Raw genomic sequence first — 72,089 nt, 5'->3', positions numbered from 1 at the left:
CTTTGTAGAATCTACCCCACAGTGTGGCCTGTCCTCCAGATCAATGTTGAAACAACAGCAGATGAGTCCAAAAATGGGAAGCACTCCCAGACTTTCATTTTCTCCTGTCTGCACTGTTTGCCCTTTGTTTGCTTGTTTTCTTTGAAGCTCTATGCCTGGTTAAAACGGGGCCAGTGGCTGTCCATGTGCTGTCCAGGTACATCCTGCTAGCTTGGTCACAGGAAAGCCACTGTGGTGAGCATGCACTAGCCGTTTATCAGTCCATCTCTCTTCTTTTGGACAGAAATCTTTCTATCTGTGGTACACTATATGGATAAAAGTATTGGGACACACCTCTCAATCACTGAATTCAGGTTTTTCATTCAGACCTATTGCCACAAGTGTATAAAATCAAGTACCAAGCCATGCAGTCAGGTTTACAAACATTTGTTAAAGAAATTAATTCTGAAGAACTAAGTGAATTCAAGCATGGTACTGTCATTAGTACCTTTTAATCTTTTCCCTGCTAGATATTCCATGGTCAATTGTAAGTGGAATTATTGTGAAGTGGAAGCATTTAAGAACAACAGAAACTCAGCCAAGAAGTGGTAGAACACATAAAGTAACAGAATGGGGTTGCTGAGTGCTGAGGCACATAGTTTTGCCAATGCTCTGTTGACTCAATAACTGCAGAGTTCCAAACTTCCTCTGGCCTTAACCCCAGCATAAAAACTGTGTTCCGGGAGCTTCATGGAATGGACTTCTACAGCTGAACAGCTGTATGCAAGCCTCACACCATCAAGGGTAATGCCAAGCGTCAGATGGAGTAGTAAAGCACACTGCCACTGAACTCTGGAATGGAAACATGTTCTATGGAGTGATAAGTCATGATTCTCTGTCTGGTAGACTGATTCATGAATCTGGTTTTGGGAGATACTTGGATAACACTGGGTGAGTTTGATGTCAAAGAACAGAACTTGACTAGCCTACACTGAGCCCTGACCTCAATCCATCTAACACCTTCGGGATGAACTATAATGGAAATTGTGAGCCAGGCCTTCAAATCCAACATCAGTGCCTGATCTCATAAATGTTCTTCTGGATGAAACAAATTCCAGCAGACACACTCCATAAACTTGTGGAAAACCTTTCCAGGAGAGCGGAAGCTGTTATAGCTGCAATGGGGGGGACCAAATCCATATTGATGCCTGTGAATTTAGAATAGGATGTCATAAAAGTTCCTGCAGCTAAAATGGCCAGGTGTCCCAATACCTTTGTTCATATAGTGTACTTTGGAAGGTCATGGAGCAACGTTGTAAACCCATCCACATAGCCTTCTCTAATAACTTCATGGCCTTGTTTTCAGATGTTACATGGTTATTTATTTTCTAGGGACAAGCCCTGAAAATTAGCTCTTAAAAAGTGATTATTGCAGTGATTCATGACTCATTTTCTTTCTTCTCTTTATTTTTTGAGTTGGTCGCGAAAGTTACTTTGATGTTAAACACAAACAGTGATTGGCTCTGAAGTGGAAAATGAGAATCTTCTGGAGATGGTTGTGAAAGAGCATGAGGAATGAAGATGCCCCAGGAAGCCTGCAGGCTACTAAAATAGACCTTCCACATGAGGGATGCTTGTGAAACTTTTGACAATGCAGTTTACTGCTGCCTTGACTGTTATCTACCTGTATATTTAGTGGCATTTCTTTACATAATTTGGCAGGAATGCCAGTGTTTTCACCTAGAGTGGATGCACCTGTGGTGCCTTCGGGAGCCTGGAAGGAAATGCTTTGCGTAGCCGGCAGCAATGAGCAATCTACTCCATACAGCTGTTGTCCCTATTTGTCTGGTGCAGCATCTACCAGAAGGCTGTAGAAATAGGCTGGACTCATCAAAGGTGCTAACTAAGGGAGGGTTGAGGTGTGAACTTCACCCCTGCCTTCCCAGTGATGATGTGTTGAGGAAGTTGCCTGCAGAGCATGTGTCTGGAAAGCACTGGGATTTAGCTTCTGTTTTTGTTTCATGTGCTGGGTGACATTTATTAAAGACAGATATTTATCAGTGCTGGCATCCTGTGTAGGGTGTTCTGCTGCTGCCAACATGCTGCCTGGGATGGCCTCCAGGCCCCCCATGACATTATGTTGGATAAGTGCTTGGATGTTGGACGGATGCTCATCAATGTGGCTTGTCTCTGACAAAATGCCAATTTTATAGGTATTTATCATGTTCTTATGCCAAATGCCCTGGTTTTTCAGACAGTGTTCTGCTGCTCGTTACCATGGAGCTAATCGGAGATCAATGGTGTTAGGTCCTTTATAGTGCAAGGCAAATGGGCCTTTAACCTCATTAAGGCAAGCAGACAGATTTATTGTCTTGTTTCAGGAAGTCTCCATGTGTTTTCCTGGGTTTTGTTTGGGACTGTTCACTTTGCCAGACAGTGGCACTGGCTATTCCTTCTCTGTGAAAGTGCAAGTGGGGGCTGCTTTTTACTGTTTTCTGGCTTATGATCATATATCAGCATATGTCCCTTCTGTGGAAACATATTCATCCACAGGTTAGTTGCAGTTCCTGCAGCCATCACTGTGTGGCGCATAGTCTTTAAGTGACCCTTGTGGTGGCTCTGGTCTTCTGCTGGTGTGAGGCGGTGGTCTGTTTCTCTGTGAGAGCTTCTTGCCTTGGTAAATGCCTCTCTCTCTCTCTCTTTTTTTTTTCTTCTTCCAGCTACTCCTTATCCTTCCTGCCCCTCAAGGTCCTCCAGGACGCTGTGCTGAGCCTCTGCCTGCCCCTCCCTCCTGTGGAATGGGAGGAATGGCCACTCAGCCAAGACGCCCTTTAAGTTGAAGATGACAGCTGCCCTTTGAACCATGGCTGTCTTTCCTTTGTTTTCTATATTTTCCTTTCTCCCATATTTAACACCTCACCCTTTTCTGCATGTTTTATCTGCTCTGATCTGTTTCCCTAACCTTTCATAAATGCCTATTAGCTTGCACCTCTAGTGAGACTAAATACCCAAGATATGAATTTTCATATCAAAGTTTTTGTGTCAAACACAGGTGAAGGACTGAAAATAATTCACTCAAGATAAGATGAACTGGTGATAATATATACTATGTACTAGGGATGTAACGAAAAACGTAACTGTCGAACTGTTACGATATCAATCGCCATATCACGTGGTTATTTCCCTCGTATAAGCTCCGTCTCAGAAAATACATATTACATTAATGAATGCTTTGTGTTGTATTGGCCTTCTGTAACCCACATGACAATAGGTCATTAAATCAATTACTATTACAACAATAATTTATAAATTGGCCAAACAGAAACAAAACACATTTACAGTATATTAACAAAAAGATAATTTATCGCTTTAAGAAAAAAGACAATTGTATGCAGATTGTGAGGTGATATCACGACGTAACGTGGAGAGTGTGGTTTTTTTTTTTCAGAAGCGGTTGAGGCTGGCTGTAGCGAGTGTTAACAGCAGGGTGCCATAGGATTTAGAATATGGTAAAAAAAGAAAACTTGATTTTACAGCTTAATTGGTGTAAGAAGATTTTTTACATTAACTAAAGGAAAAGGAAGATGGAAGAAATGTTTTAAACCACAATAAATAGTTTTTTTCTGCACTACAGAAGATTTGGAAGAGATATTCCTGCATGTGCTTTGTCGAACAGGGACCCACTGAACGGAGTTCATATCAGGATGGTGAGCTAGACCCATGGAGCAACGGTGAAGGATGAGTAGAGGGAACTTTGAATTTCTTACAACGTGTGCAGTTAGGATATGATGGACTGAACTGAACTGTATATTAAACTTTGGGCACTGTTATGCCTGAATTGAACGGTATATCAACGCTTGGATAGTGTTATGCCTGAATGGTATACAATGTGATTTTGTTTTTTCTTTTTATACGTGTTGAATTTTGAGTTTCATATGTGGGGGGGGAGGTTACTGATTTAAAGGAAAGATAAATAGGTGCTAAAGATACTGGATAGATTATTTAAATATGGACGTATTAAAATAATTATTTTATATGATCTGTGCGTAGTCAAAAATGAGCAAAACTGAACTAGGATATGACTAGATTTAGACTTAGGATTAACTATGAATAACTGATTTAACCACTGGACTCAGAACCCAAAACAAACAATATCTGAATCCATACCTTATAAAGAGGTAGATTTACTTTTTTCCACTTAAATGGAAATGTATATAAATGTATTCATGATTCTTTATGTTATACAATTAATGTTTACTAAAGGTAAAGGTGTCCTAAATTTTGAGGTGTCATTATCTTTTCCCGCACCACTCCTATCAAACCTAGAACTGGCCAGTAGAACTACTAAGTGGACCCAAAATAGGGTCATAAGTGTCACACATGCACCATTTTCACGCATTATTTAGCATGTTAGTATGTATGGGCGTGGCCTATATTTCACGTGGTGAAAACAGACCCAGCTGAAAAATAGCAGAAAACACTACTTCGGAATGGATTATATTAAACTACATGCGTATTACGTCACGATTTGTGCGTAGCAGCCATTTTACCAGGGAATGTCGGAGATGTGCGTCACACAGTTACATAAAGTTCTGTATTTCTTTTCATCCATCCATCCATCAATCCATTATCTTCCGCTGGATCTGAGGTCGGGTCACGGGGGCAGCAGTCTCAGCAGGGAACCCAGACTTCCCTCTCCCCGGCCATTTCATCCAGCTCCTCCGGGGGAATCCCTAGGCGCTCCCAGGTCAGCTGAGAGACATCACCAGGGAGGCGTTCAGGAGGCATCCTAAGCAGATGCCCGAGCCACCTCATCTGGCTCCTCTCAATGCGGATATTTCTTTTCAATGTTAAAGAAAGTTTCATATAAACTGAATGTATAGCGAGTGCTCAGGACTATGAAAAGCTGTATTTTGTTCAGGCAAATGGGACTGAGGCATTTCTTCGTATCATTTGAAGGAAGTAATTTACCACACAATTAACCATAAAGTGTAAATGCAGGCGCAATGAGGCGCAGTAACACTTTCTTAAATTATCATAATGCGTGAATTCCCAGCTTTGTCTTTCAGTAGGGTGTCGAACATAAACTCAAAGAAACTGTTATTTAGATATACACTCAAAAAATACAAACAGGACCAGCGACTGCGACGCAGATGATATGCAACGTTAAGTTCACCAGTCGGTTCTCCATTTTACACAAGCTCAGTGGCTATAAAACTCCCACGTTTAGATGATAGAAATTAACTTTGTCCTTAGGAACAAAACTAGCTAGCCTGATTTATCGCTAATGAAGGTTTCCATATATGACAAACCACAAGATGCCACTGCCTCAGCATGTCTGTTGAAATTAACTTAATTTAGAATGCCACTAGCCTTAGGAGGCTAGCGAGTTCATTTACAAGTTCTAGAGTACAGTACTGCTGTTTGCTAATCGTCTTATACTGACATTCTGTCAGCAATATATGCCTATTTTACTGCATATACTAATAGGTAATTTGAGCCGATCACCAAAGCAGCTTCTTTCCTTGGAATAATGCGAAGGATGGCGATAGGCTGTATTTAAAAGTCTATAAGCCTAGTGATGAAAGTTCTTAAAATGGCATTTTATTAAGTACTATAAATACACAGAATACAATCTCTCAATCTATTTTGTTACAAATTAGCCTACATCTGATTTTTTCCATCCAGCAAAATACAAATTAAAAAATTTGCAAAAGGAAATGAATACACATTTTTAATGAATTTAACTGAAATACTGTCCATTCTCAGAACACAGAACATGCCACTTTTTGACAGTATCGTCATTAAAGTTCTTTTGATCGATGGATCTTGGCCAAGTATTCTGTAGCCTTTCCGGCAGCTCTTCTGTCTCTTTGCCTTGATTTGTACGATCCGAAGGTATACAGAAGAAACTTAGATGTCACTCGCACCCCGGTAAAATGGCCACCGCCTCGTTTTCATTTATGTGTACCTTGGACAATGACGTCAACTTAATACGACCCATTACAGATTGTGTTTTGATTAAAAGATCCAGCTGCTGCAATAATAATTAATATACTGTAGGAACTACTGACTGCTTGTTTTTGCTGCATTGTTCAGTCATTCATTGCAAAGGACAATTACTGCTACGTTCTGGGAAATGGTTAAGGTCATAGCTGAGTATTTCACTAATGAAGAAAAGCAGAAGCACTTTATGTTAAAAGGAATAACTAATTTGATATAAATAAATATGTTGATCATTAATTATCATGATAATTATCATATCGTGAACCTTTTATCATTATATTATCATACCATGAGTTTTTGGTATTGTTACATCCCTACTGTCACGTTCGCTGGGGAGGCGATCCGGGAAGCAGGGAAACGGAACAGGCAACAGGTGAGAACAATCAGGGATGAACACGAGGTAACGAGGTGGGCGTGGCACACATTAGGATCGGACGGAGCAGGGCGTGACACCTACTATGTACTATTATTATTTCCACTGTCCATTTGTTAGTTTTGCTTAGACAACAAAAGAAAATCGGTGGGTCAGCAGGTAGGACTGTTGCTTCACACTTCTGGGGTTATATCGAAAACAGATCATAAAGCAAGTTTACCTTAGTGGCCTTGGGTATGATGAGGGCAACAGGTTCAGGTTCATGTTACTTTATTTGTACCCATAGGTAGATTTGGGGCGCAGTCATGAGTCATACATCCTACATACACACTTCAACATTGGAACAACTGACAACAAAACAGATTAAAAAACGTTATGAGTTATGGCTGCTGGAACAAAGCTGTCTTTAAATCTTTTTTAAACCTTCGTCCAGAGGGAAGAAACTGAAACTCACTGTGCAGAGGCTCCTACAGGCTCCTCCGAGCTGCTGCCACTGGCCACTGGACTTTTTTGCATCTCGCTGTCAGATTGCCTGTGTTTTTATTGCCAACATACTGTAGCAGCACAGGCTTTCTTTAGTCATTCTCAAGTGAAACCTTGTCATTCTCTGTTTGCTGCTTGCTGCGTACAGCTGCTTTTCCATCCTGATTGTAGGCATTTTATACCATCTGACTTTCTGCTCATGCTGGTGTGAGAAATGGACAAAGTGTATGAGGCTGAGAATGTTGTTGCACGAGCACCATTTCAGGGGTCAGGGTTCACTGGCAGGCTCTGTGATATCTGGCTGCACGCCCACAGACAGGCAGGAAACTGAATTCTATAACATCCCACCTTTTCCCACATCCCTGGATGAGCTGTTTCAGCTCAAAAGAGAACAATGGCAGGAAACAGGGAAAGATGAAACTGCGTTCCTAGAAGTGGGCTCTCTGAGGCATTTGGGGGAAGGTTCCTCCAGGGGGCAGGCTCCTTGCTGCCCCGTCACTGCTGCTTATTGGGCCTTCAATGGTAGGAAGCTGCTTCTATCCATTTGACCCCTGGCTTGAGTGCTTCAGTCCTCTGGATCTGAAAGAAGAAAGTTTTAGTGCCAGAAGTTTCAGCCACTTTATTATTGAAACGTATTCTAGTAGTTAATGTAAGAGAAAGACAAATGGAAGATGATAAAAAATGATGTGAGCTGCTGTCACGTTATACAGTAAAACCAGTTTTAGCTGACTGTAGTATAGTGAAATGCTGGACATACTGTCACTGCCAGGTCCCTGACCAAGCTCCATTTCCAGCCTGAAGTGTAATACTTCCTGGTTAAACTGAAAAGACAGCTGATTCTTTCTTTATATAGCTGGTATCCAAAGTGAAGCTGACAGCTTGGATATTTTCTCATGTGGTTTATTAGTTGTGGTTTACGTAGGCTTGCTATTCATACACAACCATTTGGACACAATGCCTCTGCCCTTGGCCATGAGGGGAGTCACCATCTCATCTTCTTTCTTCCCATGGAGCTGTTGAAATGGAGTTAGCTTTGGTTAATTTAGTTTTATTTGCCCGCAGCTGAGAAACCTTCTTCGTGACGAGACTGCCAAAACCCTAATGATGACATCACTTGCTGGAACAGAGAGAGCTTGTGGATTTATGGGTCTGAAAAGCCATGTGGTCCGATAAACCAGATACGCCACGCTTCCTGTGGCCCCGCCCTTCGCAGGTCGCCCAAGCTGGTTGGGCCACAGTACAGCTTTGCCCATAACTCATCCACAGCCCTTCCTGAAGCCAAGAAGTCAGGCTTTGTCCTCCTGAGGCAGCAGACCCTGTGCTCCTACAGGCTCCTCCAAGCTGCTGCCGCTGGCCACTGGACTTTTTTGCATCTTGCTGTCAGATTTGCTGTGGTTTTATTGCCAATTCTAAACAAAGGGGGTGACTGGCTGCAAGGCGTCATACCCTAGTCTGTCCTGTCAGAGCAGCGATAGGAAGTTGTGTGGAGGTGCCACGGCTCCGGCCACACACAGTCCATCACACCTGTGCTTACCTAGGAATTCTTAGCTGCTTTCCTTGGTGTTTGCCCACTACCGCTGCTACTGCCGCATGTGCCTTTGCTTGTTTGAGCAGACAGCATGTTCCTTTATCAGTGCCTGCGATTCAACCCACTTGTTGTATGCTGCAGTGATTATGGCAGCAGTGGTCTGTCTGTATGTCTGTGTCAGTGATCATGTATATATTACATTGTGGGTACCAGATTTCCCTATAATGTGATTTTTTCAATCCCCACAAAGATAAGCTCGGTTTTATAGAAATCTTTGAATGAAATTAAAAAACTAAAAATGCTGAAAGTCTTGTATTTTGTTTGTTGATTTATGGTTAAGGTTAGGGCTGAGCAGCGGTCAAGGTTGTCAATTATGGGATTAGTGTTATGCCCATAGAAATGAATGGAGAGTCCCTATTAAGAAATGAGTACACTGTGTGCAGAATTATTAGGCAAGTACTATTCCTGGAGATCATTTTATGGAAAACCAATTAATTGGTTCCCGGCCCCCCAAAAATACACCTAAATATGTTTTTTTTTTTGTTTGTTGAAACAAAAAAATGAACAGGATAAAACAAGAAGAGCATTTTTTTCTTAATGGCTTCCAAAACGATAAAGATATTATCCCAACATTACCCCTGTCATGCCCCGATCGTCCGCTCCTTCCGTGTGCCATGCCCCCTTGTTATCCTCGTGTGGGATCCCCATGTGATCAGCTGTTTTTGGTTGTTGTCATTATTAAAATGGGAAAGAGCTGTCCTGCAATTGATTGCCAAAAACTAAATAAGTAAGTATAGGATGTGGATTGGTCATGCATGGCCGATACCCGATCCGTTAAATAGGTCTGGATCGGCGCCGATACCGATCCGAATATTGGTATCGGTGCATCTCTAGTTATCTTCTCTCTACAAGCCTCTTCAGTCCTCTTTGGCTGTGGGCAACAAAAAGCTTTCTTGTACAATGATCACATTTCAAAAGTCTGACAGTTTCAATTGTTTTGCATCCCTCTGGTATTTTATTTTTTTTTTTCCTGCTCTATGTAAGGTCCTCTTTGGCCCATTTTAATAGTAATAATAATTCGCTTAATAATTCTGCACAGGAAAGTGTTTATGTTTTCCTGTTTTTATCCGAAACACATGCTGCAAAAAAACACGTAAAATGGGAAAGAGCAAATTCACAGGAAAACAATCGAAACTGCCAGTCCAAATACTGAACATTTTACTGTTTTTAAACAGTTAATTCTGAATTAGAGATTCATCTGGACTCAAAGTATTGGTCGTTTGAGAAGATACAAGTGAAATACACACTTGCCTAATAATTCTGCACACAGTGAATGTGGACTGTGTGTGTGGACTGTGCGCATTTTTCACTCTTAGTCTTAACTTATAAGTGAAAATCACTAAAACAGGGAAAAAACAATATATGAATACAAATGAGGAATGTCGTTTTGTCTTTTTTTTTTTATAGATTATTATTTTTTCCGAATCCATTTCCTGCATTCTCTTAGTCCTCTATCCTTAAGTAATTACTAGTAAAGTAAATATAATCCAAGCCGGTGATTTTTTCACAATCACAGGAAGGCTGTCCAGGACTTATGCCCTTTTTCCTTGACAGTGACTTGGACAGAAATTTCCTCCTTTGAAACACATTTCTCCGCTAATCGGTGCTGTGGGTTTCATCAGTTTTGTCAAGGTTTTCTTAGTGGAATGTTCAAGCCACCCTGTGAATCTGCTCAGGAAGGCACTTGAGTTGATAGTGGCAGGTGTGGAGGCTTGTACACTGGTCTGGACCACTCATTTCACAGACAGGCACACACACATTCTCATGCTGGTCTGTTTCACGCATTTGCAAGGTCACAGTTGGCTTTCTTTGAGATTCAGACTAATGTTGACTAATGGTTTGGAATCATAACACCAGACATGGAGAGGTCCTCCTTTATAGTTTTCGTTTAGGGAGGCTTTCTTAAATATTACATCAGTTATACAGTATCTCATGAAGCATATTGAATGTATTGGTTAAATGTGTGATTTATAATTGTTATCACTTATATGTTCTCACTCTTCCCACATCGCTTGAGTGCCCATGTATAGAAGTGTCCTGTTCCTGTCTCCATGGTGACTACTGTAACTCAGGGTGGGGTTCAGCCTTGGCCCCATTCCTGTGCTGCTCTCATCCATTGTTGCGTTCCATGATCCTGCCAAAAAGACAAGACACTGTAGGTTCAGCCCCTGTCTGCATCACAATACAGTGACCCTAGACTATGTGTGTGAGCCTAATGATGTGTGTGAAGAAAGTCTCCCATCACTGTGAACTGTGGAAGGAGAGACACTCACTGTTAGAGATCGAAATGTTGTGTAAAATTTCTACGTCTATCAGCACATGCAGAACCTTTAATCCATATGACTCCATGTACAGTTAAAGGTTTGTTGTGCAGTAGAAGCAGACCTTTATGATGACCTGTGCTTTGTAGTGCAGAAGACTATCTAATGCTTAAGATCATTTTGATGATATGTTGCTTTTGGCGACACCTCTGTTTTGTAGCAAAAATTTGTTCTTATTGCAAGCTACAGTAGCAATGGTCAAGACCCGGAGCTAGCTAACAAAGTACAAGTAATGTTAGCCTTGGAGATGCGCAACATATCGGTATCAACCAAAATTCTTTAAAAATCAAGACACCAACCTTCTTTGTATTCCAGTAATAGTTTCTAATGAATGATAATATTTGTAAAATTTAAGTTAAATTAAGTTTGTATTTAGGTAATCCAAAATTGATCAATCAAATTGTGATATAATTGAAAGACTTCCAATGCATCAAATTGTTCCCTCAATAATCGTAATTGAATCGACTTGACTGCTCCTGTTGGATATGGAAACCAAGGCAGTTACATTGGCTTTACAGCTGAAGTATGAGCAAGGTCTTAATGATTGTAATAGGCAGAGACCCTCCCTGTTTGCCATTTCCTCTCCTGTCGTAGACATGGGCGAGCAGAAAGGACATATTGGCGCCATCCCATCCTGTGTTACACATACAGTGCATTAAAGGATACAGTCTCAATCATCGCCCACCCACCATTTCTTCCAGTTCTAGCTCAAACCAGATGGCTTTTAACTGTGCACTTCATAACAGTGATGCTTTAGAAATAGTTAGGTGATTTTCTTTTTCTTCAGCTTTCAGCATGCAATTTCCCTGGAAACTCATGTGCTTGAATTTTTTTTTTTAGTTTTACCACTTTAATATAATGTTGGTCCTGGACCTAGAAGAAGGCACCAGTACCTGCTTTGCTCTCTTGCTGTATGGCCTTAAGCATAAAAATAGAATAACTTTTTCTGAATGTTTTGAACCAAATATATACAATAATTCTTTTATGCCTTGGATGGCTCCTGGGATGTTTGCGAATCTGGGCATCCAGAATCAGAATCAGTGCGAGGAGAGCTTGGGCATTGAAGAGATTGAGTCTCTATCATAGGTCTTTCAAGGTACTCTTACATGAGAAGATCAGGAGCAGTGGCTGTGTGTTTCTACAGTGCAGCCTTCGAAGGTTGTTTCATGACTGGCTGCTTTGGGAGTGCCATCATGGAGAAAGGAGAGATTTTTTTAACCCAGATTTTCAGATTGTGCTGCAACTTTCCAAACTTTGTGCTGTGCTTTTCTTAAGCAAGCATGACTTTGATTAAGAAAGGGTGTGTTAATGGTAATTAATTTGGAAGCAATTATTTTAGTGTGAGGAGTAACAAAGACTGAGAAGTCGATGTTCCTGCAGTCTGCATTTCAGTGAGCAGAGCAGATCGTAAGGCTAAGTGCTGCTGACAGCATCCTGTGGTTCCTCTGTGACCATCATGGATAATTACTATGCCCCTCCTGCAATCAGCTTGACAACAGCACTGGGCTGTACATCTCTAATTCCTGGGTCCATCACACACCTGCAATCTCTTCACCTTTTAGGAAAGGATTTAATTTTACCTGGTAATTTTCTCTCTTGACTTTAAAATATGCATGAAAGTGGAATTTTAGAATTAAAAAAATTCCAAGTTCTAAAAATTTGAATTTGGAAGTTGTCTTCCCTTCCCGTAGGAATTGCAGTTGCATCTTTCAACACTAAGAAAGGTATAGTGCATAACAGAATGGGTGGCTGACATGTATCTGACTCACCCCGTTGCTGCTTCAGGCAGAAATTGTAGGGTGAAATTATTCATTACAGTAAAATCCTGTTATAACGGACTTCAAGGGACCTGGCAAAACAGTCCATTATATCCAAAGTCCGTTATATCCAGAGTTGCTGTATCCCCAGAACACAACTACAGGACACCATTTACTCATGCCACACCCCAGCAGACACACTTGTGGTATAGATTATTATATTGTACATGTAGTGATCCAACTTTTCCTGACCAGATGCGTGACTATTAATAATCTCAACAACGTATCTGCACTGGATATCACCGGCATGCCACACGCCTTGTAGGTGGAGTCTGTATGTCCGTTATAGCCGAACAAAACTGTAGCTAAAAGTGGCCCTGGGGACCAAGTTGTTTTTCCGTTATAAGCGAAATTCTGTTATATGCGAGTCCGCTATATCCGATGCTTTTTCTGCATGTTTTTAAAGGCGCACGGCTGGGACCAGCGGACCTCATCCGTTATAGATGATATTCCATTATAAGCGAGTCCACTATAATGGGATTTTACTGTATTAAAATTAAAGCTGAATCAAGCTGTTCCCAGTAATGATAATGGTGGCGCCCTGAGCCACCCTTGAAGGATGAAATTGACTCCTCCAATGCATAATGTGCTGCAGACATTTGGAAATGCAGACAGCTTCCATATGTGCTGTACATACTTGTCCTTGTGGGATTTTCAAAAGCTCTGCTGGCTTCAGTCATCAAAAATCTGAAGTGGGACAGCCCTTCCATGAATTTGTGTTCATTTTGGTTTGCAGTTTGCAAGTTGTTGTCAGTGTGGTGTTTTCTTGCTATAGTCTCTCTCTGCATGTGTCAAAAAGCTAAAATCGTAAGCAAGAAAAAGTAATGTTATCTCATCCGTCATCTGTAAGAAAATGGTGCCGGTGCGGTGATTCACTGACTGCTTGGCCTTGTGTTTTTGTTTGAGTGGGGTGGAGTACCCTGGCGGGGCTTCTTCTGCTCTCTGTGCCCTTGACTGTTGTATATTTCTCACGCTGTGTCGCTGGAGGATTTAATGCCGCACACTTCAGATGTTTCCCAGATGCACAACTGCATCACAGAATGTTTGCTGAACAAAAAAACCATGTGTATGGTAGGCAAAGGAATAACACTCCCACCAAAGGCTTCTACTTCCAATTCCAGAACACTGCTCTTGTAGACTTCAGCATATTAAACATGAACTGCTGAAGTATGATTTTTGCTACATAAATTGTAGAATTATAAGTTTTGTATGATTGCTTACAAGCACTTAAACACTGTTGTAGTAATGTCTGCTTCTAATTGCTCAGCACCCGTAAGCTTAGAAGACAAGAATACAGACTTCATCAACTGAAAAGTATAATAATTGTAACAATTAGCATAAAAACCCAAGTAAGCTTGTTTCCCTAAAGCCAAAACAACATCCCAAGATGGTCTGGCATTTGGTTCTGCCTACCACACTGAAATTATTTGAATCTTGAGTGTTTTTAGTGTTGAGTCAAGATTCTCTTAGCTGGAGCTTCAATTAAGTGCATTTCATGTTGGCTTACAAGGTTAAAAAAAGATCGGCTTTCCACTATCTACCAGGACAAGGAAGTTCCTAACCATTCTCAGGAGAGACCAGAAAAATGTCTATTGTTTACTGATGGACTTACAGTCAAGGGTTTAATGGCTATCACAATACTTAGAAACAATACCCTTTTTCTTTCTCAAGCAGACATACTTGATTTAACAATGGTCAGTGCTAATGCTAATACTAGTGAAGCTATTGCAAACAAACTGCATCAGATTTAAAAATCATCTCTATTATTTCAGTAGTTGTGTCTTTAGCTATGATACTGCTAATTTTGAATGATGATAAAGTTCAAATATTAGCCAGCAATATTGGCCGAGGGTGACGCATCAGGCTTGTATTGATGTGCAAACATCCCACATCTCCCAGAAGCTTCGGGAGTGTCCTGAAAATTGATAGCAGCTCCCTGACACCCATGAGTGGCACGCAATGTCATGGAATTCTGTTGTTCTGCTATTCAGTGACAGTTAAATAAGCTTACAAGAGCTGTTACTGCCACCACCCCAGCCAGCACTAGGCTTGAGCACTAGCTAGTTTTTAATACTGTCATACCATCTAGACATTATACTGTGGTATTTTTAAAAACAGCGTTACGTCGGTATTTCCTGATAAATTTTGCCAAGTGGGGTGATTTTACAAAAAAATAATGCAGGTTTACACTGTTACAATAATACTGCCCAAGCCTAGCCAGTACACCTAATGGTTTTCCCTCCTTCGCCTCCCTGGAATCAATATGTTTCAGGTAGGGTGTCTGTAATATGTTAACTGATATATTGTGCATCTCTACATATTGTTCATAAAGACAATATGTAATGCAGAAGCAAAAATATGTAGAGAAATACATTGCTCAAGAATTGGTAAAGAAAATCAAGATCTTGATTCTGAGTGAAAAAAATTGGGATTCATATTTTACGCAGAATCGTCCAGCCATAATGGACACCTGTGGAAAACTATTACCCAGGCCCTTGAATATATTAATGTCAGTGGGAGTGTAGGATTTGGCTTCTCCTCTCTGACTCCATCCACAGAATAACACATCAATATGGAACTGAGGGAACTGAGTAAAGTCTTGTTTGATACATGAGGACTGAGGTCAATGACCTCCCAGAGGAAGAATTGCACAGTTGAAATGCCCTGTAACTTGATATGATTTCTTAAACAAAGAAAACCCATCTTGATTTGGCTGAGTTTATGCTGTAAGTTGATCATTATGTAGTCATCTTTGGGCAGGAGAAATTAAGGCAAGCAGCAGCTCCCATGTGGTCATCCAATTTTTTACTAAATAGAAAATTCAACAAAAAAATTTAATTAAAAATACTGCTTTTGGTGGTCTGTTTAACCATATGGTGTCAGTTTCTAAACCTGGAGCTAGGTCTAAAAAAATTACTTTCTCATCATGTAACATATTGACCATGGCATCAAGTCATGTGATCTGGCTATGAACTGCACTTTATTTTGTTCCTCCACAGTTTCTGGTTTGCCTAATCATGTTTAGATAGTAAAAAACATTGTATGAAAAGGGCAATCCTCTTATTATTATGCTGCATGTTCTATTGATTTGTTTAATAGCCAGTGAGACCTTGCCCATTAAGATGTTGTTCCACTACACTGAAATATATCAAATGGTACAGAATTGATTTCAAATTTAGCTGCAAAGTTCATGCAGCCAACTAATTTTGATAAAACCAGTGTATATGTAGTAACAGACATCAGTAATCAGACATTATAATTATGAATACAGTGGTACCTCTGTTCTTGAACTTAATCTGTTCCGGACTCCAGATCGAATCCTAAAAAGTTCGAGTTCTGATCGAATTTTTTCCATAAGAAATAATGGAAAAACAAATAATTGGTTCCCGCCCCCCCCCAAAAAATACACTGAAATATGTTTTTTTGTTTGTTTTTTAGCATTTAAACACAAAATGAACAGGATAAAACAAGAAGAGCATTTTTTTTCTTAATGGCTTCCAAAACGATAAAAATCTTATCCAAACATTACCCATGTCCTGGTTGTGTTCCAACTACAGGGGGATCACACTTCTCAGCCTTCCTGGGAAATTATATTCCGGGGTACTGGAGAGGAGGGTGAGATCGATAGTCAAATCTCGGATTCAGGAGGAACAATATGGTTTTCATCCTGGCCGTGGAACACTGGACCAGCTTTATACCCTTGCAAGGGTACTGGAGGGGGCCTGGGAGTTTGCCTATCTAGTCTACATGTGTTTCGTGGATTTGGAAAAGGCTTACGACCAGGTTCCCCGAGGTGCTTTGTGGGGGGTGCTTTGGGAGTATGGGGTCCGGGGTCCACTGCTGTGGGCAATTCGGTCCCTGTATGAATGGAGCAGAAGCTTGGTCCGCATTGCTGGTATTAAGTCGGACGTGTTCCCATTGCAGGTTGGGCTCTGCCAGGGCTGCCCTTTGTCATTGGTCCTGTTTATAATATTTATGGACAGGATTTCTAGGTGCAGCCAGGGTGTTGAGGGTGTTCAGTTTGGTGGCCTCAGGATTGCCTCGCTGCTTTTTGCGGATGATGTCGTCCTGTTGGCTTCATCTGCTGGGGATCTCCAGTGTGCTCTGGAGCGGTTCACAGCCGAGTGCGAAGCGGCGGGATGAGGATTAGCACCTTCAATTCCAAGACCATGGTTCTCAGCCGGAAACGGGTGGATTGCCCTCTTCAGGTCAGAGAAGAGGTACTGTCTCAAGTGGAGGAGTTCAAGTATCTCAGGGTCTTGTTCACGAGTGAGGGTAGGCGAGAGCTGGACAGACGAATCGGAGCGACGTCTACAGTTTTGCAGGCGTTTAACTGGTTTGTTGTTGCTAAGAAATAACTGAGAAAGCAAAGCAAAGCTCTCGATCTATTGGTCCATCTTCGTCCCTAACCTCACCTATGGTCATGAGCTATGGGTAATGACCGAAAGAATGAGATCACGGATACAGGTGAAATGAAGTTTCTCTGCAGGGTGTCTGGGCTCTCCCTTAGGGATAGGGTGAGAAGTTCGGATATCCGGGAGAGTCCACTGCTTCTCCACGTCAAAAGGAGCCAGTTGAGGTGGTTTGGATATCTGGTGTGGATGCCTCCTGGGCGGCTACCCAGAGAGGTTTTCGGTGCATATCCTACAGGGAGGAGGCCCCGGGGCAGACCCAGGACACACTGGAGGGATTATATCTCTCGGCTCGCCTGGGAACGCCTCGGCATCCTCCCCGAAGAGCTGGTAGAGTTAGCTGGGGAGAGGGAGGTCTGGGTATCTCTCCTGAAGCTGCTACCCCTGCGACCCGAACCCTGGATGGATGGATGTATTTAATGGATGGATGGATGGATGGCAAACCATGCTAAAAAGCTGCACATGCAAGCCTTAATTTGTTTATTTGAAGATTTCTTTTATTTACTTATTTTGATTTGGGATTTTTTTTAAAACTGTATTTTATTCAATTTCAGTTGCACTGTTAAGAAGAGGACACATTTTGCACAGTTTAGAAAGATAAATAAAGGAATATTTTTGAATGAATTTGTCTGCAGCTCATTCTGCTAAAAAATCGTGAGAAAATTGAATCATATTGAATTGTGAGTTGAGTGTATCCTTACATCCCTACAACTCATCCAAGAAAGTTTGGGTCTAGTAGATATCCAGAATGATATTTAAATTCAATTTAATTATACACTATTTAATTTTATTATACAATAGAGGAAATAATGCTATTGAATGTTTCCTTATCAGCTGGAAATAGTCCTTCATAAACTCAGCCCTGGCCTGTTATAACGTTATAACCATAGTACGTTGTAACCAAGTCCCTCAAAATGAATGATAGAACACAAAATGTATATAAAAAAACTTTTATAAAACACCCCTCAAGTTGACACTATGATATACAGCTTGTGTAGTTTGAAGAATATAGTTCCTATTCTGAATAGGAACTATATTCTTCAAACTAGGTTAATATCAGTTACTCATAGACAGCCGACATAACGCAAAATCCACTGCCGGCTTATCGTTCAAATCGCCTTACTGGAACCTAATGTCAAACCGAAATTATGCACCTGTATGATTCAATTGGCTGAAATAAATTTCGATACCATGACACCATGCAAAACCATGAAAAAACAGGGGCTGCATGCAAGGAGTCCAGCCGGCGTGGAATGCTTCGTGAGGATAGGTTCATACAGTTAGGCGTTGCTAAGCGATGTGGATGGCCGGCAACAGCCGATTCTGAATTGTGCGCGCGCTCGGAAGATGAGGCTGTACGTTCTAAGCGATACTGGCGAATGGAATAATGCATTACGCGAATTCGGGACATTGAAATTTGAACGTTTTATTGGTGTAAACGTTATAAACGGGGTACGTTGTACCGAGGTTCGACTGTACTTTGAAAACACCAAATGTCATGTTTATTGTTACAAGGTATCTTTTGCAGTTTGTTGTTCCTGAATAAATTCATTATAGTCGTTATGTTCTACACTGATTTATTCTATTAGCTCTGTATCCAAAGATGGCACATGCTATTGATTTTAGTATGACATTTGGCAATTCTCTGTTAGGGCTTGTATTCCCATTATAATGCACAGGATCTATTAATAATGCCTAGTCCAAAACAATGCAGACCTACTGTAGTATGATTGTGTGGCCACTTTTTATTTGTTTAGATGAGTAACACAAACTTCTTCCAAATGGCTCCTCATTCATTCTTGCAAAGTCTGCAGGACTAGTGTGACTGGATGGAGATCTGGAGCTGGTACAATCATCCAGCACGGGAAAATAGCTCCAAAATTTATATCCTTCCAGGAGTTCCAAGTCAGAATTTAATGATTACCTTAAAATTTTCTCTGATGTCTGAGGTAGCTGGCTATAAATTTAATTTCTGTATAGGTAACGGGAAGGTTGTACATAGCCACTACATTTATAACATCTCAGCCACAAGCCTGGTTATCAGGATAAAAAAGGAGAAATAGGTGAAATGTAAATAGAATGTTAACAGGATATGTATGTAGTGGGCTAGCTTTGAATGCCTGCCAACATGTCACCTCAATATAGTAGAATAAGGGTAAGTTTCTGTCTGCTGGCTGTATGTCTAATAAGCATGAACTTTAATTAACTGGGCTGTGCCACTCAGCTATTCAGGCAGAAACTCAAATGGAATGATAGCAAGTGCTGGAAATATGTGATCAAATGTGTTTGTTTTTTCTTAATGAATACAGATCAGACTTATCGTGTTTTCAGATAATGGTTTATAATTGTATAATAAAACAGAGATCATCATAGCAACATCAGCTAAGTTCAATGGAGAAAAAAAAACCTGTGTGTGTTTATCATTACATTTATACAGCAGAAAAGGACCAGCAGGGGGTCCAATTTAAAAGTGAAATACAGTACAATACTTATGATGCACATGCACAGTCCTCACCACACAGCCTCTGTCATCATGTGAAGAGTCACACTTCAGCGGGGGACAGACCGATAATCCCATGGTTACGATGTGCTGTGGAAGCTGTCACCGCATGCAGCAGTCCTTGGAATACTGATACTCTGCACATGCTGTAGTGGTGATTCTATGTCCAAGTGAACTGCATATGAGTGAGGATTACATGCAGAATATACATTTATGATTGTGTTATATTTTTTTGTCAGTCATGTTAACATGCCAGAAGGAAACTTCCCAAATGAAAGACCCCAACCAATTCCACATCTCCAATCGGCTGTGACCACAGTGGGTGATATGATTAACTGCTGTTGGCTTTTATGCGATTACACTCAAGTTCAAACTCAGTGGAGACCTGGAGCCAGAAGTCTGCACCATAATAGCTTTAAGACTCATTGTTCTTTAAAAAGAAAAAGTGCACTGGCGCCTGGTGTCACGTGTGATCAAAGATACACGCTGATGTGCACTCTGGTAGGTCTGTGTTTATCGGTACATACAATATGACATATTAGGTATAAATACATACATGTAATGCAAAAACACAAACAACCTTTGACCTTTACAACTATATTTACAACTTCTGAATGTGGCCAGGGTTCTTTCCAGCAATCTGACTTAAAAAAAAAATAAGTTAAAACAACTTGTTCGGTCTTTTATGTTCTGAAAACCACTAATGGAAAATTAATAATGGAAATAAATCCTGTATAGATGCCAGAAGCGTACAATGTTCCCTTAACACAGCTGGGCCACACAAGAAAGGCAATTGGCATAATGCATGGAGCTGGACTTCCTATGAATGGTTCTATGAGCAAAACCCAGTGTGGAAGCTAAAAGCCACAGTCAGCACCATACTGTGTATTACAGGGGTACTAGCATGGACCATTGTAGCAGGAGCATTGATATTCAATGATTTTCAAACTGTATTGTCCTTTCATGATAATGTGAAGGTATATGTTTTACCATACAGTCAATTAAATGTAACACAATAATTGCACAAAACATAATCAGTGTAATAATGGCACTTTCTAATAAGCGGCTATAAATGTGCAAGAATGAATAGCTTGACTGGCTAAAGCACTATAAAGCTTATCACCATAATCAGCCGATCGCTTGGTTAACTGAAGCTGATGCTTAAGGATCCTCCAATTTACATTCTGAGCAGTGAGCAGGTGTCCTGTACAGACAGCCATATGCCGTTAAACCCCTGTACCTTCGCATTATTAACTTTTTACTGAAGAAATATAATTCCGTATATAGCTGAATGAGCAGACTATGTAAAATATTAATTTATTAAGGAAATTTCACAAGTTTACTAACTTTAAAATTATATGATGAGGTCATATATTCAGGTACAGAGATGCAAATGTCCTTTGAGTACAATGTTATAAACACAAAAGTTTTTTCCAAAACTGATATAAACTGTGGTTCACCATAAGGGAACCATTGGACTATTAGTATTTAAACATCTTCATGTTTGAGACAGCATGAAATAAATCAAATCACAACGTAAAACTCAATCAAGTTAATCTTTCCAAATCTGTTCTGTTCCATTTGGGTTGCGTCAATGCAGAACCCATCCCAGATGTCAGGAGGGCTGCCAACACTCTGTCGCTCGCTGCCAGAAACCAAACCCACAAGGGTAGTTAAGAGCATAAGTCCTACACACGAGATGTAAAGATACGCAGCAGTAACTCTACCAACTCCTTACCACTGAAAAGTGACCTACTGACTTTATCATACAACACAGGACCATGTAGCTAAAATTAATGCTAATGATCTTATCCCCACTATCACGAAGAGGCTTCTTAGGAATTAATTTTTCTCTTATTTAAATGAATTGTAATCAAGGGTATGATTATCTGCATTTCCTGAGAATTTCTGAAGACTAACAAGTGAATTATATGCATGTTATCACTGGAAAATCAAATGTCATGAATGGGGTCAGCTCCTAGCTGTTGATGGTTAACACTCAGAATTTTTGCCTCCTTGGAACAATCTTCAACAACAAAAGACCCAGTAGTCAAGAGAGACATTGCAGGTAAAAAGGAAGAAAATGACCAGGTACAAGCTTGATGGACTCACTGCAACAGTGAACATGCCTCTTATGGAATGGCTGGGTCACCCAATCAGATTCTCCATCTAAAGACCACGACTGTGAAGAAAAGAGAGCTGTGGATGATGTGGTGAAGAGAAGGCATTGAGTTTGATGGCACGAGTACAGAAGACCAGGGGCAATTTGTCAAGGTGCATCAGCGTATATCCAAGTGCTTCCACTCTGTCCTCGACGCGCACACACACACTGACAGTTCATAGTGGCTACAAATAAGGTGCTGCCAGTCCTGAAAATTGTACTGATGTCTTTTTAAATACATATTTGGATAGGGATGAAGAAGGGTGCCAGGACACACATTCTATTTTGGGAAAAGCAGAGGAACAGATCCCAGTGTTTAGTAATTCATACTGATTGGCAAGCCCACTATTTTCATGTTAGTATCTTGTATGATGTACTTCATTTTTAGTATGAGGATAACAGCTCTCTAGTATTTGGTTTTCCACTGTATCTAGTCTTCAATAATGGCTGTGAGGTGATCCTTCAGGCAAAGGGGCTCTCTGGTTTGAATATGCTGGTCTCAGTGTCATGGCAGCCCTTGCCATTAAAGTGTTCCGTGAGGCTTTCGATGCTGTAGCAGCCGGGCACATCGGTGATGCTGGAGGCTGTGTAGGATGCTGAGCGCAGGGCATCTGGGTGAGCCAAGGGTGTACCGAACTGAATGCGATACTGGTTCCAGTGTCTTCTCAGAACCCCTTGCACCTGTAGACAATATTGCAGCTGCATCACCTCAATGGAAGAATACTTTCAATACCACCACCCATTTGCAGTGTTGTGCCAGTTCATTCATGACTTTTTAAATTCAGTCTAGTTCAAGCTGTATTGCACAACAGTAAAATCCAGTTATAACAGACTTCAAGGGACCTGGCAAAACAGTCGGTTATATCCAAAGTCTGTTATATCCAGAGTTGCTGTATGCCCAGAACACAAAACCATTTACTCATGCCACACCCCAGCAGACACACTTGTGGTATAGATTATTATATTGTACATGTAGTAATCCAACTTTACCTGACCAGATGCGTGACTATTAATAATCCCGACTACGTATCTGCACTGGATATCACCGGCACGCCACGCGCCTTGTAGGTGGAGCCTGCATGTACGTTATAGCTGAACAACACTACAGCTAAAAGCGGCCCTGGGGACCAAATTGTTTGTCCGTTATATGCAAGTCCGCTATATCCAATGCTTTTTCTGCATGTTTTTAAAGGTGCACGGCCGGGACCAGCGGACCTTGTCCGTTATAGACGATATTCCGTTATAAGTGAGTCCAATATAACATGACTTTACTGTACCTATATATTGTGACCCCAAAGCTTGTGCCATGTATAGTAGTTTGTATATTTGGGAGAAGAAAGTATCTTGAACCTTACCTCCCCATTAAAGAAACAGAATATGGTGGCCACCAGCAGCCCCTGAAAGTAAATAAAAGACCAAATGATAGAAGGAAGATAAACACTACATGTGGCTTAGTAAAGTGTTATGATGACCCTTCATTGAAATTGCATTCAACAACTGCAACATGAATACTGCCAGGAAGAAAAATAACTTGACCAGCATCAGTCTTTATCAATCAGTCAATACCCAGTACTGTGCAAAGGGTCCCATTTAATTACTTTGCAAAATGGGTGCCCATTTAAAAATATGTATATAAAATGTGATTGCTCTGACAGAAGGACAACTTAGAAATGATCTATAGAAAATCTGAAAGATGGTATGCATATTTAGACTTGGATTTCATTTGTAAAGGTCATGACTTACTGAAGGTGACCCCCACCTGGTAATGTATCAGGATGTGCATAATATAATCGTAGACTTCAGATGCCACATGACTATGGGGCTTGTATGGCCACAGCACAAACTGGATCCCCAGGAGCGGCACCAGAATCAGTGTGGCCCGTACAGCCTTCATGTATAGGCTAGTCTCCGTCTGATGGGTCACCTTGAGCTTGGTGATCAGAACACGGATGATGTTGAGCAAAAAGAAGAGGTTAACCTGTGGAGAGCAGGATCAAGATCATGGTAAGACACGGATCTGAGGGAACCCCAGAGTGATCCAATAATCAGAGGATCCACTCTAGCCTCTAACAATGTGTAAGTAATAGCCAATAGCAGTAATTAATGTAATGTAATTAATTGCAAGTTACAACCCACTTATGGCTGCTGAGTTCTAGTTAAAAGCTAATTAACTAATCTTACACCCCTAAAACATCAAAAACAAGGACATTTTCTCTAATGAAATATGTTGACGATATCCAAAATTCAGTAAAAAATATTGGCCCACCCACTATAGTCACACCAACTAACTTAATCCCTGAGAAAGAGAATAGAGAAATTGGTTAGTACATCCGATTTGAATAAAAGCAAAGATACAGATACAAGTGGAGTATTCCTACCAATAAAGCTGCCACAATAGGGCCATGGATGATGTACAGCAGTGATGTATTAGAGCTGATCCAACAACTGTGGGGTGGAGAACCAATATTAGCATTTGGAGTTTACATAGTTGATGTTTTGTTCCCTTTCTCTATTGAAATGTGCATGAATGCATGTATATAGCAGTGGCTTTGTAGCTTCATATGAAAGCCTTTGGTGCCCTCGGCATCTAACAGCAAATATCTATCTCCACAGGTCTGAATGCAGATCGCAGCTGCTGAACTTACATTCTATATAAAAGACACCCATAAACATTTATTTTGCAATACAAGGCATACTTTATTATCCAAGTATAAATTTGCTTATTCATGGGGTCTTTAAATTTAGCAGTAAAGTGACCACCCTTCCTAAGTGCCTGCTCTCCTTTAGGATGTTAGACAGTACATCAGTAACTAAACTTTCCCAAAGTGAACACTGTAAACTAACAAGCGGTAGTGTCCAAATAGGGCTGTTGTGATCACGTAACGATGTAATCGTGATCATATGGTGCATGCGTAATAGTCACCAGGGGCCGGTAGCACAAAACAACTTAAGTTTTCCCCTTAAGACACTTAAAGGTTTAATTTCTCCTTAGCTAAGGGATTTATTTAAGGGTGTTGCACAGAACCCCTTAAAAAGTTTCCTTAGTTAAGGAAAAACATTAAGGGATTTACAACATTGAAAGACGTTTTACAGCAGTAAAATTGTCCCGTTTCCATGGAGACAGTTCATCTGCTTGCACTCGCGCCTGCTTTTGATACCCGTTATCGCCTCACAAAGTTACTAAAAAAGTAAAAAAAAGTAAAAAAAAAAAAAAAAAAAAAATAGGAGAAAAGACAAGAAAGCCAAATTGGTCAGTGGAGGAAAAGATTATACTTTTGGAGGAATACAATAAAAGAAAGAACATATTAAAAAGTAAATTTGATCAGCAAATAACAGCAAACAGAAAACAACGAACGTGGGAGGAAACTGCAATGAAAATTAATTCAAGAAGTCTGCATTGTGCTACAATGTTAGTTATTTTATGTTCATGATTGCAAACTAACTGAACATTGATTTTTTTCTGTTAATAAATTGATCTTCATATTGTACTGGAGCTTGAATCCTGATGTGGGTCCCATCTATGATCTATCACCCTGCACACTCTTGGGAAGCCGGCTACATTAAAGAAGTGTGTTGCTATTTCATCCTCTCCTTGTTTAGAGGGGAATTTCAGCACGGTGTTCAACAGACGGGCAATGGCGTTTGAAATTCGGTGAATGACAGGGCACACCGTTGACTTGTGGACATGAAATACATCGCCTATTACAGCCTGGAACGAGCCCGTAGCATAAAGCCGCAGAGCAATCATTAATTGCAATGCAGCTGGGAGAGCACAGCTTCGGACTGTGCAGTGATCCAACTGAAGACGATTGGACAAATCATAAATTGACTGCCGGTCAAATTTATAAAGCAAAATCAAATTGTATCTAAGGGGTTATCCCGGTCGCGGAAAACTCTTTTTGGGATGCGTTCATTTTCGTTATTTATTATCATAAACTTGGCCATGTTGCAGTTAATGTACGGTTAGAGGTACCTTAATTTTTTTCTCTTAGTTTGGTTGCCAAGGTCTTATCGTTAAGGGATTCCTTAAGTATAAGACCAAGATTAGGAGAAAAACTTAAATACTTAAGAGAAAATTTTAAGGAGACTTAAGGGTGTTTTGTGCAACCAACTTTATTTTAAGGAGACCTTAACTCGGACTTTAAGGAAAGTCTTAAGGTGTTTTGTGCAACTGGCCCCAGGGCTTTAGATGACTAGTGAAACATTTGTCCGGACGCCGGCTTTTCAGTACTTTACAGACATTTACTTATGCCCACAATTTGGTAAGCAGATTACTAATGTGCCTAAGATATTAATGGGATGCATATTGTGACACCCAAAAGTCAGTAGTCTGTATAAATTCAGCGCATCCTTATGCTCATTAAATTCAGTTGCTGGAGCACACCATGCCATTGTTTTAGTAAATCTTGGAAGCAATAAACAATAAGTGCCACATGACATACACTCACCTAAAGGATTATTAGGAACACCATACTAACACGGTGTTTGACCCCCTTTCGCCTTCAGAACTGCCTTAATTCTACATGGCATTGATTCAACAAGGTGCTGAAAGCATTCTTTAGAAATATTGGCCCATATTGATAGGATAGCATCTTGCAGTTGATGGAGATTTGTGGGATGCACATCCAGGGCACGAAGCTCCCGTTCCACCACATCCCAAAGATGCTCTATTGGGTTGAGATCTGGTGACTGTGGGGGTCATTGTAGTACAGTGAACTCATTGTCATGTTCAAGAAACCAATTTGAAATGATTCGAGCTTTGTGACATGGTGCATTATCCTGCTGGAAGTAGCCATCAGAGGATGGGTACATGGTGGTCATAAAGGGATGGACATGGTCAGAAACAATGCTCAGGTAGGCCATGGCATTTAAACGATGCCCAATTGGCACTAAGGGGCCTAAAGTGTGCCAAGAAAACATCCCCCACACCATTACACCACCACCACCAGCCTGCACAGTGGTATCAAGGCATGATGGATCCATGTTCTCATTCTGTTTACGCCAAATTCTGACTCTACCATTTGAATGTCTCAACAGAAATCGAGACTCATCAGACCAGGCAACATTTTTCCAGTCTTCAACTGTCCAATTTTGGTGAGCTCGTGCAAATTGTAGCCTCTTTTTCCTATTTGTAGTGGAGATGAGTGGTACCCGGTGGGGTCTTCTGCTGTTGTAGCCCATCCGCCTCAAGGTTGTGCGTGTTTTGGCTTCACAAATGCTTTGCTGCATACCTCGGTTGTAACGAGTGGTTATTTCAGTCAAAGTTGCTCTTCTATCAGCTTGAATCAGTCGGCCCATTCTCCTCTGACCTCTAGCATCAACAAGGCATTTTCGCCCACAGTACTGCCGCATACTGGATGTTTTTCCCTTTGCACACCATTCTTTGTAAATCCTAGAAATGGTTGTGTGTGAAAATCCCAGTAACTGAGCAGATTGTGAAATACTCAGACCGGCCCATCTGGCACCAACAATCATGCCACGCTCAAAATTGCTTAAATCACCTTTCTTTCCCATTCTGACATTCAGTTTGGAGTTCAGGAGATTGTCTTGACCAGGACCACACCCCTAAATGCATTGAAGCAACTGCCATGTGATTGGTTGATTAGATAATTGCATTAATGAGAAATTGAACAGGTGTTCCTAATAATCCTTTAGGTGAGTTTATACATGAATGAATATACCCTATATCGTGGATATCCAAGATAAAAAGACAATGGTAGTGTGTTGGAACTTTTTGCAGTTTCAAGTCCGGCATGTTTATTAAACATAAGAATACACTGAATTTATGCAGATCACTAACTTTTAGGTGTCACAATACGTATCTCATTAATATTTTAGGCACACTACTAAACTGCTTACTAGTCTGTGGGCATATGTAAACGTCCGTATAGTACAGAAAAGCCAGCGTCCGTACAAATGTTTCACCCGTCACCTGAAGCCCTGGTGATGATTGCGCATGCACCATATAATCACGATTACATTGTGACGTGATCACAACAGCCCTAGTCCCAAACTTACTTATCATTGTGGTAGTAACTGCGGGCTACTGCGTAGATCAGGGCTGGTATCAGTGGGAATCCTGGGGGAGGAATTCAAATTTTTGTCAAACTGGTTTCAGTCTGAATCAAATCCTTTCAGCAGCAGCACGGCCTAAACATACCCCATCCCAGCAGATAGTACCACATCAGGTGCTGTTTCTCAGCAAACACCGCCACCACAATGAGAGTGTGCAAGTAGATCCCCTCACACAGCATCCAGAAGTAGTTACAGCCGAACAGGTAGAGATGGATCAGCATGGACAGCCTGCAGCTGGTCTGATGCGATAGAAAAGTAGACATGAGCCAGTTAAGGCCAGCTAGCAGTTGTCCCATCAATGCCGCTACATCACACCTAGATCGTACTTACTGGGTTTTGCTGCACCACCTCATTGTTCTTGGTGGAAGTCATTAACCAGATTGAGGCAATGGAATTCAATACGAAGGAGAAGAAGAGGTTCTTGTGCAGAGTAATCCTTTGGCAACTTAAACTCCTGCATAGAATAAACACGCAAGATTCAAGTGAAATCAACATTCAAAATGAAGTGTGCATGCTTTTTTTTGTACAGTCTACACAAACTTTTCAGCCATCATACAGTATAAACAAGATTCGCATTATGAAAATCTTTTCTGAATTAGTTATTTACTTACTTGAAGTGGAAAAAGATCCCAAGTGAAATAAACAAAGATATAAGTGACAATCCATCACCAATCAGGGCCAAGTATAACAAATTCATCGCAGTCTGCAAAACAAATAGTCTGGATCACACAGCATCCATTATAGCACTCACTTGTTTCATTTTTGTGTTACTCTTATGTTATCTTGTAACTGTGGTGGAGAGGTTGTTATTTAACGTACTATTCCTCCTTCAATGATAGTTTTTCTACAGCTGGTGTAGTTGGTCCAGGTTCTATTACTTTCAGGATGTATGAACCAATAGCCACTCTCTGTGCAAATCTTTGTCACCATTTCTGTAATGAAATACAAAGTATGCAATCAGTAAACAGGAACGCCCAGATATATTATGGTCAATTTTTCTTCTTTATGTTGTACTCCTATCATAAATCATCTAGTGTTGTAGGGTCATGTGATCTTTCCTACCTGCATTTTATATCCAAGGGGGCCCTGTCTGATTAACTTTCACACTCATTGAAATTGATAAAGTGGTTAAGAAAAGCAGATGTCATCACCTGTAAGGTCAAAGTTGTCAAAGTAGTCGGGGCAGAACTGATCAGAGGTGATGCCGGCTTCGGTGTCGTCCCAGCATAGCCAGCCATCCCAGGTGCGGTTACACATGGACCCTGTTTGGAGAGCAATGATATGGAGGCTGCTGTGCTCACCATCTCTGTCATCAAGTCACTCTGGCTCTCTGTTCTACCGTGCAATTAGTTTACTACTCACCTCCTCAGGTGAAGCAATAGTACCGGAGAGAGTATGCATTACATTTCTGAAACTCTACTCAGCTCAAGTCAAATGTACTTTTTTGGCATGGCTTACCAAAATCAGGACATTGAGGAACATTGTTCTTAAACAATGTTTCTCTGCACTTATCAGTGATCTTCCTAACTTGACACTGGATCCTTTAACAACCTCGAAGTAATGCTACTTTGCTCCTAATACACAAGGTCAGCCATTGTAGCAAGTGATTCTGAGGTTGTCTACTGTTGTATGGTGAAAAGGAACATTGGTCAACACCCACTTTGTTCACCTGACTGAGAATGAGTTCTACTTTCTGATGACAAGTCAGCAGGACTACCAAACTTAATATGATTCCTGAGCCTTTAAATGATGCTATGAAATTGCGACCTTCTCCACTTAAAATAAGTTGGTTTAAACTGCATTACCTTCTCGTGTTCGGTTGACATCCTTCATGATCCTCTGGTAGCACTCAAACTGAGCATTCATGATTCTGTATCTGGTGATTTCCTTGTACATGTGCTCCTGCGGGTTTTCTTCTGTTGTATTCGTGTTCTCCCATGAATTGGCTAAGACGGAAAGCTGTGAGGGGAGAAAGATAGGCCTGAAGGTTTTGATTTTACAAAACACAAAAAATACATATTTGTGGATAATTAAATATTGGTGGATCATAGCACATATTTGTAGATTGTCTTCTGTGGATTACAAATAATAAAATCCAATAAAAACTCCCATACAAGTCCCACATCCCATGTGGTGGCATGTAACCTTGCAAATCTGTCATCCAAATGATGAAAAAATGTTGCTCTAAACGGTGTATTTTGCGACACCATGAAAAAAATGAGAGCATAACATGAAACAATAGATGTTATTAATTTAGTCCCTTAGTCAGAACGACTAATGTAAAATGCAAGTGGTCAGAAAATCAGCTAGGGTCTGTCAGGCTCTATCACAATAACCATTTCAGTAATAACTTTTAAAGGACTATGCATTTCATTTGCATGAAATTTTCTGCAGCAGATAGGCTGCATGCAGGCATTGCCACCATCAGATTAGGCCATCCTAGTTTCTATGAAAACATAGAAAACGGACTGCAGCAGCTGAAAGCATGCTGACAGTTGGTTCAGAATGCTGCATTCAATGTTGCTTATTTTAGTGAGGCTCAGTAAGACACTGAGTGAGTTTAATGTTATACTCTTCCTTTCCATCAATCCCTCTTCTAACCACTGAATCTGAGCCAGTCCCAGGTATGCCCTGGACAGGATGCCAGTCCATCACAGGATGTGCACACAATCATATCCTGTGGGCAATTTAGAGATTATGTTTAGCCTAACTGTGGGGAAAAAAAATCAGAGTACCTTCCCACAACCCACATGCCACAGAGGAGACAGAAGTCGAGCTTGGGTTTTGCAATATGACCAAAATCTCATATCCCGATACATGTCATCTTATATCCCGATAATATCATAACAGCTGCACCTCGTATTTAAGGATTTATTCTACAGGTCAGCTGCAGTTGGAATTGGACAAAAATCTGCAAATAAAAAGGAGCGATGTCACAAATGTAATGCACAAATCGCTCCGTATTTTTGTGAATACGATAAAATACATATTTGTGGATATTGATGTACTTATTACACAGATCAGCTGTGGTATGCAGAGCCTGTAAGAGGACTGGGTGGCAAAATATTTTTTAGAATAGTTTTTTGAAATAGTTCTCTCATAATAGTTTGCTTTCCCACACAATACTTTTCAGTAACTAATAATTGAACTATACCCATTTAAAGTTCAAAAGATATAATTAATGGACTAATAAGTATAAACATAAATAATACAGTGGTACCTTGGTTTACGAGCATAATTCGTTCCGGAAACATGCTTGTAATCCAAAGCACTCGTATATCAAAGTGAATTTTCCCATTAGAAATATTGGAAACTCATATGATCCGCTCCACAACTCAAAAATATTCATATACAAATTATTAATACAAAATATAAAGTAAAAATACATAAAACAAATTAACCTGTGGTTTACCTTTGAAAAGAATCGTGGATGGTGTGAGGGAGACGAGAGAGGAGAAGAGGAGGGTTATTTTGTAGGACGACTTTCACTATAATTAACGGAATTACTGCTATCTGTTGGCTCACTGGAATCTTTTTCTGTTTGTGCGACTAACAAGGAACCCATCCAATGACAGCCTCTTTTGCCTTCTTTTCGATTTCACAAAAATGTGGACATTGCATTGTCGTTAAACAGATTCATCGCTCGCACTGCTACGCCCTTATTCAGTTGGTGCTTTTCTACTAAATTTTGACTATACGAGTGAGGCATGCCGACTGAGACCGAGCATGGGAGACGATTACCCACAATTCCGGAGCGTGAGAAAGTGAATAACCATTGGTTCAGTTGTGATGACGCATGCGCTTCCTGTTTTGATGCCGAGCGCACGTAAAAACAAGAAAAACAAGGAGCGCATGTGTGCCATATGATTTTTGATGATACTTGGCCCTCGTAAACCAGGACTTGCTCGGTTTCCAAGTCAAAATTTATTACAAATTTTTGCTCGTCTTGCGGAACACTCATAAACCGCGTTACTCGTAATCCGAGGTTCCACTGTACAGACATTTCCAGTTGTGTGCTTTAAGCATTTAACTATGGGGGACAGTGCACACTATGTAATTTTCATACGTGTTTTTAAATGCATTTATTAATAACTGAACTGTATCCATTCACCACCAGTGACTGTAAACAAGACAGCTGGGTCATTGAAGGTGAAGTGCACACACAAACATTGAAATATTAATTAAAATATGCCCATAAAGAAATCTGGAAAACTAAGGGGTGTTGCTTGATTTTGCTGAAAGATCTTATAGCCGGAAAACTGAATATAAAGTTTAGCTCAGTGTCATAGTTCTTGTTTAAATCCGAACCCACTTTTGGGTATACCTCCCTGGTATTCTCACTTGATGATGTATGTGAGGATATGCAAATCTATACTGAAATATTCCACAAAGCAGGTTCAAGTTTAAACCATAACTCCAAAACCCCAATAAAGTTAACTTTATAGTCAGTTTTCTGGCTGTAATATCTTTTTGTAATTTTTGTAATATATTTCAAAAGTTTGTGTGTGCACTTCATGTTCAGCAGCCCAGCTGGCCAGCTTAAAGTCCCTGGCGATGAATGGACACAGGGCAATAATTAATAAATATGCATAAACTCATAATATTAAAGTTACATGGTGTACACTGTCCCCCATAGTTTAATGCTTAAAGCACACTTTACAGGACATGTCTATATTATTTAGGTTTATCCATGCCATCACGTTTGCAGCAAATAGCAAGTGGGCAATTGTAGTGGGATTGCAAAACTATTGTGAGTGAACACAAACTTTTTTAAAAAATATTTTCCCACCCAGACCTCTTAAGTGCTCCATAGTGGTATGAACTGGACAAAAATCCAAAACACGTTTCACATGTAAAAATTGCTCTCTATTTTTGTGGATATGATTTTACAAAACACAAAAAAATACATATTTGTGGATAATTAAATATTGGTGGATCATAGCACATATTTGTAGATTGTCTTCTGTGGATTACAAATAGTAAAATCCAATAAAAACTCCCATACAAGTCCCACATCCCATGTGGTGGCATGTAACCTTGCAAATCTGTCATCCAAATGATGAAAAAATGTTGCTCTAAACGGTGTATTTTGCGACACCATGAAAAAAATGAGAGCATAACATGAAACAATAGATGTTATTAATTTAGTCCCTTAGTCAGAACGACTAATGTAAAATGCAAGTGGTCAGAAAATCAGCTAGGATCTGTCAGGCTCTATCACAATAACCATTTCAGTAATAACTTTTAAAGGACTATGCATTTCATTTGCTTACTCTCAACAAACAAACGTGTTTTTTAAATTGAAATTTACACTTAGGAGAGTGTGGAAGTTTAAATTACTGAATGTTCTGTGTGTGGTTAATGGTATGCAAGTGCAAAGAGTAGGGCCATGTGACAAGAATGAGGTACAACCACTGGTCATAACCTGAACACTATCTGTGGTTGTAATAAAAGGGAAGCCATCCCAAACAGTGTAACCTGAGGTCAGGGTCATAACCCGAACACAGTCTGTGGTGGTAAGAAGCCATCCTAAAGGGTGTAAGCGGCAATTAGTGTCGCTAACAATCATGACCTGAACAGTGTCTGTGGTCATAAGAAAAGAGAAGCCACCCCAAAAGGGTGTAAGCAGCAATCAGTATCACTAATGGTCATAACCTGAACACTGTCTATGGTCGTAAGAAATGAGAAGCCACCTCAAAAGATGTGACCAGCGCTTAGCGTTGATAATGGTCATAACGTGAACACTGTCTGAGCAAAGGGCTGTAACTATAACTGCAGATACCAAACAGTCCACCAACATAATACGGAGACATCTTTCTTAAATTACATCCCTCTGCGTAAATGCTGTACATTGTACAGTATAAATCCTGGTGAACATTATGTGTGTAAACGCAAGTGTTCCTCAGCATGTTCACTGTCATTGGTTACCAGGGGTCAAACCCATATACATATAATGAATCTATTCACAGCTGTCTAGTTGGCTCCTTTACTTCTCATTTTCCAATAATGAAAATAAACTGTAGTAAACCGTGACTGATGTTTCAATATCAGATCCTTTGAGCACTTACAGAAACAGTTGACAATGTATCCTTAGTGTGACCACCAATTATAAATAATGGATGGATCGTTTTGAGACCTTGTGTACAAATCTGACGTAAAAACTGATGCAAGTGCTGTATGGTCACACAGGTCAACATCTGCTCGACGGCTTCCCCTGGTATTAGTAAAGATTCTGCTGTGCGCATCCAAAACCAATCAATCAAATGCTGGTGCACTCCATTCTCATTTTATTCATCCTAAAAACATCGCATTGTTTGTTTTTATGTCTTTCATTCACATCCTAATAATAACTACAGATATGATCTAAAAAAAAAACTGAGAAAATCAAAGTGAAACATTAAGGACTCCAAAGCCCGAGTAAAGAAATGTTGAAATTATAACTGCAATCCTGAAATATAGCCAGGATACAGATCAGAAATCACCACCCAACCAATAAAACAGCCCAGCCAGAAAATTAAGTGGGTAAGGAATATCATTAGTAATTTTGTTCTCTCTACTAGAGTTTAATGCAATTTTCCTATTTTATTGTCTTCAGAAAATGTTTTTTTAACCAACACTAGTATAGGCATCAATACATCAATTTTGTGTTTAAAAAGAAAAAAAATTGAAACAATTGTATGATACACTACAAAATTAGATTTATATAAGTCTGAATAAAAAGTTTATTTTTCAGAGACAGGAAGACAAAACATGGCCTTCCAATAAAGTCCATTAGGAATTATGAGAGGATCTTACTAGACTGATGGAAAACAGGCTGAGGGACAGGGCTAGACGGCGTTGATCCATCTTCATTGCTGGCCTGTCTGAGAATCCTTCGTTAAGCAGCCTACTGATCTGCAAAGGAGCAGCACAGGCACAGTCAGCATGACTGGTTTGCCAAGTGAACACTGATAATCCCTCCCAGGGAACCGAGAAGCCCCGTCTTCCCACGTTCACTCAGACAGCCTGGCAACCGCTCTGTGTTTCAGCTCCGCTTAGCCTAGAACAATCGACACTGACAGACAGACTGAGACACAAGCACTATAAAGCCAAGCTCAAACTTAAACACAATTTTGATTTTTCTTTTTTGGTGAACTTGACATGAAAACTGGGTGCCGTGAATTTTGCACATTTGTCTTTTCAAAGATTCTGAATTTTCAGACCTTTTCTTGACTACAGCTTCAACTAGCAAAGCAGCCTGAACAGCAATAAGTAATGTGAAAACTCTTATAAAAATAAGCACCACTGAAACTTTTTTCCTATGCCAGGACTATGAACAGCAGCACAGATGAGGTAAACCTCTAGTAGAGCAAGGTGAAAAGCAAGGAGAGCTCAATGCAGTGACCCGGCTTTAATGTGATTCTTGGGTGTTGTGGTATGCTATGCAAGGCCCCAGATGCAGAAGACTGATATTGTTTGATGCAAGTATGTCATGTCATGACTATAGTCCTTACCCAATTTATCCTCATCTCATATAGCTCTGCGCTGTACTGCTTGGGATCTCAGCTGTTCTTTCTGGCCTGTAATTGAGAGGATCTGCTTATACCTACTATTCTGCTATGTGGTGTAAAAGCAACAAAAAACTGCCATACCACAGATGACAACAGAGACAGATGAGGTGGCTTAGCCCTTTATGGGGAAAGTGACCCTATATAAAATCTCTACTGCAATTAAACAAAAGGCTTTAGTTTGCAGCCACTGCATCTATTCATTTGCCCATCGGACCTCAGAAACAAACACATAGGGCCAGTGAACCCTCTACTAAAGCCAAGCAATTGCCATAAAACTGTGATGAAGACTGATATTTATACGGTGAACATAACTAGATTTTAACTGGAAATATAAATTCCACAGTCACCTCAAAGCTGAAAAATGTGGAGAGAACTAGTACTAATCTTGTAGTCATTTAAAGCTGCAAAATCCAGAGTTTTGTCAATTACCTAGTAATGCAGTTGGATGTTAGAGAAGACAAATCAGGTAAAGCGATTGACGAAGCAGCAGGACTTGAGAAATGTTAAACGATTAGGACAGAAACATGCCAATGCTTTGCTCTTCCTACACTGTGGCGGGTGTGGTTTGAACATAAAGAGCCCCAGCAGAGGCTGCTGCTCAGCTGGGCGATCAGGAAGCGGGGCCAGCAGGTGATGGTCTGTCCAGCGCATATCGCTTTGGAGCACGCCTGCAAAACGCCTGCTTGTTTTTCTCCCCTACCATCCGCCATTTAATCACCAGCAACCTCCTGCTCCCATTACTGCAGATTAAAAAAAAATCCGATTGCTCTCTACTGGGTTGAAGTGTGGGCGCACTTTGCCCAAATCGCGAATGCTTTTTATTGCTGCGTATTGAGAAGAAAACTGTAACCCCCTAAACGAACATACCCAACACGCATCGCATCTCTGTTATAATGTACAGTGTACACAAAATTGAACAACATAAAAATTATTTTTCTGTAATATTTCTGCAATATTTTTCCTTTAATATTCATCACATGCGTCATTGCGCGTTTATTCTAACTTGGTATTTAAAGGTGCATGATGAAAGATTTTCCTAGATAAGCAGCATTCTTAGTCCTCCGACATCACAGTTACGGTGCTTTACCCTACTCTCAAAATAACTTTGTACTAATTATTAAATTAAAAGTCAGAAGATCGTTGGAAGACAGGTAAGCTACCGAGTGAAATGGGCTTTAAGCCCAGAATTCATAACTTGCCTGTCGAATACTACAGCCCCAGGAAATTATGCATCCGTCGCTTTGTTTCCAAGTTAGCTTCTCTTCTCATAAAAAAATTAAACCTAATTTCTTAAGTGGCACATTTTCAGCACCCAAGTAAAACTGTTTAATAAGTTGTCTCCTAGTATTATGTGAATTTATAAATTGTAACACAAAAGAACTCTTGTTCCCTTGTATTCACATGAAAATGACACCATTCACGCTGTATGTGTAAGCTAACAACGGCCGAAGGATTTCCCAGATTTAGCACTATAAATTATAAAGGTGCTTTCCGAAAACTCAGATTAGTGCCGCCAATAAGAATTAACTTTCCCTTTTGATGCAAGGCCCTGGCAAGATATTCTGGTAGATAAAAAAGTTTAGTGCTCCTTACCTATTCGGTAATGACGATGGAATTTGACGGGCTTTTTAGGTGACCGAGGCAATCCAGAGAGCTGGAGCGCCGGCCGAAGTGCACGACGCGAACAGACTCGGTCCCGTACGGGCGGAATGCGAGCCGCCGTTACAGCGCGCTGAACGACCTACCACAGCCGCTTCCTTTGACATCAACTGCACCCCGCCCTGCGTGCGTGCGTGCGTACGCGGAGTCCGAAAACTCCGGTCTGTTCATTTACCTCACGCCGAATAATCGTGATGATTAGGTTCAGATCGGAGAAGTCGAAACTATTAGCTTGTATTATTTTGTAATACAGTTTAAATCGTGAACATGAAATTAATAGCATCACATCATTTTTACCGCTAGCACATCACAGTAGCACATCATTTTTACCGCTAAAGTAAATTTTGTTTGTAATGGTTGCTTTCCAAGAATTCCACATTTGGTGTTACCTGCTTAATGTATGTTAACTGTAAGTCGTTATTCTTTACGAACAAGTCCTGATTTTTGATATTTCGGGAACGGAGTACCTAATTACTGATGGGTCAATGCTGCCCTCATGTGCTTATTTTGTCCACTAAACACGCAGAAAATGCAGTACTCAAAGAATAATTTTAAATGTTAAGCTACAGCCAAAGTAAAAAAAAAAAACCTTTGTAGAATGCACAAGTAACTAATATAGTCGTGGCCAACAGGTTTGAGAATGACACAAGTATTGGTTTTCACAAGTTTGCTGCTTCGGTGTTCTGTGTTGCTCACTTTTTGTCAGATGTTTCTATGCTATACTGAAGTATAATTACAAACATTTCATCAGTGTCAAAGGCTTTTATTGATAATTACATTAAGTTTATGCAGAATCAATATTTGCAGTGTTGGCCCTTTTCAAGAGTTCTGCAATTCGCCCTGGCATGTTGTCAATCAACTTCTGGGCCAAATCCTAACTGATGACAGCCTATTCTTGCATAATCAATACTTGTAGTTTGTCAGAATTTTGGGGGGTTTGTTTGTCCACGTGCCCTTTGAGGATTGAACACAAGTTCTTGTTTGGTGTAACATTTCAGTTACATTTGGGAGGTCTGCAGACAGGAAATTTATAATCTCTGCACTCCACTCCAAAGGGCTGAACTTTTCCCTCAGCAGCTCAGCCTGTAACCTGGGTGTCATCTTAGATACATGTGATTTGATTGAGAGGCTTGTAAGTGCAGTATAGAAGGCATGCTTCCTACAGCTACGCCACATCGCCAAACTGCGACGATTTCTTACAATTCAAGACAGAGAAATTGATACATGCCTTAAATTTGTATACAGCAGGTTAGACTACTATAATGCTCTGTTATCTGGTACCACACACTGCACACTAAATACCTTGCAGCATATTCAGAATGCAGCAGCTCGAATTGTCACCAGGAGCAGGAAGTTTTAACACATAACTCGCATAAGGTACTTAAAGATCTAGCCTACCAGACAGAATTACTTCAATTTTACAAGCCTCATCGTACACTCATATCACAGAATGCAGGTTTCCTTGTCGTTCCACATATAAATAAAGTGAGAGTGGGCGGTAAATAGTGCCTCGCGGTATACTGGTTCATACCGAAAACCGTTTTTTATTATTGTTATGATATGACTTTTTCTTATACCGCAATACTGGCACACAGCGTTCGGAAAGTGGCGCAGCTGGAAACTGTTTAAGGGGGGACCTTTTTCACTGCTGCACTGCTAAAAATGTACCACGAAAGATCAGAAACGGAAGATATAGCTGAACCTGGAGTTGAAAATAATGAAACACTGAGGTTGTCAAAAATGGATTCTCAGATACTATAATCGATATTAAAAATAAGTATCTGGTTAGATACTCATTTTCACCATTATTGATACCAACAGTGCGGTTTTTGCCTCATTCGCCACACTTCACACAGCACCACTATAGCGCAAGCAGGCACACACACACGCACGCAGTCACGCAGCCCCTCCTCTCAAAAGCCGCTGAAAGCATTCGCGCTAGTTAACACACACATACCGAGTTGGCCGAACATGGTACAGTGGTACCTCATTTGTAGAACTCATTAGAACTCGAATTTCTTAAAAGTCGAACCAACCAGTTCGAAAAAAAAATTACCTAGAGCTCGATCTGAATCTCAGAAGTCAAACCGTGAACGCCGACCTAAGATAACTTGTATGCGTGGGGAAATGAGTCACGCAGCACGTCTCTCAGCGGAAACAAAGCATTACACTAGCTGAATACATATATTTAGACAGCAAAAATACATTTAGACAACGATAGACAGTAACTAATTATTATACATTAAAAAATAAAGATTTCTTATTCATTATTTTAATATTAATAGTAAACCATTAATACAAAATTATAATAATATTGTCCTGCCGAGTGAGGACGGAACAGAAACAAAGGCACAGACGTCAGGGTATCGGGGAATACGGTAAGGCAGGCAAAACGCAGACGGACAATACAATGACCAGACTGGGAAACAAACTGAAATGCAGACGAAATATAGAGGACTAATGACAACAACCAGAAACAGCTGATCACACGGGGATTCCACACAAGGATAACGGGGGGCGTGGCACACGGAGGGAGCGGTCTATCGGGGCAGGACACATTGTTTTTTTTTTTTTTTTTTTTAACTTTACACACTGTTTGGATACGTTTATTTTCTTTTTTTACAAATTACTGTTTTGATAAATGTGCTTAGATGTGTTTAATACAGTATATGCTCTTCTTGTTTTATCCGGTTCATTTTGTGTTTAAATGCTAAAAAAACATATTTAGGTGTAATTTTTTGGGGCTGGGAGCCAATTAATTGTTTTTCCATTATTTCTTATGGGAAAAATTTGATCAGAACTCGTACTTTTTAGGATTCGATCCGGAGTTCTGAACGGATTAAGTTCGAGTTCTGAGGTACCACTGTATATGCTGTAGCTGAAGGCACCTCGCAAGCTACTTTAGTAAAAAAAGAAAAAAAGAACGCAAAAGTGCCATTTGCAAGTATTTTGCAGATGAGTGTGGAAAGGCTAAGGATGTCGATAAGCCTCTATGCAAACAGTGCTACAAAGTTGTGGTGATGAAGTGAAGTAGCACATCAAACCTGGCGAAGCATATTAAAGACCGACATCCTGGTCTTCATGAGAAATTTCGCGAGGTCAGTAAAGCTCGCGTTCCAGCAACACTGAACTATTAAACACATCAAAAATGTTAACTTGGTCGGCGCACATAACAACAACAACAACAACAAATTTATTTTTGTATAGCGCATTATCACAACATTACATTGTCCCAAAGCGCTTTACAGCATCCCCACCCAAAGCCCCCAGTGAGTAAGCCATAGGCGTCAGTGGCAAGGAAAAACTCCCTAGAAGGAAGAAACCTTGGGAGGGACCAGACTCAAAGGGGGAGCCCATCCTCCAGGGGCCGGCAGGGAGAGTCAAATACAGTTAAATATGAAACACAAATGGGGAGCAGGGGGGAGATGACAAGCCGGTGCCACCTCTCCCTCCAATCGCCAGGCAGCCAGAAGGCATGCAGGGAGCGGGTCATACAAGGAAGATGACACAGGCAGAACGGCGAGCTGGATGCATGGACGTCATTGGTAGTGGCGACGTCACATGTTGCAGGGTGTGCTGGACATCTTGATAGATTGAGGTCTCCAGGCAGCTCCCCCCAGGAGAAGTAGGGGAAATAAATGCAATTAGTCAAAGTAAGGGAGACTATAGGCAGTGCTAAAAGGTAGTTGAGTGCAATATGAAGTGCAATGCTCCGGTAGATATGGCTATGGCAGCATAAGTAGGAGGGAGAGGCAGGTGGGAATGCAGGCATGGGGAGTCCCTGAAATGTCAGCACTCTAATCCCACAAGCAATTGTGAAGCCAGAGTGACAGCACTGTCAATTCAGTTTATCCAAAGCCAATGGCACCGATCCCCACCCAGCTCTACACCTCACACTATAGGTTTAACTGGGAGTGAGAAGCTAGCTAGAGCTAGAACTAGTGTCCCTATAAGCTAAACTAAATAGGTGTGTTTTTAGTCTAGACTTGAATATTGAGAGTGAGCCTGAAACCCACACATCTGGTGGAAGACAGCTGAGGAGCTCTATAGGAGAAAGCTCTGCAGCCTGCCGTAGCTCTTTCTACCCGAGGTACTAACAGATATCCCGCACCTTGAGATCGAAGCAAGCGTGGGGGATTGTATGTGGTCAGCAGATCACTAAGGTATTCTGGTGCAAGGCCATTCAGTGCTTTATAGGTTAACAGCAGTATTTTATAGTCAATCCGAGACTTAACTGGTAACCAGTGAAGGGAGGATAAGACTGGTGTGATGTGATCAAATTTTTTAGTATTTGTGAGAATGCTGGCTGCTGCATTTTGTACCAGCTGAAGTTTATTTAAGGAACCAGACGGGCAACCAGAAAGGAGGGCATTACAGTAGTCTAGTCTGGAAGTCACGAAGGCACGTATTATTTTTTCTGCATCACGAAGTGAGAGCATCTTACAGAGCTTGGCTATGTTTCGTAGATGATAAAACGCAGTTCTAGTAATACTTCTTATGTGAGCATCAAAACTTAGATCTGAATCTACTAGAAGACCAAGATTTCTAACCCCTGTGTTAGGTTGTGTAGGAAGGCCACTAATGCTGAGGTGGTGAAACTTATTTCTTGCAGCCTTGGGACCAATTGTGACGTTCCCGGTCCCGGAGGGGCGGGACTCGACAGGTGTAGCGACTTTGACTTCATCATCGGAGATATAAAAGGAAGTAGGATCCAAACCATGGTGCGAAGTATTGAGCCAATGTCACTATTGTGCCTTACCGAGCAGCTTCTTGTCTCTCGTCTCCCCGCTTACCTCGTGTCCGTCAGTCTTACCTTTGTCCAGCGCCTTTCGTTCTTACCTTTTCTCTCCAGCCCAGCTCCCGTTCCTGATCAGCCTGCCCAGCCCAGTGTCCTGTTTTGCCTTCCTCTCCGGTGTCTCGTCTACGTGCCTCTTCGTCGGACTGCCATCCCGGACTTCGACCTTCCTGCCTGCCCCCGACTCGGATTCTTGCCTCTCGTTTTGGACACTTCAGCTGCTTTGTCAAGACCGGTTAATAAACCCTGCTTGCCTTGCTTATCTGGGTCCGACTCTCTGTCACTCCGCGTCACAGAATACTTCGCCTCTAACATGGACCCAGCAAGGAGCCTGGAAGGAAGGCTGACATCACTGGAACAACTGCTCGCAACCCAAGCGGCACAAACACCTCTTCCGCCTTCTCCTCCACGCGCCGTTGCCCCGCCGATCACGGTGCCGGAGCGCTACAACGGAGATCCCGATCAGTGTCGCGGTTTTCTGATGCAAGTGGGAATATACGTAGAGGAGCACCCAGAGATGTTCACCACATCCGGAGCCCAAGTACGGTTTACGGTATCGCTGCTAGTAGGAAGAGCCCGCGAGTGGGCGGAGGCATTGTGGTCCGACAACAGCCCCTGCTTGCGATCGGCGAGAGATTTTCATGACGAGCTTTTGGAGGTATTCGATCACCCTGCCGTGGGAAGAAGACCCGGCTGGCGGCTCCTGGAGTGCCGACAGGGGAGCCGCTCCGCGGGCGAGTTTTCACTGGAGTTCCGCACCGTAGCCGCTGGCCTTCGCTGGCCGGACGACTGCTTGCAGATCCTCTTCCTGCGCGCTCTAAATCACGATCTACAAGACGAGCTGTCTGCCCGCGGCGAGGCGCCCTCCTTCGATGATCTGGTACGACAAGCCGTCCGCCTGGATAACACCGTAAGGGATCGGCGCAGACGTCGCCTGGTTAATGATCCTGAACGGTCCAGCCCCAATGCCACGGAACCCATGCAGTTAGGCAGATCACCGCTTTCTCCGGAAGAACGACGGAGGAGAATGCAGGGGGGATTGTGCATGTATTGCGGAGCCCCAGAACACGTAGTTGCCAACTGCCCTCTGAGGCAACAATCCAGCCGTCGCCTCACCCTCGTAAGTACCCCCGCCTGTCCTCTCGCTAGTATCACCCAGTTTTCTGTACCTGTTATCCTCAACTGGGGAGGGAGGAGTGTAGAGATCTCAGCGATAATTGACAGCGGGGCGGCGGGTAACTTTCTAGATGAAAGAACGGTTAGACGGCTTCAGCTGCCCGTTATCGACCTGTCTGTGCGTCTGTCGGTCCATGGGGTAACCGGTGAACGTATGAGGGAAGGAACGATCATCCAGCGTACCCATCCCTGCCACTTGCAAGTAGGTGTTTTTCACAAAGAGAAAATAGAGTTCTTTGTTCTTCCCCGAGCAAAAGATCCCTTAATATTGGGACTCCCCTGGCTGAGACGCCACAACCCCAGACTAAATTGGAGAACTGGGGCTATCGAGACGTGGTCCGAGGGATGTCGGCGGGATTGCCTTGCTATTCCTTGTAGGGCCACCGGGGTGGAAAGTCCAGAGCCGGAGGACCTCGAGAAGATCCCGCGTGAGTATGCAGACTTCATAGACGTGTTCAGCAGGGAAAAGGCGTTCCAGCTACCACCTCATCGAAGGAACGACTGCGCCATTGATTTGCTGGAGGGCGCCAAACTACCCCGTGGCAGGCTGTACCCGGTGTCCCTGCACAAACAGGGCTCTTTGGACACATATATAAGAGAGGGGGTGAGTCAAGGCATCATATGCCCTTCCACCTCTCCCGTGACCTCTGGGTTTTTCTTTATTAAAAAGAAGGATGGGGGACTACGTCCGGTGGTGGACTATCGTGCCCTCAATGCGATCACCATCAAAAGAAGGGATCCATTGCCTTTGATCCCTCCGGCGTTGGAGCAATTGCGTCAGGCTAAGGTTTTCACAAAGCTTGACCTACGCAGTGCCTACAACCTGGTGCGCATCAGAGAGGGGGATGAGTGGAAGACATCCTTCATCACCAACCGGGGCCAATATGAGTATCTCGTGATGCCTTATGGATTGTCTAACAGCCCTTCTATATTCCAAGCCTTCATGAACACCATCTTTCATGATGTGTTGGACCGCTTCGTGATCGTTTATATTGATGATATCTTGATTTACTCCCCCTCCATGGAGGCACACGTACAACATGTGCGTCAGGTACTCCAGCGCCTACGGGAAAACCATTTATTCGCTAAAGGGGAGAAGTGTGAGTTCCATCAACCCCAGGTGAGATTCCTGGGCTATGTCATCCGTCCTGGGGAGGTCGCGATGGAGGAACAAAAGACCTCAGCCATCATCCAGTGGCCTCGGCCCCGGACATTACGTGAGTTACAGCGTTTCCTAGGGTTTGCCAACTTTTACCGTCGTTTCATAAGGAACTTCAGCCAGATGGCATCTCCACTCACCTCTCTCACTCGAGGTAAGCCGGTTCGTCTACCTTGGACTCCGGTGGAGGACCTTGCTTTTCAGAGGTTGAAGAAGGCTTTCTGTTCTTCACCTGTGTTGAGACAACCTAACCCAGACTTACCGTTCGAGGTCAAGGTGGACGCTTCGGAGGCAGGAGTAGGAGCGATCCTAATACAACGCGACCTGAAGACGGGACGTCGCCACCCATGTGCCTACTACTCCCGGAAACTGTCAGCGGCAGAGAGCAACTATGAGGTAGGAGAGAGAGAGCTGTTGGCTATCAAGTTGGCGATGGATGAGTGGAGACACTGGCTGGAGGGTGCTCGACACCCATTCCTGGTTCTCACGGATCACAAGAACCTTGAGTATCTCCAAACAGCAAAACGCCTCTCAGCCCGACAAGCCCGATGGGCCCTATTTTTCGCTCGCTTTTCCTTCCGGGTAAGTTATTTGCCCGGAAAACGTAACGTGAAAGCAGATGCTCTGTCCCGCCAATTCGACCCCCCCACTAGTGAGGTGCAGGACTCTCCCATCCTTGATCCTAAGTGCTTCGTCTCCACCATTACCTGGGGCCTTGAGGAGAGGATCAGGGCAGACCACGAGCGCCACCGCCGCCCTCCCGACTGCCCAGCAGGTAGATGGTACGTCGCCAGAGGCTTGCGGCCTGAGCTATTAGCCTGGATCCATGATCAACCCGGAACCGGTCATCCTGGAGTCGGCGCCACCCTAAGGTTAGTGGAGCGTCGCTATTGGTGGCCAAGGTGGAGAGAAGAGGTTAAGTCCTATGTCAACAGTTGTGCCGACTGCGCCCAGTGCAAAAGTACCAACCAGGCTCCCTCCGGGTTGTTGCAGCCGTTACCCGTCCCCGACAGACCTTGGTCTCATTTGACCATGGATTTCATTACCGACCTTCCCCGATCAGAGGGAAAAACAGTGATTTTGACCTTAGTCGACCGGTTCTCGAAGATGTGTAGATTAGTAGCCCTACCTAAACTTCCTACAGCCACAGAGGTAGCAAAGGTCCTGGTACAAGAGGTATTTCGACACACGGGAATCCCGGAGGATCTAGTGTCTGACAGAGGACCACAGTTTGCTTCCAGGGTCTTCAAAGAATTTTGTGCCAAGTTAAATATCACCCTTAGTCTCACCTCGGCCTATCACCCCCAGTCCAATGGGCTTGCTGAAAGGACGAACCGGGAGGTGGCCAAAGCCCTGAGACTGATGACCCGCCACGAACCCACTAAGTGGGCTCCTTCACTCACCTGGGTAGAATATTCGCTAAACTCGCGTATTAACCCCGCCACAAACCTGTCTCCCTTCCAGTGTGTCTTAGGCTTCCAACCTCCTCTCTTCCCTTGGGACTCTCCGGCCTGTTCCGTACCTAGCGTGGAATCCTGGTATCAGGACAGCAAACGGGCCTGGAGGGCAGTCAAGGAGGCACTGCAATCCCGGGCTCAAGTCCTGAAGACCAAAGCAGATCGACGACGTCGCCCCGGGTTCCCGATCCGGGTCGGCCAAAGGGTTTGGCTATCTACCAAGAATCTGCGCATCCCGGGGTGTAAGAAGTTCACGGCCAGATACATTGGACCTTTCCCGGTAATACAACGAGTAGGACCGGTAGCCGTGAAACTCCAACTGCCGAAAATTTATCGCATTTCACCTACCTTTCACATATCCTTGCTCAAGCCGGTTCGCTACAGCTTGCATCGTCAGGATAACAGACCTGCGGAGGACACACCACCAGTTCCCCCTTCAACCCAGGCCTGGAAGATCTCGGGAGTGGTAGATTCTCGCCGTAGGCAAGGCCAGCTACAGTACCTGGTGGACTGGAGGGGTGCCGACGCCGAAGAAAGACGTTGGGTCTCTTCCCGGGAGGTGGAGGACCAGGACTTGACCGCGAGGTTTCACCTAGCCAACCCATCCAAACCGGCCCCTCGGGGCCGGGGCCGTCCCCGGAAGCGGAGAGGACCTCCGGGAGGCGGCCGTCGAGGGGGGGGCTCTGTGACGTTCCCGGTCCCGGAGGGACGGGACTCGACAGGTGTAGCGACTCTGACTTCATCATCGGAGATATAAAAGGAAGTAGGATCCAAACCATGGTGCGAAGTATTGAGCCAATGTCACTATTGTGCCTTACCGAGCAGCTTCTTGTCTCTCGTCTCCCAGCTTACCTCGTGTCCGTCAGTCTTACCTTTGTCCAGCGCCTTTCGTTCTTACCTTTTCTCTCCAGCCCAGCTCCCGTTCCTGATCAGCCTGCCCAGCCTAGTGTCCTGTTTTGCCTTCCTCTCCGGTGTCTCGTCTACGTGCCTCTTCGTCGGACTGCCATCCCGGACTTCGACCTTCCTGCCTGCCCCCGACTCGGATTCTTGCCTCTCGTTTTGGACACTTCAGCTGCTTTGTCAAGACCGGTTAATAAACCCTGCTTGCCTTGCTTATCTGGGTCCGACTCTCTGTCACTCCGCGTCACACCAATCACCAGTACTTCTGTTTTTTCTGTGTTTAACATTAGAAATTTTTTTGCCATCCAGCACCGGATATCTAACAGACAATCTTCTAACCGAGATAGGAGTGATGTATCATCAGGGTTAACAGATATATATAACTGTGTATCATCTGCATAACAATGAAACCCAACACCATGATTTCTAATAATGTTACCAAGCGGTAGCATGTATAGGGTAAACAGTAGTGGGCCCAGTACTGATCCCTGTGGGACACTATATGTGACTTTGGTGGCCTTGGATGATTCGTTGTTCACATGTGCATACTGAAACCGATCAGTTAAATATGAGTGGAACCAAGAGAGTGCTGTCCCTGTAATGCCAACCACACCTTCTAACCGGTCCAAGAGGATATTATGGTCCACAGTATCAAATGCTGCAGTTAAATCTAGTAATACCAACAGCGATATCAAGCCACGGTCAGAAGCCATAAGTAAATCATTCATTACTTTGACTAGAGCAGTTTCTGTGCTATGGTTTGGTCTAAAGCCAGACTGATATAATTCATTAGTATTATTTTTTTGTAGGAAAGAAGACAACTGACGAACTACAAACTTTTCCATGATCTTTGAAATGAAAGGAAGATTTGAGATCGGTCTATAGTTTCCTAAAACACTAGGTTCAAGATTTGGTTTCTTTAGAACAGGTCTAATAACAGCCATTTTAAAAGGTTTTGGAACATATCCAAGCTTAAGAGATGAGTTTAACACATTTAACAGGGTATTGCTAATCTGTGGTGCAATTTCCTTGAAGAATTTTGTAGGAATTGGGTCTATGAGGCTTGTAGAGGATTTACAGGAGGAAATTAAGCTCAGGAGTTCTGGGTGTTTTATAGGAATGAAAGATTCAAAAGTCTCATTATTGATAGGCATAAGACTAGCAGGAGTCTGGCAGTCATAGGTAGCTAAGGACGTGCACTGGATGGTCTGTCTAATCTTAGTTATTTTACCATTAAAGAATGTAATAAAGTCATTACTCTTAAGAGATTATGGGACTTGCGAGTTTAATGGAGAATTCTGTGTTAACCTAGCCACGGATTCAAATAGGAATTTTGGATTGTTTTTGTTCCCGTCCCTTAACATTAGCGGTTTATCTATAAGCAGTTAGCCAACAAACACGTTAGCCGTATGTTATCATTAAGGTAGCGGATAGGCGCAATGGCTAATAATAAAATAATATAGTTAATGTGGGAGCAATGCAAAAACGTAAAACAAAAATGTGTCCTGTAAAATCCTGTAAAACGTGGCATACACCCAGTCATACTTAAAAAAAAAATTTAAAATACTGTCATATATCGTGAAACCGATATAACTTGGAAAAATACTGTGATATAAATTTTTGGTCATACCACCCAGCTCTGGTAGTAAAGCATACTACAGGGCGCCTATATTGTGGAATGGTTTACCAGTCTACGTTTGGGATGCCGATTTGGTCCCAGTCTTCAAATCTTGACTGAAGACCTATTACTTAATTTTAGCTTACCCACAACCTAACACACCACAACTATGGTTGTTGGTGCTGCTGTACCTGTCATTTCTATCTAGTATGCTTGTCCATTTATGTGTCAACGCATGTTCTGACCATCCATGCTTTCTGCCTTTCCACGTGTCCAGATGGTGCCCGGGGTGGGCACCATCAAAGCTGAAGTCGTGGTTCAGTCCCATGGAGGGGTGACACCACGAATGGAACCTACAAACTGTATCATCATGGGTGCAGCCTTCAATCTGCCACCCTACACAGGCCAGCATTGAGAACAGACTTATTGATGGACTTTGGCCACCCTACATAGGCCAACGTGGATAATGGGCTCATTCATGGACTTTGTCTTGATCCTTAATCACAGCTTATACCTAGCTTTTAGCAAGCAAGTCCACTCTTTTCTGCTTTCAATAATGTTAGTACTGTATGCCCAGGGGCATTCGGCAGCCAGTTGATCTTAGACTCCCAGAGGTTTTTTTTCTCCTTACTTGGGAGTTTTTGGTTCCTCTCCTCTGTTGTCATCTGACTTTATTTATTTAATTTCTTTCCTTCCTTTTTCCCCATTCTGTTTTACTCTATTCAATGATGTTTAATGTATCACAGCACATCCATTTAAAGCGCTTCGGGATGACTCTGATGTGAATGGCGTTATATAAAAATGAATAGAACTGAATCGAATCGAACTTCTCAAAGGGATTAAGGTCTGGGGAGTTTCCTGGCCATGGACTCAAAATGTCACAGGCCACTTAGTTATCACTTTCGCCTTATGTTCCATCATGCTGGAAAAGGCATTGTTCATCACCAAACTGCTTGGATTTTTGGGAGAAATTTCTCTCGGAGAATGTTTTGGTACCATTCTTTATTCATGGCTGTGTTCTTAGTTGTGAGTGAGCCCACTCCCTTGACTGAGAAGCAATTGATAACATGAATGGTCTCAGGATGCTTTACTGTTGGCATGACACAGGACTGATGGTAGCGCTTACCTTTTCTCCTCCTGACACTCTTTTTTTTTGGATGCCACAAACAATCAGAAATGGGATTCATCAGAGAAAATGGCTTTACCTCAGTCCTCAGCAGTCCAATCCCTTTTGCAGAATATCAATCTGTCCCTGATGTTTTTCTTGGAGAGAAGTGGCTTCTTCGCTGCCCTTTCTTTGCACCAGGCCATCTTTCAAAAATCTTCGCATTACTCTGCGAGCAGATGCACTCACACCTTCCTGCTGCCATTCCTGAGCAAGCTTTTCACTGGTGATGCCCCGATCCCACAAGTGAATCAACTTTAGGATACAGTCCTGGTGCTTGCTGGACTTTCTTGGGCACCCTAAAGCCTTCTTCACAACAATTGAAGTTCTTGATGATCTGATAAATGGTTGATTTAGGTGCAGTCTTACTAGCAGCAATATCTTTGCCTGTGAAGCACTTTTTGTGCATGACAATGATGACTGCACGTGTTTCCTTGCAGGTAACTATGGTTAACAGAGGAAGAACAATGATTTCAAGCACTACCCTCCTTTTAAAGCATCCAGTCTGCTATTCTAATCAATCAGCATGACAGAGTGATGGCTAGCCTTGTCCTCGTCAAGTCTCTCACCTGTGTTAAGGAGAGAATTAGTAAAATGATGTCAGCTGGTCCTTTTAGTTGCAGGGCTGAAATGCAGTGGAAATGTTTTTTTGGGATTAAGTTGGACTTTGCAATTAATTGCAATTAATCTGATCCCTCTTCATAACATTCCGGGGGATATATGCAAATTATCATCATAAAAACTGAGGCAGCAAATTTTGTGAAAAGTAATATTTGTGTCATTCACAAAACATTTGGCCATGGCTGTATAACAACAACAGGGCTGGGGTCCGGTGTGCCCTGGCGCCCTACATGAGCTTCGTTTACATATGGCATAGTTGTTAGTTGTCTACAAGCACTGCAGAGCCCCACATGCAACTGATATTTGCTAGTAGTTGGCGGTCACCTATTGTAGTGTTTCTCAAACTGTGGGGTGCCAAATATTTTCGATGGGTCACAAGATGATTTTTGGAATATGCTAAAAAAAAAAAGTTTTTCCATTGGTGACCCCCTGCAGTTTGACAAATTTAATTATGAGGGACCCTGACCACCACTCGGAATTTCATTGTATTGAAAAGGATTGCGACTTTTGTGGGGGGGGGGTTGGCGCTCCTGACAAATAGTTTACCACAGTAAGCCCTCCAGATTTCCCTGGGTTATTCCCGATTTTCCACCGCTCCTCCCACTGTGCTCCCAACTCAGCCTTTCTGTCAATAAATTCCGATCTACACCTGATTTTTGTTTGCAAGAAGTCCTACGAAGTGCAAGGTTAATAATAAACACTGAACTCAACCACGGTGTTCATGTGAATAATTTTTTATATGTAAATAGTTCATGTTATATTGTTGTGTTTGATTACAGAAGGAAACCATCAAATTAGTTGTTTTCCCATTTTTTTAGGTCTACGAAAACTTTATATTTTAGAGTGCAAGAACTGAACAGCAATTACATAGGACCAGTGACTAAAAATGCACTTTAAAGATAAATACAATACAAAATCCCACTTAAAGAAAATTAAATATTAAAAAGTCGACAGCCGAGTTTTAGGCCGATTCAAATATGATTTCCAGGATCGTGGTCTTTTATCGTGTTGCTCTCTGGTTGTGATTATACATGCCTGCAAAAAAGATAACAGAATTATTACGTATACAAACCCATTTTTGGTGCACAGTATACTGTTCCTCTGACACAGGATAATTAACATTCATGCAGGTGGAGGATCAGACCACCCTTCAGCTCTGGGCCTCGAGGTGTTAGTAATTTGTATTTGACCTTTTTGGCAGCATTGTTAAAGCAAGTGATACTGTAGCCTTGAAGAGAGAAATGAGTGTAAGGCTCTTCAATAAACCTCAGTTTAGCCTGTTTTCTACCGCCGAGTCCGTGTGACTGTACCTCTCACGCAGGTTTTCATGCACTCTCTTCTGGAGGCAAAGTTGTTCCCATTTCCACTGCAGCCACCATAACGGAAGGAGTGGCACCGCTTTGATGTGGGGCTGTATGCATATCGTTTAATTGATTCACGGCATGTCCCCTTTTCAACTGGGCTAAAGCAGTGGTCCGGGGGACTGCCACCTGGCACACGATAACACAACAGGATAAGAGGAACAAAGTGATTAAAAGTTTGTTCCAGTAGGATGGTAGTTGAAACTTGCCTTGAAGTGCTCCATTTCAATATAAAGCTTTAGCATTGACCAATCTGGAGTTGAGCAGAGTCACTAGCACCACAGTAAGTGGGAAAATGTAATGTGAAGTTAGACGTTTTTAAATTTTTAGCTTAGGGACTGCAAGAAATGCTGCACACCTAGTCTTTGTGTTACCATTCCCTGAACACTATGCTGCTTAGCATCTGTATCAACAATCCCATTAGCCTCTGTGTTTGTGGTCATGATGTTACTCCTGGAAGGAACAGTGATGATAGGTGTTAAGCAACACTAGCCTCTTGCCAGCTCAGGTAGCCATGGCGAGGAATCTATGTTCAGAGATATCAGGACAAGACTCTTTAGTAGCCAAGAAGAGGTGCTGCTGTGTTAATGACTATCTCAGTGGAGTCGACTAGCTGCTGTATCAGAGTATGTGCTTCCCTGCTGGGGTTTATGAAGTTTGGAAAGTCCATGGAATTTGTCAGATAACACATGGTGACCTAATGGAATATGAGCCATGCTTCACCCCAGCTGTGTATAGACATCTCTTTTCCTCATTAAGCTACCAAGTACTGGAATTAGAGAAGTGGAGACGACAGCATATGAACTTGTCTTTGCTAGGAATGAACCACGGGTATTATTTTGCTTATTACCTGTAAAGTAGGGATGCTCATTTAGATTAATTTTCCAAACCGACAACCGCCGTTCGTTATCCGAACATTAACCGTTAACTGATTAGATTAGAATATTAAATTAGAATTGAATGAAAATAGAACTGAGGAGTGTCTGATTAACCCTCTGGGGTCGGCGGTCCCGCCGGCAGGATCTGACAGAAATTTCACCAAACCGTTTAAATAACTCTGCGAGGTTTTGCCATATACACATTTAAAAAACACCCTCAGAAACCTTGGACAGTCTACTTTTCAAATATATATATAGGTAGAAACTAAATATATTTTTACAGCTTCATGATACGAATAGAAAGAACAAGAGTGACTGACTTAAGCATCTGCGTCTCGAAGCAGCTCTGATCGCCTTCCCACTTGCAAATCGCGCTATTCGCATGATAACATGATAATCCGACAGTTAGTATTGGATAAAGAAATATGTGAATACGCCCATTGTGACCGAAATAAACAAGAGCACATGTCTGGGTAGTGTTTACACCGATCGGGTACAATATAGCAAACGGATACGTCTCTGCCGTTGAAGCTTTGCACCAATGTTTCCATTTTCAGCAGCAAAGCTCGTACCTGTGTTCATGGCTCAGTGGGCTAAGCCTGTGTGCCTGTAATCACAGGGTCGCGATTCAAACCCAGCGTATTTAGAACGTGAATAGCGATCTTCAGCTGAGATGCCACAAAACTTCATACTACTAATAATAATTAAATATATATAAAAAACATTTTAAACCGTTTAACTGATAGTAATAATCGGTCAAAATTAATTCTTTCGGTTAACGGTTAAACGGTCAAAATGAGCATCCCTACTGTAAAGCAACACCTAATGCTGCAAACCTTTTTTCAACAATAACCATTAATGTCTATAGCAGGGATGTCAAACTGCAGTCCTGGGGGGCCGGAGCCCTGTGTAGCTTATCTCTGTCCCTGGTCCACCATAAATGATTCAGCTCAAGAGCTGTGTGGTAATTAGCACAAGGAGTTGAATCAGGTGTGTTAAATGAGGGTAAACACAAAAATGTGCAGGGCTCCGGCCCCCCAGGACTGGAGTTTGACACCCGTGGTCTATAGGGTCACCGCTATACTGAACCTGCTTACTCATTCCTTCTAATAATTTCACAATGGTTTAAACTGCTGATCCTGTGTTAGTATTAATGACCAAAAGGGGAGAAAGCAATAATGTATCCTGGGATTATTCTGTAAGGGGCATGGTGCTGTGTTTCTCTCCCATTCCTGCTTGTGTTCAGTGCTCATCATTTTTTTAGATTCGGACAGGTTTTCTGTATGAATCTTCATCTAGCTACCTTGTGCCAGACCTTCCCTGGGATTCTCCAATGAAACGAAAGCCTGGGTTCTGGGCTTACTTCTCGATTCAGGGTTGGTGTCACCTGCCATCTCTCTTCTCTCTGGCCCTGTGGAGATCAATGGGAGAGTTAAGGGTGCTGAAGGTGCGAAAGAGTAATGAGGAAGCACCTATTTTATCAAACTAAAGTATCCATTTTCTTTAAGATATTTATACATTTAGTTAATAAAATATGTTCTGAGATAATCGCAGTGCGAAGGCTGAGATGAGACCACTGGATGCAGGCCTGCTCCTCCTTGTACATGTGCTTTAAACCTCTTGCTTTCCCATGTAGCCCCTACATCTACACATGATGAGACCCCTGGCCAGCCGGTTGACCCACCCTGCTTCAGGCACTTGGCATTGCACTCCGCCTTGCTCCTGAAGTTGTTAGCATTGCCGAGACAGCCACCATAGAAGAAGGACTCACATCGCTGGCTCTCGCCGTTGAAGAAGTAGCGTATAATAATGCCACGGCATGGCCCCACCTCCTCGGGCAGGTCACATGGGCTCTTGTCCGCTGAATGCCAGTGGGGAGAAGCAGAGTTGTGTAGGTTGGTGTGTATGTGAAAGACAGGTAGGTCGCACAACAGGATGGTGAATATGCCATACAATATTCGATAAGACAGGATGGTGAATATGATCTACTATACTGTCCTCCAAATATCTCAGATACGTCCACCGAGGGTTCCGGAGGAAATTCAGCCACGACGAAACTAACCCAATAAAGTCCATCTGGTCTGCAACTCGTCGTTCTCCTCGCAACACCAACTGGGATGTTAGCCACAATGTGTTAACCCGCCTAACCAGGTCAGCTAATCCTACAGTCAAACAGGCTAACTCCAGCGTCAACTTTGGTTTATTATACATCCACTCTCTGACTGGTAAGGGGCATCTCATCCAGGATCTCCTCTCTGACCGTAAGTTGGATTTTCTATGTTTGACTGAAACGTGGCAACAGCATAATGATTTTGTTTCCCTCAACAACTCCATTCCAGTTTGTTTATGTTAGCCAACCTTGTGACTCGGGGCGGTGCGGAGGTCTTCTGTTGATTCATTGGAAGCAGTGGAAAGTTCTCCCCATCTCCGCCCCACTCTTCCATTCATTTGAATACACCGCATCACAGCTCCTTGGATCCACTCCCACTATTATATGCACTGTTTATCAACCACCTAAGCCAAATAAGGATTTTCTAAATGACTTTACTGCTCTTCATACTCATTTCTCAGTACTCTCTCCCAATATTATAATCCTTGGTGACAATAACCTCTTCTCCAGAGATTTCACATCTTGTCTGGACAGCTTTGGATTTCAACAACACAATAAATTCCCTACTCATTGCAAAGGCCATATTCTAGACCTGGTTTGCTGTCACCCCCTCTGACTGCAAAGCCAATCTGTTCCTGCTATCTGATCATGTTTATTACCTTCAATATAAATCTAACACTTTCCAAGATTTCTACTCCTCGTTAATATTGCATTTAAGAAAATGAGTAATAATCCTGATGTCTTTTTCTCTCCCATATGTGTTCTGCTGATTTTTGCAACTCCCTCATGAATTTTTTTACATCCAAAATTTCTGATATCCACCAGCAACTTAACTTTAACGGAGCTGTAGCTCCAGAAGCAGACTCCCTGCTCCCTTTTCCATTTCCTTGTCAGTCATTTTCAAGCTTCACTCTCCCTTCCATAAATGACATATCTGTAATTATTCAAAAATATAAATCGTCCACCTGTCAGCTTGACCCTCTACCCACTACTCTAGTTAAAACCTGGCTCCCCTCCCTGGCCCCCCTCATTACCATCATTATCCACTCTTCCCTTAACACTGGAATTGTCCCTCCATCACTCAAAACTGCTTCTGTTACTCCAATTCTTAAAAAACCAGGTGCAGATCCCTATAACTTTGATAATCTTCGTCCTATATCAAACCTCCCTTTTATTTTTTAAATTCTTGAGAAAGTTTCACACACACCTCAGTAACCATAACCTCTATGAACAATTCCAGTCTGGTTTTCGCCCCCTCCATAGTACAGAAACAGCATTACTAAAAATCACCAATGACCTCCTGATGGCAGCTGATTCTGGCCTTCTCGCCATTCTCATCCTTTTGGATCTGAGCACAGCCTCTGACACTATTTCTCACAATACTCTTGGCATCAGTCATACTCCCCTTGCTTGGTTGATCTCAGTTTATCCAACTCAAATCTCATTCCTCAAGTTCATTTGCCATTTTAGTCGGTGTTCCACGGGGTTCAGTATTGGGGCCCCTTTTATTCATTACTTACATGCTACCTCTCGGCCACATATTTAGGAAATTTAATATCAATTTTCACTGTTACGCTGATGACACACAACTCTATATCTCCTCCAAACCTAGTTGCTCCTTTCCACCCTCTTCCCTCTCAGACTGTCTAATGGAGATTAAATCATGGTTTTCCTCCAACTTTCTCAAACTCAATAGCAGTAAAACTGAAGTTCTATTCGTTGGTACAACTTCCACTGTAACTAAATCCCACAGTTTCTCCATCAATATTGATAATTCCGCTCTCCATCCCTCCACCCAGTTTAAGAGTCTGGGCGTCATCCTTGATAGTACTGTTTCATTTCAGTCACACATTAATCATATCACCCGGTCCGCATACTTCCATCTGCGCAACATAAACCGACTCCGTCCCTTCCTCACTCCCCATGCTGCTGCCATCCTTGTCCATAGCCTCGTCACTTCTAGGATTGATTATTGTAACTCTCTTCTTTTTGGTCTCCTCAACAAGTCCCTCCATAAACTCCAAATCCTTCAGAACACTGCAGCTCGAGTCGTAACTTATACCCCCTCCAAGGAACATATCACCCCAGTCCTTCAACAACTTCACTGGTTGCCCATAGAAACTAGAATAGCATTCAAAATTCTGTTTCTCACTTTGAAATGCATTTACAATCTCGCCCCTCCCTATTTATGTGGCCTGCTTCACATCGCCACTCCCTCCCGCTCTCTCAGATCTTTATCTGCCACCCATCTTATTGTTCCCTCTGCCTGCCTCATCACCATGGGAAACAGAGCTTTCAGTCGCTCTGCTCCCCGACTCTGGAACTCACTTCCACCAGTTATCAGAAATATTGACTCTTCCATTATTTAAGTCAAAACTCAAAACCCATCTGTTTAAATTGGCTTACTCGGTTTAACCCGATTGTTGTCTAATTATGTTCATAACTCTTTTTAATTATTTGTTTTTATTGTTTGTCTTTTATGTGCTATGTAAGGTGATCTTGGGTTTTAGAAAGGCGCCCACAAATAAAATGTATTATTATTATTATTATTATTATTATTATTATTTCATTCCTGTGAAGTGTCAGAATGTAATGTATCTCCAATGAACAGTATCAGAGTTCCAGTCCTGAGAAGTGTCACTCTGTAATGCAATTCAGTCCTTTACACAGTGTCAGTGTGTAATGCATTTCTGTTCTGTGGCATTCAGAGCTCTGTCTGTGAGGTTTCATGAGCTTAGTTCCACCAGATAAATAGTTCAGAGATGTAAACGTTTCACAGATGAATATCATATGTTGGTCTTTAACATGAGCCTGAATTATACTGCTGTCTTGCATTGCATGATTGCTATTATGTTGTGTGCATTTTCTTGATCTTTAGAGATTATCCATCCATCCATAAATCCATCTTCCAAACCCTTAAGCCATACAGTGATTACTTCACAAGCATGATAAAAAAAACTTCAGTAACAGTGGCATGTATGTGTAACAGTGTCACACACCACTAGATGGCAACCAAATTCCTTTGCACCAACCTACTGCACCCAGTAAGAAATGAATGTCTGTGTTTACAACAGAACAGGATTAAAAGAAAGGGGAATATTTCAAGAAATGCAACTGTACTCAGCTAATCTCTTCTGAAACTGTAACATATCTCATACCCACAGGTATTTAACAAAACCAAGACAGATGGAGAACTGGGCTTCATATTTATGAACCCAAAACAGAAGATTTGATCTCTCTTGATCTGTCTTGATCTCTCATGCTAGACTTCAGCACCTCTAGGCCTCTCAAAGGAAAGTTGACATGATGATGCTTCAGAAACATGCCAATAATATGCTGCCACATAAGCCCGCCAAAGATTTTCACAGGGGGCACAGGGGGCAGGGAGTTGGCAATGGTAAAAGTTTTCAATCGGAGGGGTGGCAGTGAGACATGGGGTAAACAGATGATCCATAGCCACACCCCCGGGAGGGAATAGGCTAGTCTTAGCATCTCAGGCTCATTTAAGGGGTTAAGCCTCTCCTTGATGCAGACCCTGATGCTGCTGCTGGGGGGGGGGGGGGGGGGGCTTTTCAGGTGCAAGATGACCTCATCAGAGAGGACTCCTATGAGCACCTCCCTTCCTCAGGCCTCATTCATCATGACTTACAGCTCTCTCTGAGATACGGGATTGGCAAACCCCTGTCTCGCGCCCTACCTTTCATCTTTATAAATGCAAAGCTGTTTCCACAGACCGGTTTTGCATCAGAATATAAGTTCAGAAAAATAACAGTGTTGGAAGAGGTATTACACTTTTTATTGAGGTCATAAATTTCAAATCTGAAAAAAAGTTAAACTATTTGCCAGCTGCATGAAAACAGAATCAGGGCTGCATGGTGGTTCCACATGAACAGGTCATTTTTGAGAAGCCCTCAAAAAGCCTAGGTCTCCCTAAAGCAGACTTTACCCAAGGGAAAAATCCCTGAAGTGCTGAGGGTCACATTAAAGTGTCTGAGTGCCATCAGCTTGCTGTCGGATCCCTACTCAGTGGCAGCATATACTGCTGGCCAGGGTCGATCTCCTAGCAAATTAAGGTACGGTGAGATTCTGCCTTATCTCTATGCAGCTCTAAGCGTTACACCATAAAGAACAAACAGTAATGATTCCAGTAATAATGGCTGTGGGCTGAAAGAACTCACCTTGAATCATCAGTACTACTGGTGTTGATCATTACCACAGTCACCGAGATTCTGAGTATGGTCTCCAATATCCCACAGTAATTTTTACATACAAGTAACTTACAGCTTAAACTTTCCCTGAGACATGAAAGAAGATGAAGCTAAGAAAACAGGCTCAAACTCACGTTTCACAACACATGTTTCCTCACACTCCTCCACTGTCTCAAAGTTGTTGGCATTGCCTCCACAACCACCGTATCCAAAGCTTTCACATTGCTTCGTTTCCACGTCAAAGTAGAAGCGGTCTAATAGGGCCTTGCAGAGACCTTCATCTTTCTTCAGGGCACAGGAATGATGGAAGAGTTTCAGCTCAGGCTGCTCCCTCTCTGCTGGGGAGAAAGGAAGATAGGAGTCAAAATTTCACCATACAGGGAGCTCATGATACTGTGTTTTTTCAGGCCTCTGGACCAAGGCACTTTGGAAGGCAAACTTTCACACGTCTTCAGGTTTCAGTACATCATTCTGATAGAGTTAGAAACTCTTTCATACTTTTTCACTAGTTTTAAACATCTGGTTAGGGAACCTTGTTGTACTGTAAATTGCTTTTGTCATCATTGCGCAAAGAGAATCCTCACAGTGTCCTTTCTTTGGGAAAGACTAAGGGCTGGGTTTCATGTATCATTCTGGGTAAGTTTATAGCTTTACTTGAATAATAATTAACCTTTCATATTATCTTGAACAGTTACAAAATAGACCTTGCTCAATCGTCCCTATTGCTCACCTCCTTTTTGTTCCCCCTGGGCCACTAAATATTCAGCTGGACTAAGAAATGGAGAAGCTTATTCCTGATTTCTTAAACTCCATAATGGATTCCCTAAGGTGAGTCTTGGCCATATTCCCCCAATCACTCCTGCTCTCTGTTGAGCTTCTATAGTCTGTGCCACTTTGATCAAGCCATTCCAACTTCACAACCAGCATCTGTGGGTCACCAGCTCCTTTTCTGTCTGGGTATACCACTTCTCCAGCTTAATCTCCCCAGCCTAATCTTCAATATTGAACCTGTATCAGATACATTGACCTTTGGCCTTAGTCAAAAAAAAAAGTATTTGCTAGGTCTCAATGAAACATGTAGACCTGCTTTTTCTTGTGAAAGTGTCTCATGGCTGGTGTCCGCCTGGTTTAAGGTGCTTGTGCACCTCCTCATAGCTGTAGAATGTGGGAATGGTGAATGTCACTCTTCATGGCCACACAGTGCTTTGGTGTGTGATCCAGTGAGTTTGATAAGACATTCTGAGTGAGTGACTCAGCAGTGGGGCAGCGTGCCTCTACTGCAATGCATCCGCTCACCTGTCTTACTTGCCAACTTGTCTAGCATATGTCTGAATATTTCTGAGCCCTTTCTACCGCTGATCAAAGCATGTCTTTATAGTCTTCCTTTCACTGCACTCTCATGGCTCTTTGCTTGATGACTAGCTGGTGTCATTTTACTTTTAAATGGTGACATTTGTTCATGTACTGCAAACATATTGTACTTGCATTTCAAAAAAGATTAATTTTTTATTATGCTATTCATGATCCAAGCTTTCATATACAAAAGAGATCCATATACTCTCATAAACATTTAAAAACCATTAATCTTTTGTGAATCACAAAATGTTTACATAAGGATCAACAACCACTCACAATTCATGCAACTACACACAGCACGATGCATGATGGGTAGAACAGAGGGAGAAGTAGAGATGGACCATCCTGAAGCCTGGATGCTGATAGGACAGCAGGCTGTGTCTTTATAAAGGAATTAGATCTGAGACCAAGATGTGCCCCAGTGTCATGCACTATCCCTGAGCTCTGCCCACGTATCAATGAAGGCTGGAAACCCACTCACAGCCAAGCCACATAGGGAGATATGAGGCTCCACAGTGAAGTGGGCAGACACTGGTTCTGAAACGGTACCATAGAGTTTGCTTTAGAGATGGGCGATCCACATTTTTTAAGTTCCGATCCAATTCCGATACACAACTGCCGATACCGATACAAGAGCTCTTTTTACTTTGTTATACTTTATATATAATTTTTTTTAAGCTAGTAAATACAGATGGAAAAAATGTATGACAAAAAATATTAAAAAATATTAAATATTTTAAAATATTTAATTAGGCATACATACATACATACATAATGTACTGTACCACCTCATTTGTTTTAAGCGTTTTTGAGGCATTTGCAGTTCAATATGAATATATTCAAAGCAAGTAGCCTATACACAAGTGGCGAATGCTTAAAATTTTAACACAGTTTTTCTCCCATTGGCGTCAGCGCAGTCACTTTTGTTGCGATGGCAGCCCCTCTTGTATCACAAGCTGCAGCGAGTTCGCAAAACAGTCCAATTAAGTTAGCGACTCCCACATCATCCATTGCTTCGTTTTGTCTTGCGTGTGCTTTGTTAAATGGGATTGTCCATTAAACGCTATTCCCACCTCAAAACTTTATTTTACATAGATTGCAAATCGCTGTGCTATTGGTTTCTGTTAAAAGCGTAAAATACTCCCGTCACGTCTTATCTTACGCTCCTTGTACTGCGAAGGGAATGCGCATGACGTCACAGCAGGCGGAAGTCAATGTACTCACACCCACTGAGTAGCAAAAAAGACTGAGGGGCAGCGATAGCGTTCGATTTGAATGCCGCAAAAAAAACACATGTAAAATGGGAAAGAGCTGTCGTGCGATTTGATTGCCAAAAACTAAATAGGTAAATAAGTACCGTGGATCGGTCACGCCGAATATTGGTATCGGTGCATCTCTAGTTTGCTTGAGTAGAAATTCATGGTGAGCAGCTTTGAAAACATTTTATTTACTCTGCTGTGTCAACCCAGAGAGGCACCATGGGAATCTGACATCCAGAGGGAAATTACACCATGGACAAGCAATCTAGCAGATGTCTCTCCACTGCTACGCCTCTAGCAACATTAAAAAAAAAACATAAAACAAGCTGTATAGGCACCAATGGCTTGTCAGAACTCCTACATAGGTGTCTCAAACACAACTCTGCTCTGACTCGCTGTAGTAAGCTCAGTCAGGGCGTGTCATGGACTTTGAGATAAACTCTAAAAGCTGAAGAGGCTGAATAAGCTGGAACATGCTGGATCAGGGGGGACAGGGTGTTCTGATTGATTTTCTCTTCCTCATTCCTCGTTTCTATGGTGACCCAAGGAGGAAAGGTTTGCTCCCGTTCTGACAGGCAGTGCACTCAAGGGCCTGTCAGAAACAATATGAACCACCTTGCTTTTAATCGTAACACCTTTTAAAAGTAGTCACAAACAGATAGAAATGCAGTAAATGCATCTGTAGAGACTGCACCTCATAAATGTATTATTTTTTGGTTACTGAATGCATGTAAGCTTTGATATGAGGTGTCAGCCTCATGCTTCAGCCCTGTGCCATGTGTTTGAATTTTACTGACATGCCTTTGCAGACAGACACACAGGGGAGTTCACCTCTGGACCCTGACGCATCAGTCAGGCCTCTTTGGCATTAGAATAAAGAAGACCTGTCTCAGCAGCACATATGCAGGAACATGCACAAACGCCGGAACCCATACTCGTGTAGGAGTACACTCACAGGAACCCGCACACGTACAGGAGTACACAAGCAGGATCCTGCACATGCCCAGGAGCACACGCAGGAATCCACACACATGCAGAAGCACACATGCAGGAATCCATACAGCAGCATGCACATGGACAGGGGCACATACACAGGAACACACATACAGGCACATCACTGAGCAGATTGTCCTTGCAGGTGCTGGGCTCACTGACCCGCTTATTAAAATGCCTGCTGTGGAGGTTACGCTAAGGCCAGGCGATGGCCAGGGTTTCTCTGTGGGGGTCTAATCAATTCTAACAGCAAGGCAGTGGGACAACCTCCTCATCCTGGGCACAATACAGAACTGTGTAAAGCTCACCGTATAAAAGCAACTGCACATTACTGAAGTTCTTCTTGGTAGTACTCTATCAGTGTCTGATATTGTTTTAGTTATGTTACTGTTCTCATCTTACTAATTTAATGCAACCATCTAGGCATGCTGCGACGACTACGGAGCGCTTTACGGACTAACAGATCAGTTGCATGCACTAAATCGTAAAAACAGCACTCAAAAGACGATTAAGGACTACTTTTCGTAGCGTTAAACACAACATTACGCGTTATGTGCTTGGACTATATTATGCTGTCATGCTTGCCGTCATTGCGGTATGTACAGAACATGTTTTGCTGATTGAGATTCAGTGTGTAGTTCTTGTAGCGTCAGGTTTGTAGCGACGGGTATGGTGGGGGTGCACTTGATAACCACGTGGCTGGGTCAATACGGATAAGCGCACGCTCCGTTTAAGTGCAAGTTGTAGTCTGGACCAGAGGCCGTGCACTTAACCGTATTCGACTATAGCCACAGCATGCCTACAGGGCTCCACTGACTCCAAGTTGCCCCCAGGCAGCCCCAACACACTCAGCATCTAATCCATCAGTCATCTCTCTGTACCAATGTTACAATCCACTCATAATCTGTTCTCTGTGGGCAGTGGTGTCTTAATGGTTAGGGAAGCGCACTTGTAATTGAAAAATTGCTGGTTCGAATCCCCGACCAGCAAGGCGCCACTGAGGTACCCTGAGCAAGGTACTGCCCCCAAGCACTGCTCCCCGGGATTAAAAATAATTGCTAGACTTACCACTGATTGCTAGTGTCTCTTACCACTGATTGACACCAGGAAACCGGTAGTTTGCCTGCCTGTCCCAGTCACAATGTGTGTATAGTGTTTATGTTCGGGCTGCTGCCAGAATCCCAATATGTCCATATGTGCCCTGTCCCCCCATGAGGTGAGGGAGAGGATTGGTGTGTGTACAGCTGTGTGGTCATGTACAGCAGTACAGTCATACACTGCTGAAATGCAGGGACTGTGATGGCAGCGGCAGCATGTACAGCTGTGCAATCATTTACAATTGTGTGGTCATGTACAGAGGTGTGGCCATGTACAACTGTGCAGTTATGTACTATTCCCAACAAAGTATTCCCAGTTTCCCCTGGCAAGGAAGTGATTATTTAGTTACCTAGAAGCGCATGAAATGCAGCTTGCAAGATAAGCATCAGCTAAACATATACAAATGTGCACATGAAAGCCAGCTATTTAATCCAAAGCTCAACCCAGAGAAATGCCTGCAAGAAATGCATTTCCCACATTGCAGAGAGATGGGATACTCTATGTGTACAATGTTCAGCGTGAAGTGGGGAAAGAGGTGTAATGAACGTGGCAGGAGAACTTCCGCATTTGCTTCAGTAAGGCATACATAATTTGAGGTTTTGTGGACAAAGAAATCCAATAGCAATATTTCATTAAACAACAGTATCTGATTTGTATTATTAATGAAAATTTTAATAATAAATAAAAAGATTTATTTAATGAATAGCTTACTATTGGAGGACCGATAGATCAAATCTCTGAAAGTCCATTTTATTCAGGCTGTTCAGGCCATATTCATGACAACTGGGTGACATGAACAAGTATTTGTATATTAATACTCTGTGTCATCATCCATGTGAATTCTCTAGGACTTGAGACTGCTTAAAGTTGTAACTTTTTCTAGTCTTAGGAAAGTTCCAATCACTAATAAGTATAAAATGATAGGCCTAAGTTTTTTTTTCCTTTATCATGTACGGTTCTGCCGCTTTTCCATTACGCATGACTAAGTCATGGAGCAGTAATAAGGCAGTGTGATTTGCAATATAATTTACCTCTCCCTGCATAATCCGTGAATGCTAACTTGAATATTAGCTTATCTCTTGAAGACTACTCCTTCTCTGTTATCTGTTGATTCAACATTAAGTCACTCGATGCACGAAACCTCTGCACCCTTCTTGCGGACCCCAAGGTTTGAACTAGTCGAACTTCAGCCCTGATCTTTTACTTTGCTGTGCAAATAAAGCGAGAGTTCACAATCCACACTGCAGCTTAGCATGGGCGCGATAAATAATAATAATAATAATAATAAAATAATAATAATAATCATTATTGTTGTTGATGATGATGATGATGATGATGATGATGACAACGACAATGATGATAAGTTTAAAAATGCAATATAAACAGTATATGGCAAGCCGTTTTAACATTTAATCGCTAGACTGGATATGTATTGCAGATATCCGTAATTCAATTCTTCCTAGTCAAAAAGAGCATTTCAGATATCCACAATGACATTCTTCCTATCCACAATTGTCATTTCAGATATCCTCATCATCATTCTTCCTAGGAGAAATTACATCACTTTTGCCATTCATCTCTATTGGGCTTAGAATTTCAGATATCCACAATTACATTTCAGATATCTAGAATTAACATTCTGGATATCCGAAATTGAATTCTTACTAGGAAAAATTCCTATTTCAGATATCTACAATGCAATTGTTACTAGTCATAATATTAATTTCAGATATCCAAAAGGATTTCACCATTTTAGATATTCATAATGTCATTTCGAATATCCGAAATACATTGTGACTAGCAAAAATGTCTTAACGGATATCCAGAATTCATATTATGACTAGTAAAAATGCAATTTCAGATATCTACAATTAGAATTATGACTAGGAACAATGCACTTGCAGATATCTACAATTGTATTGTGGATATCTGTTGAAGAGTAGATTAGACACCGTTTTAACATAAAAACAATCCATTTACTATCCACAATTACATTTTAGATATACAGAATATCATTTCTCCTAGTCAAAATTATATTCTTACTAGTCAGAATGACAATTGCAGATATACACAATTACATTCTTACTAGTAGAAAATGTATTTCAAGATATCTAAAACTTTATTTCTCCTAGTCACAATTCCATTTAAGATATCTTTAAATCTTTACAAAGTAGGCTATAAGTGGCCGTTTTAACATTTAATCGCTAGACTGGATATGTATTGCAGATATCCGTAATTCAATTCTTCCTAGTCAAAAAGAGCATTTCAGATATCCACAATGACATTCTCCCTATCCACAATTGCCATTTCAGATATCCACAATGTCATTCTTCCTAGGAGAAATTACGTCACTTTTGCCATTCATGTCTATTGGGCTTTCAATTTCAGATATCCACAATTACATTTCAGATATCCAGAATTAACATTCTGGATATCCGAAATTGAATTCTTGATAGGAAAAATGACACGTCTTCCGCCAGTATGTTTCCCTGTCGTCATTTCAGATATCTAGAATGGCGGTGCGACGTACATCCGGTAAAAATATATAAAAATGTAAGCCAGCTAAATTATTGATGCCATCCATACTATTGCTATGACAGTTCTCTATAAATTCCTTATTACAAATAAATTAATAACTACATAGCCTACGTTTTAATAGAAAGCTAATAACTTGCACGGTAAAATATAAAACGTTCTTTGTTTCGTCCGCCTCACGTTGCTGAATATATAGTTTTTGCTGTTAATGCAGCAGAACAGAAAGTGATCAGCATGATACGTTTAGCTCCTCTGCACTGTTCAGCACAAATACAGACTCCAGTGCAATTAAATCAGTATATTAGCCGGGTTTAATAGTTTTGCTCTAGTTTCATTTTTGATTTGGTCATCCAGAGAGGGTCTGCTGACAGACAGCTAGGGAAAGTGGTGTGTTGAGAGGTTGTCAGCTGTTCGCAGTCAGTGCATGGGACGGTCATTCATTTACAAAATGCATAATTTTGACCAGAGCATGTAAGTGGAGCTCATCGCTCACGGACCTGTACGCTCCTCCAGCTCCCCCCACTCACAGCCGCTTCGCTCATTATCGCCCCCATCTCGGGTCAATTTTAATCCCGCTGCAAGGAAATCGCTCACCGCTGTCTCCAAGAACAAAAGTTTTTGCCTTAACTTTAGCCTGGCATCAAAATAAATGAGCAGTCAAATCCACATTCAAGTAGAAATTGTTTATTTCTGGGTCAGTCATGCTTCAGACACAGGGTGTGAGCTGGTCTGGTACAGCTCCGGTATACGAAAGTGGAGCGAGGTGACGCTAATTGTGAATAGTCTATATGGACCCATTTTATGTTAAAACGGCGTCCTGTGTACTCGTCAACAGATATCCACAATACAATTATAGATATCTGCAATTGCATTGTTCCTAGGCGTAATTCTAATTGTAGATATCTGAAATTGCATTTTTACTAGTCATAATATGAATTGTGGATATCTGTAATGACATTTTTACTATTCACAATGTATTTCGGATATTTGAAATGACATTATGAATATCTAAAATTGAGGTATCCTTTCGGATATCTGAAATTAAAATTATGACTAGTAACAATTGGATTGTAGATATCTGAAATGGGAGTTTTTCCTAGTAAGAATTCAATTCAATTGTGGATATCTGAAATTGAAAGCCCAATAGACATGAATGGCAAAAGTGACGTAATTTCTCCTAGGAAGAATGACGTTATGGATATCTGAAATGACAGTTGTGGATAGGAAAAATGTCATTGTGGATATCTGAAATGCTCTTTTTGACTAGGAAGAATTGAATTACAGATATCTGCAATACATATCCAGTCTAGCGATTAAATGTCAAAAGGGCCACTTATACTTTGTAAAGATTTAAAGATATCTTAAATAGAATTGTTACTAGGAGAAATAAAGTTTTAGATATCTTGAAATACATTTTCTACTAGTAAGAATGCAATTGTGGATATCTGTAATTGCCATTCTGACTAGTAAGAATATAATTTTGACTAGAAGAAATGATATTCTGTATATCTAAAATGTAATTACGGATAGGAGTGTGACTTGATTAAATGTTACAACGGCTTGCCATAAACAGTAGGCCTATCAGCACTACGCAGAAATGACATTAGCTCTATCATTAGCCAACAGCGTCATCGTTTAAAGTTTGTAACGGAAAAAAATGTTAGGGGAACCAACTCAAATCTGTTTCTTAACTGTGAATTACTTAATTACACAATATTTACGTTAATTATTTTTTAAAAATCTTTTATTATATGTAGTTGGCGCACTATTAATCCAAACTGCAAAGCATCATCATAAACCCAGTATTCAGTGTGAATAAACATCCTATTAGTCTACACTGTGAGCATAACACTTAGTAGTCTGCTTTATGACCTTAACTTTACGAGCATAACATTTTAGAGGTCCATGATTATAACTCGACATGAAATTTGTTGCAACAAACAGACGTCGGAATGGAGGGACTTTAACTACCTTGCTTATTGTAGAAAATGTTTAGTTGTGTTAAAAAACCTTACCTCCGTAAATGTCAGTGTTGCTGGAGCTGAAGTGAGAGGCGCACAGTAACAGGATAAATGACGCCGGTGAGAGGCGAGCCATCCCGGCGGTGTTGCGGGTACAGTGTGCGGTACGGCTAGGCTGTGGCTCGCTTTAACTCCCCAGCACTTCCGCAAGCCGGCGAAGTTCGATATTCGCCCGACATTCACAGATCATCTCTGAATTTACTCCATTGAAACATTACAAAACAAAGTAAACCACATTCAATCACATGCACATCTTGATTATTCAATTATTATATACAGTAAATTGTGAAAAAGCAAAATAATGCAGCTCCTGGTGTGAATTAACGCGTTCGCTTGGGTTTTGATAGACGTTTCAAAATAAAAGTCCCAAATGTAAAAAAGGAGTACAGTGGTACCTCGTTTTTCGAACTTAATCCGTTCCGCACTCCGGATCGAATCCTAAAAAGTTCGAGTTCTGATCAAATTTTCCCCATAAGAAATAATGGAAAACCAATTAATTGGTTCCCGGCCCCCCAAAATTACACCTAAATATGTTTTTTTTTAGCATTTAAACACAAAATGAACAGGATAAAACAAGAAGAGCATTTTTTTTCTTAATGGCTTCCAAAACGATAAAGATCTTATCTCAAAATTACCCCTGTCCTGCCCCGATCGCCACGCCCCCTTGTTAACCTTGTGTGGGATCCCCATGTGATCAGCTGTTTTTGGTTATTGTCATTAGTCCTCTGTATTAAGTCCGCGTTTCAGTTTGTTTCCCCAGTCCGGTCATTGGATGCCTTCGACTTGCTTACAGCGCTGGCTTAAAGCAACGCATTCTGAATCGATCCTGACGCAATGCATTACGGTTAGATGCATTAATTGCGACCTCTAACCCGGCTGCACAAACTGGAACCGCCTCCGTGACGACACACCTTTGTCCTTATTGGCTGACGTTTGTATCCCAGGCAGTTCCGATGCGTAATCTGCTATTTCTCCTGAATATCACGTAAAGCAGTGAGAACTGGTTTTCAGTTAATTTAACTGGTAAAATAAAGTTTAAATAAAAGACATAAATGCTCTAATAGTACACGTAAGTTAGTGGTTTATTTATTGTTAGTTACTGTAATGTTGCGCTGCTTTATTTGGTTAATCGTCCAGTTTGTGAAGAAGGCATTCAAGTAACGATTTATATTGGATCAGCGTTCACGGTTCGACTTCTGATATTCATATCGAGTTGTAGGTCAAAGTGGTTTGTTCGACTTTCTGGAAATTCGAGTTCTAGTGAGTTCGAGAAGTGAGGTACCACTGTATCTCAACAAATGGTTATTACAAAACACTTTAAACGCTATTCCAATGTGGCACATACTTACAAGAAATGACAAGCACATACATGGTCCACTAACACTCGTGAAACTGTAAATAGTGGTAAAAGATAACATGTCCATTATTTTTCTATGCTGGTGGAACAATGACTGTACTAAATTTCAGCCCATGGTTAAAGTACATGAGTAAAGCTACACATATCATGCACATTGGCACTTGTGAAACCTGTAGACAATTTGTGAAATTAACTGATATGCCTCATATCCATTGTTTTCGGTGCAGGTGGGACATAGAGCACCCCAATGCTCAAAAAACAAAGATCCCAGCACTTTGACACTTGTGAAACCTGTAAATAATTTGTGAAATGAACTTATATCACTTACTTCCTTTGGTTTTTATGCAGGTGGAACATACAGCACCAACCAGAGAATGTAGCAACTAATTTCTCACTTTCAGTGATTATATTTCTTGAGTATATATTTTTAAAATATTAAATTTAATTTAAGAAAATATATATTAATGTATTTAATGTATTGTTTTAGTATTTTCAATGTCTCACATGTGTGCTTTTGTTTCATAAACATTATTATTTTCTCAGCGTTTTTGTAACGAGTTGTATTGCAGAAAAGAAAGACACTGTATGCAAAATGATATTCTCATCGTAGCCAGTGCAATCACTGGTTTAATGAAAAATGCCTGTCACTGTCTGAGAAAGACTGGAAGTACTTCTCACAGAAGACAGATGACTGGGTGTGTCCTCATTGCAACTCAGACCAGTAAGATTAGAATAGTTTCTGTTAAGAGAACTAACAAAACTAACAAACCCCTTTCAGTAGATATTTCAGAAATGTTTTATGTTTTCATTTTTATGTTTGTATATTCTACATGTATATAGTTTTTATTATTATAAATATAAATATGTTGCAGTGCCTTGAAAAAAGTATTCATACCCCTTGAACTTTTTCACAAACTGAAATGTTTTTTATTGAGATTTTATGTGCTAGACCAACACAAACAAGCACATAATTGTGAAGTGGAACGAAAAAGATACATAGTTTTCAAAAATGTAAAAGTGTGCCATGCATTTGTATTCAACCCCCCTGTGTCAATACTTTGTGGAGCCACCTTTCGCTGCAAGTACAGCTGCATGTCTCTGCCAGCTTTCCACATCTAGAGACTGAAATTTTTGCCCATTCTTCATTGCAAAATAGCTCAAGCTCAGCCAGATTGGATAGAGAGCATCTGTGAACAACAATTTTCAAGTCTTGCCACAGATGCTCAATGGAATTTAGGCCTGGTCTTTGACTGGGCCATTCTAACACATGAATATGCTTTGATCTAAACCATTCCATTGTGTCTCTTGCTGTATGTTTAGGGTCATTGTCTTGCTGGAAGTTGAATCTCCTTCCCAGTCTCAAGTCTCTTGCAGCTTCCAACAGGTTTTCATCCAGGATTGCTCTGTATTTAGCTCCATCCACCTTCCCATCAACTCTGACCAGCTTCCCTGTCCCTGCTGAAGAAAAGCATCCCCACAGCATGATGCTGCCACCACCATGTTTCACAGTGGGGATGGTGTGTTCACGGTGATGAGCAGTGTTACGTTTCCACCACACATAGCGGTTTGCATTTAGGCCAAAAAGTTCAACTTTGGTCTCATCTGACCAGAGCACCTTCTTCCACATGTTTGCTGTGTCCCCTACATGGCTTGTGGCAAACTGCAAATGGGACTTCTTATGTCTTTCCTTCAACAATGGCTTTCTACTTGCTACTCTTCCATATAGGCCAGATTTGTGGAGTACACGACTTATTGTTGTCCTGTGGACAGATTCTCCCACCTGAGATGTGGATCTCTGCAGCTCCTTCAGAGTGACCATGGGCCTCTTGGCTTCTTCTCTGATTAATGTTCTCCTTGCTCGGTCTGTCAGTTTAGGTGGACGGCCATGTCTTGGTAGGTTTGCAGTTGTAGCATACTCTTTCCATTTTTGGATGATGGATTGAATAGTGCTCCTTGAAATGTTCAAAGCTTGGCATATTTTTTATAACCCAACCCTGCTTTAAACTTCGACACAACTTTATCTCTGACCTGTCTGGTGAGCTCATTGGTCTTCATATCATTGGTTCACTATTGTTCTCTAACAAACCACTAGGAGAGGGGCTAACATTGATAATGACTGAATAATGGAATCTCACACAGTTGAGTTCCACTATACAGGGCCAATGAAGAACATGCAAAGGCATTTAAATCAAAGTAAATCAAAAAATAATCAACATGAGGTATTGAAGTTAATTTCACAAATTATCTATAGGTTTCACAAGTGTCAAAGTGCATGATATGTGTAGGTTGACATGTGCCCTTTGACTCTAAGCTGAAATTGAGGTGATGGAGTCTTTGGTTTTGGACCAATAGGATGCTATATGTTCCACCTCCATAGAAAAAATGGAAGTAAGGCATATAAGTTAATTTCACAAATGATCTATAGGTTTCACAAGTGTCAATGTGCATGATATGTATAGATTTACACATGTGTACATTGGGATGCTCTATGTCCCACCTGCACCGAAAACAATGGATATGAGGCATATCAGTTGATTTCACAAATTTTCTACAGGTTTCACAAGTGCCAAAGGCTATGATATGTGTAGCTTTACTGACGTTCTTGAACCACAGGCTGAAAGTCAGTTGCTGGGTGTCACGTCCAGCTCCGTCCGATCCTTGTGTGTGCCACGCCCCCTCATTACCTCATGTCAATTCCTGGTTGTGATCACCTGTGTCCTGTTATTTCTGGCTAATCTTATGTATTTAGTCCGCGTCTGAGTATGTCTCGTCAGATCCGTCATTGTAGTGTCAGTGGATGTCCGTACCCGTCAACCCCCCGTCTGCAAATAAACCCTGTTTGCCTGACTTCACGGCTCCGCTCACCTGCTTTCCGGCTCGCCCATCCCGCGAATCCTGACACTGGGATATTTGTTTTTTGAGCATTGGGATGCTCAAAAATTTACAGTTTCACGAGTGTTAGTGGGCCATGTATTTGCTTGTCATTTTTTGTAAGTATGTGCCACATTGGAATAGCATTTTAAAGTGTTTTATGTGTTTTGTAATAATCGTTTGTTGAGCTACTCCTTTTTTAAAATTTGGGACTTTTATTTTGAAAT

The 72,089-nt window shown here is 41.7% G+C and overlaps 2 protein-coding genes across 6 annotated transcripts; both read right to left on the bottom strand.

Moving 5' to 3' along the window:
• Positions 1 to 19,971: 19,971 nt before the first annotated feature.
• LOC140577565 (calcitonin gene-related peptide type 1 receptor-like) lies at positions 19,972 to 50,401 on the bottom strand. 3 transcript variants are annotated; one of them, XM_072708377.1, is made up of 14 exons: positions 49,764 to 50,401; positions 49,235 to 49,638; positions 34,511 to 34,609; positions 29,521 to 29,674; positions 28,867 to 28,977; positions 28,535 to 28,647; positions 28,327 to 28,418; positions 28,046 to 28,169; positions 27,801 to 27,954; positions 27,659 to 27,719; positions 24,019 to 24,085; positions 23,400 to 23,618; positions 22,996 to 23,037; positions 19,972 to 22,321 (listed from the first exon to the last, which is right to left on the bottom strand). In XM_072708377.1, the coding sequence occupies exons 3-14, from the start codon at positions 34,565 to 34,567 to the stop codon at positions 22,103 to 22,105; spliced, it is 1,413 nt and encodes a 470-aa protein (XP_072564478.1). In that variant the 5' UTR covers positions 34,568 to 34,609; positions 49,235 to 49,638; positions 49,764 to 50,401; the 3' UTR covers positions 19,972 to 22,102. The 3 variants fall into 3 exon arrangements, with proteins under 3 accessions (XP_072564478.1, XP_072564476.1, XP_072564477.1); XM_072708375.1 differs by lacking the exons at positions 49,235 to 49,638; positions 49,764 to 50,401 and adding exons at positions 35,209 to 35,274; positions 36,859 to 37,483; XM_072708376.1 differs by lacking the exons at positions 49,235 to 49,638; positions 49,764 to 50,401 and adding an exon at positions 36,859 to 37,481.
• A 132-nt stretch (positions 50,402 to 50,533) lies between these two features.
• LOC111838657 (carboxypeptidase inhibitor SmCI-like) lies at positions 50,534 to 67,996 on the bottom strand. 3 transcript variants are annotated; one of them, XM_023801874.2, is made up of 6 exons: positions 67,629 to 67,996; positions 58,507 to 58,710; positions 53,739 to 53,915; positions 53,418 to 53,465; positions 51,126 to 51,305; positions 50,534 to 50,850 (listed from the first exon to the last, which is right to left on the bottom strand). In XM_023801874.2, the coding sequence occupies exons 1-6, from the start codon at positions 67,708 to 67,710 to the stop codon at positions 50,816 to 50,818; spliced, it is 726 nt and encodes a 241-aa protein (XP_023657642.1). In that variant the 5' UTR covers positions 67,711 to 67,996; the 3' UTR covers positions 50,534 to 50,815. The 3 variants fall into 3 exon arrangements, with proteins under 3 accessions (XP_023657642.1, XP_023657641.1, XP_023657640.1); XM_023801873.2 differs by having other exon boundaries at positions 53,358 to 53,465; positions 58,507 to 58,707; positions 67,629 to 67,995; XM_023801872.2 differs by having other exon boundaries at positions 53,358 to 53,465; positions 67,629 to 67,994.
• Between the last annotated feature and the right edge of the window lie 4,093 nt (positions 67,997 to 72,089).

Source organism: Paramormyrops kingsleyae, unplaced genomic scaffold (genome assembly GCF_048594095.1).
Source record: "Paramormyrops kingsleyae isolate MSU_618 unplaced genomic scaffold, PKINGS_0.4 ups79, whole genome shotgun sequence".
Taxonomy (NCBI): Eukaryota; Metazoa; Chordata; class Actinopteri; order Osteoglossiformes; family Mormyridae; genus Paramormyrops; species Paramormyrops kingsleyae.
Note: the sequence above shows the minus strand (reverse complement) of the source record. Positions and strands in the feature narration are given on the sequence as shown.

What these genes read in the sequence shown, in the direction of transcription:
- LOC140577565 (XM_072708375.1), bottom strand. An exon ending in GCCTGTTTTCCATCAGTCTA is followed by an intron (nt 29,675 to 34,510) that starts GTAAGATCCTCT and finishes CTCCCCTCACAG; the next exon opens with CTTTCCGTCTTAGCCAATTC. An exon ending in AGGTGGTGCAGCAAAACCCA is followed by an intron (nt 27,955 to 28,045) that starts GTAAGTACGATC and finishes CTATCGCATCAG; the next exon opens with ACCAGCTGCAGGCTGTCCAT.
- LOC111838657 (XM_023801872.2), bottom strand. Translation starts at nt 67,710, where the DNA reads ATGGCTCGCCTCTCACCGGCGTCATTTATCCTGTTACTGTGCGCCTCT. An exon ending in TGCCAAGTGCCTGAAGCAGG is followed by an intron (nt 53,466 to 53,738) that starts GTGGGTCAACCG and finishes TGATCTCCACAG; the next exon opens with GGCCAGAGAGAAGAGAGATG. An exon ending in CAGGGAAGGTCTGGCACAAG is followed by an intron (nt 51,306 to 53,357) that starts GTAGCTAGATGA and finishes ATCGTGTGCCAG; the next exon opens with GTGGCAGTCCCCCGGACCAC.